Source organism: Lolium rigidum, chromosome 2, assembly GCF_022539505.1.
Source record: "Lolium rigidum isolate FL_2022 chromosome 2, APGP_CSIRO_Lrig_0.1, whole genome shotgun sequence".
In the NCBI taxonomy this organism is placed as follows: domain Eukaryota; kingdom Viridiplantae; phylum Streptophyta; class Magnoliopsida; order Poales; family Poaceae; genus Lolium; species Lolium rigidum.
Window position 1 is genome coordinate 19,044,723 of NC_061509.1, and position 72,089 is coordinate 19,116,811.

At 43.4% G+C, this 72,089-nt stretch overlaps 4 protein-coding genes across 4 annotated transcripts in view; 3 read left to right on the forward strand and 1 right to left on the reverse strand.

The window, feature by feature from the left end:
• LOC124689291 (metal transporter NRAT1-like) overlaps positions 1-2,412 on the forward strand; it is a 5,544-nt gene extending 3,132 nt beyond the window's left edge. The window contains exons 4-13 of the mRNA XM_047222846.1: positions 22-100; positions 173-277; positions 372-481; positions 598-779; positions 881-950; positions 1,056-1,229; positions 1,365-1,469; positions 1,573-1,704; positions 1,843-1,938; positions 2,083-2,412. Of these exons, the coding sequence (XP_047078802.1) occupies positions 22-100; positions 173-277; positions 372-481; positions 598-779; positions 881-950; positions 1,056-1,229; positions 1,365-1,469; positions 1,573-1,704; positions 1,843-1,938; positions 2,083-2,412 (1,383 nt within the window). The remainder of the gene's footprint in view (positions 1-21; positions 101-172; positions 278-371; positions 482-597; positions 780-880; positions 951-1,055; positions 1,230-1,364; positions 1,470-1,572; positions 1,705-1,842; positions 1,939-2,082) is intronic.
• A 1,376-nt stretch (positions 2,413-3,788) lies between these two features.
• Positions 3,789-3,998, forward strand: LOC124686049. The gene has a single exon (XM_047220054.1). The coding sequence runs from the start codon at positions 3,789-3,791 to the stop codon at positions 3,996-3,998; it is 210 nt and encodes a 69-aa protein (XP_047076010.1).
• A 16,800-nt stretch (positions 3,999-20,798) lies between these two features.
• On the reverse strand, positions 20,799-26,715 carry LOC124689293 (beta-amylase 8-like). Its single transcript, XM_047222847.1, has 10 exons — positions 26,365-26,715; positions 25,931-26,161; positions 25,405-25,479; positions 24,320-24,523; positions 23,640-23,834; positions 23,055-23,219; positions 22,257-22,517; positions 21,492-21,704; positions 21,181-21,403; positions 20,799-20,945 (listed from the first exon to the last, which is right to left on the reverse strand). Exons 1-10 carry the CDS (start codon positions 26,713-26,715, stop codon positions 20,917-20,919), a joined length of 1,947 nt encoding a protein of 648 aa, XP_047078803.1. The 3' UTR covers positions 20,799-20,916.
• An 8,346-nt stretch (positions 26,716-35,061) lies between these two features.
• Positions 35,062-38,401, forward strand: LOC124691377 (protein LPA3-like). Its single transcript, XM_047224659.1, has 9 exons — positions 35,062-35,203; positions 35,298-35,474; positions 36,296-36,343; positions 36,430-36,469; positions 36,552-36,652; positions 36,869-37,061; positions 37,154-37,252; positions 37,356-37,473; positions 37,824-38,401. Exons 1-9 carry the CDS (start codon positions 35,132-35,134, stop codon positions 37,942-37,944), a joined length of 969 nt encoding a protein of 322 aa, XP_047080615.1. The 5' UTR covers positions 35,062-35,131; the 3' UTR covers positions 37,945-38,401.
• Positions 38,402-72,089: the final 33,688 nt, after the last annotated feature.

Consider the following 72,089-nt stretch of genomic DNA (forward strand, 5'->3'; position numbering starts at 1 on the left):
TATTAATTATACCATGAACAGCTTCTGTGGGTCGTCTTAGTTGGGATGATCTTTGCGCTCTTTATACAAACATTAGCCGCCAACCTGGGAGTGAAAACAGGTAATTTTCACTGAGCTATTTTCCTTGATTTATGTACATCAAATCCACACTTACCGCTGAATCTCTGTACAGGGAGGCACCTGGCTGAACTCTGCAGGGAAGAATACCCCCGCTTTGTCAATACTTGCTTATGGATTGTTGCTGAGCTGGCAGTGATTTCGGATGACATCCCTGAAGGTTGATCAGTAAACCAGTATTACTTTTATTACAGTATTTATTTCTTTTCTTTGCTGCATTTTGCATTTACTTAACATACTGTTTTGTAGTGCAGTGTTAGGTACTGCTTTTGCATTCAACATATTGTTCAAAATTCCTGTGTGGGTTGGAGTTATCCTCACAGTGTTCAGCACCTTCTTGCTTCTTGGGGTGCAGAGATTTGGGGTACACAAACAAAAGCGCCTCCTTGAAAATTTCTCAGCTATCTACACAGTTACCCTTCTTGTAGGCTGATACTAGATTATTGCTTATTTAACCTTACCATGTAACATCATGTGTAGGCCCGGAAACTGGAGTTCATCATAGCAGCGTGCATGTTCACCATGGCAGGATGCTTCTTTGGAGAGCTGAGCTACTTGAGGCCATCCGCAGGGGAGGTGGCCAAGGGCATGTTTGTTCCCTCTCTGCGAGGGAAAGGTGCTGCTGCCAATGCAATCGCGCTCTTTGGCGCTATCATCACGCCGTAAGGACCTTATTTAGTCATCAGGGTGTTACACCATGGTTATTGTGCATCTATCCATGGATGCAAAGTTCATGATGCGCCTGTCTGTGACATGCATGCAGGTACAACTTGTTCTTGCACTCTGCCCTGGTCCTCTCAAGGAAGACCCCACGGTCAGACCAAAGCATCAAAGTAGGTTGTAGAACCCAGAGGATATGAGAGAGTGTTGTAGAGGCGACTAGCTACAGTTTGTTGTTGAGTGGCTAAATGGCCTTGTTGTTATCTTGTTTTGGACAGGTGGCCTGCCGTTACTTCCTCATCGAGTGTAGTCTCGCCTTCATCGTGGCGTTCCTCATCAATGTTGCGGTGGTTGTTGTTGCTGGATCCATTTGCAGTGCGAACAGTCTGTCCCCAGCCGATGCCAACACGTGTGGCGATCTTACTCTGCAATCTGCACCTCTGCTGCTCAGGGTATGCCGTGCTTGAGCTGTTGAAATGGTCATTCCAGCTTCAATAGAGTCTCTTACCTTATGCTGTGTAGTATGAAAGAAATTAACTGCAGCAGATCTAATGTTACGACTTCCAATATCATTTTAATTCTTTCAGAATGTTTTGGGGAGATCGAGCTCTGTTGTATATGGGGTTGCGCTGCTAGCTTCTGGGCAAAGCACCACAATTAGCTGCACATTCGCTGGGCAGGTCATCATGGAGGTAACCACTTTATGTATGCAGACCATTCAAAAGACATTTGTGAGCATTATTTCCCAGTGAATATAGGTGTCTTGTATTACAATTTATGATATATATTTTTTAGGGGTTTCTGGACATGAAGATGAAGAACTGGATGAGGAACCTCATCACCCGTGCAATTGCCATTACTCCGAGCCTTATTGTCGCCATTGTCACCGGTCCGTCAGGCGCTGGCAAGCTAATCATCCTGTCCTCGGTACTCCTCCTCGACCTTTTCCTAGTACAAATGTCATTGCAATGGGAGGTTACTTAATTTGCACTTAATACCGAAAGAAGAAATCTTGCAAGCTAACTAACGAACTTTTGCGTCCTGAACTTTTTTTTTCTGACGCAGATGATTCTGTCTTTCGAGTTGCCGTTCGCTCTCATCCCTCTTCTCAAGTTCTGCAACAGCAGCAAGAAAGTAGGACCCCTCAAAGAATCCATCTATGTAAGCCCCAGCAAAAGCACACCCACACAATTACATTTACACATGCATAGTAACTGATATTTATACACAATTTCCCCGAGCTCTCAACTTCAGAGATCGTAGTTACTAACAGTTACACACATATATGATGATCCATGGGCGCAGACGGTGGTCATCGCCTGGGCCCTCAGCGCGGCGCTCATTGTGGTCAACACCTACTTCCTGGTTTGGACCTACGTGGACTGGCTGGGGCACAACCACATGCCCAGGTACGCCAACGCGCTCCTCTCCATCGTCGTCTTCGCGCTCATGGCCGCCTACCTCGTTGCCATCGTGTACCTGACGTTCAGGAAGGACACGGTGGTCACGTACGTCTCGCTGGCGGAGAGGATGCAGGGGCAGGTGGAGGCCGGCAAGGCGCCGGCGTCCGCATCAAGTGAGGATGGAGACCAGCCGGCGCCGTACAGGAAGGACCTGGCCGATGCCTCCATGTAGCTAGTAGATGATGGTCGATGTGTGTGAGATGCTTGCTGGCACCAGCTGCTTGTGTATCGTGGATTAGTTTGGTGGTAAGTATGTATTAAGATATGCCGAGGTGAGATGTTGTAGGGTTGTTTGTATCTGTTGGGACTGCTTGCACATGCATGCAGAGCTGAGAGTTGGATTGGTAAGCTGGTGAAGATACCACCGCAGTTATGAGATATATGCTGAAAAAATAAATTTGTATACAATTCTAGAAATATTTCAGCAACTAATTTTTTTATATGTTAATTATAAATATCCCAGAAATTCAATTCGGCTCCCGGGTGCGTATGCTCCCTCTACCAAAAAAATCTTATTTCGAAGTGTCAAAAAGTTTTGACGAAAAATTCTACAAGTATATCTTCATAATATATGTGCTTTCGTTAAGTTTCAAGAAAAACCAACATTTTTTGTGGACTATGTAAAAAAGAGAAATTTTATCATGTAAAAAGCATTATTTCTAGCACAGAGTTTTGTCTTTTTACACGCGTCACATGACAAGTCGATTTTTTATGAAACAACTTTGTAAGTGTGTAGCACGTGAAGATGTACGTGCGAATTTTTTGTTTCAATTTTTTTGAAATTCAAAATGTGTGTAAGATGTATTTTAAACTAAAGAAAGCATATGCTCCCATGTTCCAAAATATCACTCCCCCCGGACATTAAAACATTATACATTCTGCCATGCCACAATTGTAAACCAGCATTAGCTATAGTTCTTGAATAGTAGAGCGACTTCGTTTTGTAGAATAGGCACATCCAGGATACTAGATTACTAGGACTGCAGAACGTGCTCCTGTTTTGCACTATAGTAGATTCAGGTAGAACATGATATTGTAAATCTGAGTTAACTCAGAACATCCTTCTTCAGAAAATAAAAGTGAAGAAACAAAAGCAATGGAAGAGGGCAACAGGACGAGTCACACAATCAGCATTTTCGTGCTGGTTGACCTCATCAGTCACTCTCACAAACACAAAGGAAGAGAGGTGTCCAGAGGCTTTACTCTATCTACAATGAGAAATGTTTTGTTTTCAGAAGCAAAGTGCAGAACGTGTGATTAGAAAGGGAGGACTTGACTTGGAGTGATCTAGAGTTGGAGGTCGTAAGCGGGAACGATGGAAAGCGAAGCGCCACCAACCGAAACGGAAAGGCAAAATCGAATTGAAGGAAAGCGCCTTGTTCCTTCACACACTTCCCCTAGCTCAGCTCCACCACCGCTTCCTCACCTCAATCACACAATCCACCCCCTGCTGGCTGCTGCCCTCCATTGCTCATCACCTTCATCCTCCTCCACCGCGCAGTGATCATCGTGGCCGGAGTTGTCCAAGAATAAGACTATCAGCGGAGGATGTCGGACTGGGGGCCGGTGGTGATCGCGGTGGTGCTGTTCGTGCTGCTGTCGCCGGGGCTGCTGCTGCAGCTGCCGGGGAAGCACCACCTCGTGGAGTTCGGCAACATGCACACCAGCGCCATGGCCATCCTCGTCCACGCCATCATCTACTTCGCTCTCATCGCCCTCTTCGTCATCGTCATCGGAGTACACATCACCACTGACTAGAAGTCTAGAACAGACCGGCTGGCTATAGATTTCATCCTTCGTCCTCGTCGGTTTCTAATTTGTTCCTCCCGTCTCCTTTGTTTTCGTGTTCTGGCTCCTCTCTGCTTGTTCAATACGTGAAATGGGCTGGAAAATTAAGCCCACTGGACCGTTCAAATGCCCCCATATAGTAACAGCAATTCCAGACTCGACAGATTGAAAATCAGCTCGGATCCTTCAAAATTCAGTGGCAGCCCAGGAGGCTATTTTGGCTACACAAATCTACGGTAAGAAATGGTAAACAACATCTAAACTTGCTTGAGAATTCAGAGGCAGATGGTTTACCATTCAACTGGAAGATATGATTTTTCTGCATCTTATAGCATAATAATGTAGTACTAATAAACACATGCCGGATGCCACGCCCGTTCTTTCCATCTTTGTGTCCAGTCATGCCATGGTAAAAGCTTGCTGGACTATCAGCCTGGATGACAGCTAAGACCACTAATCCCTGCCTATCACTAGCACCAACAGCTTCAGTGGCATCTGGTGGACTAACCCCAAGCAGAAGGTGGGAATGGCCGGCACCGGGGAAGCAATCAGCAATATGGGCTGGAAGTTCACGATATCCACAAAGCGAATCCGGAAATCTGCACAGCGCAACAATAGTTGCAGCATACATGGAATTTGTCGCCAAAGTGACTTCAGTCTACAAAGTTCTGGGTAGCCTCCCCTGCAAACAAGATCATATAGTTGTCAGGTCATAATCTTCAGGAAGAAACAAAAGCAATGGAAGAGGTGAGCAGGAGGAGTCACGCAATCAGCATCTTCGTTGCTGGTTGGCCTCACCAGTCATTCTCACAAACACAAAGGAAGATTTCACTCTCACGTCTTCTTCTTCCTCATGTCTTCTTCCTCCACCGTATGGTGGTCATGTCACCGGAGTTGTCCAAGAAGGCAAGAAGAAGACGATTGGCGGAGGATGTCGGACTGGGGCCTGGTGGAGATCGCAGTGGTGTTGTTCGTGCTGCTGTCACCGGCCGAGGCTGCTGCTGCAGCTGCCGGGGAAGCACCACCTCATCGAGTTCGGCAACATGCACACAAAGCGCCATGGCCATCCTCATCCACTTCATCATCTACTTCGTTCTCGTCGCCCTTCCATCATCGCCATTGTCATCGGAGTACACATCACCACTGACTAGAATCAGACCGACTAGCTATATTTCATCCATCATCCCGGCCGGTTTCTAATTTGTTAGAGCATCCCCACTCGTCTCCCCGACGAGGCCCCCGAGCGACGTTTTTTACATCCGGATGACGAAATTCAACCCAGTCGAGCCCCGGTTCCTCGTTTTCGTCCGGATTTGGCCCTTCATCCATCCGGCGAGCCCACGCCATCCCCGGTCCCCCGGGGAGCTATCGGGGAGTCCGGACGAGTGAAAAGCGGGGAAGGGCCCGATCTGTCGGCGACTCGATACACGAACCCCACCACCACCTTGCTCAAAATCCCCCCCACCCCTCGTATCTCTCTCTTCGTCGGCACCACCCCGCCGGCTTGTTGCCCAGATTCCGCCGTCCCTCCTTCCCCACCTGCCTATATTCCGCCGTCTTTCGACGACGGCCTATCTGGCTGCTCCTCTGCCTGCCTGTTTTCCGACGACGACCTTGTCGTTGCCTAATCGACGGTACCCCGGAGGAGGGATCCTCACGAGGGGGAGAAGAAGTGGGGGCCATAGGGCGGAGTGCACACGGGACGGTGGTACGCGAGTTACCCAGCTTCGGAACACCTGCACGATGACAGGGCCTACTGCTGCTTGTGCCGGAATTATCTGGGCGCTTTCGCGTTGTTACAATGAGTTGTGGTTGTGCCTCTAGGGCTCCCTGGATCCGGCTTATAAAGGCGCACGGATCTAGGGTTTACATGGAGAGTCCTAGCCGGATTACAAATAGCCTAACTACGATACAATGTCTTGCCGTGTACGTCACGGATCCGCCTTCCATATACGTCGTACTGGATCCGGGTTCCTCATGGGCCTCCACGGATCCGGGTTCCTCCTAATGTCGGTACGGATCCGGCTTACTGATCCTGGGCCGGACTTCTTCCTTCATGATCAACAGCAACTGGGCCGCCCGATGGGCCACATGCCTCATCACCGTCTGTGGGCCACCCGGGCTTGCCGGATCTAGGCACTGTCGATGGTACACCCATGAAGTATACCCAAAACAGTAGCCCCCAGAGTTCTCCGAGTTTCGCCTGCAGTTTCCGCCATGCTTGCACCTTAGGTCTCCGGCATCGTTGGTAACGCGGAGAAATTTGAAGAACTCCAACTTCACATTTTCTTCTTTCCTAACCTTTAGTCAGAAAATCCCCCATCCCGCGGGACTTCATCTATCGACAATTTCAAACATGTCTCCGGGTTACTTCCCTGCTTGCGAATGAGAATTGCTTATCTTCACGCTTTTACCCGGAATCTTAACAGACTCAAACGGTTCCGCCAATTCTGGCGCCATTTTCGCGCGATTTGCGCGGTAACTTATCTCTAGCCATTCTTACTGTTAGGGTTTGGGACACGTGTCACGCATCCAACGGCGCGATGCTTGCGTTCCGACCACAGGATGCGGAGCACGAATATCGTCCCTCAGCCTATAAATATCTGCCGTCGACCCTAACTTCTCATTCACCCCCCCTTCTCACCTCTCCACGCAGCGCCGCCCGTGAGCTCTTCCTCCGCTGTGCTGGAACCCGCCGGAATAGTCGCCGGAGCATCACCGGAGCTCGCTCACCACCGCAGTGTTCTTCGTGTTCTTAACTCCGGCGAGCCACCGTACGAAAAACCTCGTCGCCGGCTACTCCGACCACCGCGAGGTCCATTACAGTAAGCTCCGAGCTTCGACCTTTGTCGTAGTTGGTAGGGATGATCATTAGGTTGACGATGTAGGATCCGACTAAAGAACCTTTTTCCGCGATCTTTTTTACATCTTCAGATGTCTTCCACGACTCCGCCCCCACCAGCGAGCCGATCATGGCGACACCCATCTCCTCCGCTCCGCCTCCCTTCGTTCCAGTCCAGCTGGATCCCACTAAGGACTCCGGCAAGGACACCGAGGGCACCTCAGCTGTCCCGGAGAAAGCTACAGAGGTGGAGAAGAAGGCGGAAGAGGCTGCTGCCAAAAAATCCAAAGCCCGCCAGCGGGACTCGGAAGCCAAAGGGAAATGGTGGCCCTGCACCACCACCGACATGGAGCTGAAGAACCTCGAGGCGGAAGGCTTCCTGCAACACGGAAGCTAGAGGTCAGTTCCGAATGAACTAGCCCCAGCCCCGGAGGACAACGAGATGGTGCTGACGAAAGCGTTGGTGGAACGCGGTTTTTCATTTCCGCCTTCAGATTTCTTCCTAGAGATTCTGAAGGCCTATGGGCTCCAACCCCACAACATCTCGCCGAACAGCGTGCTTGCAATCAGCAACCATGTCACCCTCTGCGAGGGCCATCTCCGGGTAACCCCGAGCTCTCCCCTGTTCCAATACTATTTCTTGTCAAGAAGGAGAGAATCCGGCAATCCACCGAGCTGGCGACATGCGGATCCATCACCTTCATGATCCGCCCAGGCCGCGTCTACCCCCACACCGACCGCCACGAATCCGCGCGGTACTGGTCCGGGGGTTTCTTCTATTTGAAGGACGTCTCCGACCCCACGAGCGCAAGAAAGCTACCGCCATTCAAGAACTGCCCCGCCACCGAGCTTCCGGCATGGTCGCATTGCCCCCACCTCTCCGAGTCACTCCAGCTCACACGCGCCGTCAGGCGGGTCCGCAGGCGTGACGGAGGAGGGGCTGACGGGAAAGGACTTGACCCTTTCCTGGTTCACCAAGCGGATCCAACCGCTCCAACACAGGGACCGCTTGATGTTCCAGTACACAGGGCGCGACGACCCGATGCGCGCCACAAAGGATAATCTCTCCGCCGACGCCATCGACAAGAGGATCCGGGTCCTCATCAAGATTCCGCGTGAACTTCACGTTCACGTGTGCAACAAGGATATCCACATGAATGGCTCCGGAACCGCGGTACGCCAGCGTGACTATAGTCTCTTGTTTCTTTTTGCATTCAAACTTTTGTCTAAGTGTTTAACTCTGTATTAGCTCGAGGCGCTCGAAGAAAGCGAACTCGGAACTATCATCCGGGTTCCTTCCACCGGTAACACGGATCCGGAAGCCGCATCGGAGGCGGAAGCTCCCGAAGCTTCCCGCCCCGTTAAGAGGAAGAAGCCAGCTCCTTCGAGCCCTTATGCGAAACGCGCCCGCGGAGTGCCCAGCACTGCGGCTACCCGGAAGGCGGAGGCGGAGGCGAAGCGCCTTAAACCGATTAATACCGGCAACAAAGGCCAACCTGACATCCAGCACTTCTTTAAACCTTCCGGGTAAGCGCCTACTTCCAAGATCCAAGCTCCGGTTTCGCGTTCAAACTCTTACTTATACTTTTATGTTCTTGCTGAAGCTCCGGAAGCCAACCCCCCAAAGCTCCAAGGATACTGAAGAAGAGAACCAAACCGTCTCCGGCCTCAATTCCTGTCACCCCCGAGGTTGAAATTCCGCCCAAGGCTTCATCCGCCTCCAAGCCGGATCCCAAAGACGTCATCAACCTTGATGACCTTCCGGAAGTTCCTGCTGATCATGGGGACTCCGCCAAGGGGGCCTCCTCGTCCGCTCCTCAGCCAGACCAACCAAGCGGCGCTTTCGCGGAGCCCACTGAGGAAGAACAGGAGCAAAAAGCAAAGCTCCTTCAAGTCACCAACACGACTCGGGTCGACCCTCGACCGACTCCGTCCCTTCAAAAACTTACCCTTGCACAGCGCCACGCGGAAGTTTCCGCCATGCTGAACAAAGTGTGGGGAAAGCCGGACGAGGAGATCCGAGAGCTTGCCGACCTGGAGGACGGCCTGAAGGTGTTTTTCGCCAAGCACAAGGAAGTGCGGCAGGTAACACTAGCCCCCAAGCATTGGGTGATATATTTCCGTGTAACATGTATTAGCCGATGCTTTCCCAGAATGTACCTTAGGCGGAAATTTAAAATTTTTATACCTCAAAGACTTTGAATTCCTCGCTAGCCCCCAAGATTTTCAATATCCGGCTAACTCCTTGCTGCTTCGCAGACCACGCGGAAATTGCACGAAGATCTGCGCGTGCACGTGCTGGAGCAAATTTCGGAGATCGAGGGGCTGCGCCAGAATGCGGAAAACAGCCAAAAGGCAATCCAGCTGCTTGAGACTCGCCTTCAGGGTACGAGATCCGGGTCTTACTCTTTGTGCTGATATAAATGTCCAAAAATGCATAATATGTGCAACTTTCCGCCTGCAGAAGAGACTGCCAAACACTCCAAGCTTGACGAGCTATCCGCCAAAGTCCAGGTCTTCGGAGGCGGAGAACGAGTCCCTCAAGACCTTCATGAAAGAGTCCTCCGACAAGGAGAATCAGGCGAGGAAGGAGCTCTCCGAAAAGCACGCCCGCGACCTGGCGGAACTGAACGACAAACTTAAGAAGAACCAAAGTCGTGTTACTTCCTTGGTATCAAAGAACAAAGTTCTGGAGACGGAGGCGGAGACCATCGACAAGCTTATCTTCCGTGAGTATTTTTCCGCCTGGCTGTTCCGACTACCCTCGTATGCTTTATTCTCCGAAACATAACTGAGCTTCCTTTTCCCACGAGCGAGCCTTGGCTTTGAATGGTCAAAAGAGTCTAACCTGAAGAGGACGGAGGCATACGAAGAGGTGCGAACTTCCATCGGCGCACTGTTTGAAGCGTGTCGCGGAATTGCCAAGACGCTGTCTTTGAAGAAAGCCAAAACCTCCGTGATCGACACGATGACTCAGCTTATGGAACAAGTGCCAGATTTCATCAAAGATTGGCAAAAGTCATCGGCGCGCGGAGTGGCCTCTCTAGTCTTGGCCACCTGCAAGGCTCATTTCCCCTCACTCAACTTTGCGGACGTTGCGCGCGGAGCTCCAAAAGGTTCCGACATGGGCGCCATCCTCGCGGAGACTCAAGGGTACGAGCAGCTGTTTGTCAGGCGAGTGAATCACTCGTTCTGGTACGGCAAGCACGCTCTGCCCAAGGGGTTTTCCGATGCGGAGGAGGAAGAAGGCGAGCCGGAATTTTACGGGGAAGGCTCCGGGTCCAGCATCGAAGGCGGCTCTGAGGATGGCTCCGAGGCGGGCTCTGGCGACAGTGACAGCGGCGGCTCCGCCTACCAAGAATCTGAAGAGGAGAGCTCCGAGTAGAGGTCCTGTTTGAACAATGAGACAGTTGCATCATTTTGGCCCCGAAGTGGGTTTGTAATAAGACTTAAATTCTTAAGTAGCTAGGGACGAAACGATTATGCATGGGCGGAAACAACTTATCCTGCTATCCTTTAAGATTATTCTGCATGTTTCGTTTTATGTTGGAAAGCAAGTGCTGATGTCGTTGTTTTCCGGCTTGCTCGCTTGACCTTCCGCGAGCCGGAAGACCTTAGCCGGAAACGCTCGCCAGCGGCGACGAAACCCAATGGTAATCCGTCAATAACCGCGGAAACAAGCCCCCAAGCATCGGTGCCGGAAATCGCTACTAGGAATCCACGAATTCGCAACGAGATAACAATTTAATCGAGAAAACTTAAGCTTACGTCTCGAGGGACGATTTTTGAAAATCACAACTTTCATACACGCCTAAGCGGAAATATCCGGCTCTGCGGTTTTAGTCGGAAAACATACACGATCTAAAAATGAACAAGTAAAGGAGGTAAATGACTCATAGAGTGAACCAAAAGCTTTATTTCATTGATCATGTATAATATTGTTACAAGGTATGCAATTCTATGCTAAGTGTGGAAAGGACGTAGGCTGTGCAATGTTCCAAGGGCGATCTGTTTCGTCGTAGATATCATCCGGATCCTCACGCTTGCGTTTCCGGCGCCAATTAGCAGGTCTGTCCCTCAGCTCTCGGAAATCAACAAGGTAGTACGATCCGTTGTGAAGCACTTTTCTAACGACGAAGGGTCCTTCCCATGGAGATTGCAACTTGTGATCTTTCACCTGGCGAAGGCGGAGAACCAGGTCTCCGGCCATGAACGAGCGATTCCGGACTCGACGAGCGCGGTAACGTCGGAGCTTCGCTGGTAGATGGCGGAGCGCTGGTCAGCTAAATTCCGAGCTTCTTCGATCGGGTCCACAGATAGCTGTCTGGCCTCGTCAGCTGTTTCTTCATTATAGGCGGAAACTCGCGGCGAATCGTGGATGATGTCGGAGGGAATCACGGCTTCGGATCCGTATACCAGGAAGAATGGGGTAAACCATGTTGACCTGTTAGGGGTAGTTCGCAAACTCCACAAGACAGCGTCCAACTCGTCAGCCCAAGCTCCAGCTGCTCGTCGCAGCGGTTCCTCGAGCGTGGCTTGATTCTCGATAATATTAGACCGTTTGCCCTTTCGACTTGACCATTGGACTGTGGGTGAGCCACGGATGCGAGGTCCAATCGAATCCTCATTGTCTCACAATAATCCTTCAATTCTCCACCGAGCGAAGTTTGTGCCATTATCCGTGATTATGCTTGTGTGGGATGCCGAATCTCATCACGAGGCTGCGAGACAAATTTTAGTGCCGTAGCACCGTCGGCCTTTCTCACCGGCTTTGCCTCGATCCACTTGCTGAATTTGTCAACGGCGACCAATAGGTATTCAAAACCGCCGGGAGATGATCTTTTTAACTTACCAACCATATCAAGCCCCCGGACCGCAAATGGCCGGGTGATAGGTATGGTCTTCAGCTCTTGGGCTGGAGCGTTTGGTTGAGTAGCGTAGTACTGACAACCTCGGAGGGTCTTGACTATCTTGTCGGCATCTTCTTTAGCTGTGAGCCAATAAAAGCCTAGCCGAAAAGCTTTTGCAACGAGTGACCTGGGGGCGGCATGGTGCCCGCAATCCCCTGCGTGGATCTCTCTGAGGATTTCAATGCCATCTTGATTGGAGACGTATTTGAGAAACACCCCTGTCGCGCTTCGTTTGTAGAGCTGTCCGTCAACAATTGTGTAGGATCTTGCTCGTCTGATGATCTGGCGCGCGAGGACCTCGTCCTCCGGCAACTTCTGATCGATGAGGTAGTCCGGGAAAGGCTGTGTCCAAGCCGGAATGGTGGCCAACACCTCTTTGGCCGGAGACACTCGCCACCTCCGGGTTTTCCGGGTTAGCGCCCTTCACCGAGGGTATCCGGAGATGCTCCGGGAAAAATCCAGGCGGAATTGGCTTTCTGCCGGATCCGAGCTTGGATAGCATATCTGCCGCTGTATTGTCGTCTCTCCGGACATACTTGACTTCGTATCCTAGAAAGCACTTGGCGATCTCGTCAACTTCATCTCTGTAAGCCGCCATGATGGAATTTCTGGCGTTCTAGGTTCCGGCTACTTGCTGTGCCACAAGGTCGGAATCTCCGCAACAGATGATGTGCTTGATCCCTATTTCCTTAGCGATGCGCAGTCCGTGTAGTAGAGCCTCGTACTCCGCCATGTTGTTTGTAGCTTCGAAGTGGATGCGAACGTCTTGCAGTTCTTCTCCGGTGGGGGACTTCAGGGTGACTCCGGCTCCTGAGCCTTGATGCTGCTTGGATCCATCGAAGTGCATTACCCATGTTTCTGGTTCCGGCTCCAGATTAGCATCCGGAGCTTCTGTCCAATCTGCAACGAAATCCGCCAAGACCTGTGATTTAACCGCGGTCCTGGCTTTGTAGCTGATATCGAAGGCGGATAATTCAATGCCCCATTTTGCTGTGCGTCTGTTGCGTCGGCGTTGTTGAGAATCGTTGACGAGCGGAGCTTTGCTCACGACCATTCTTGGATGTTCTTGGAAGTAATGTCTCGGCTTCCTGCTGCCCGGGGAATACTCCGTAGGCTAGCTTCGAAAGTGAGGGTAGCGCTGTTTGGATTTCGTAAGGACCTCGCCGATATAGTAAACCGGCCTTTGGACTCCATACTCGTGACCTTCTTCCTGTCGTTCCACCACGATGACGAGGCTGATGACCCTGTTGGTGGCTGCCGGGTAAAGGAGCATAGGCTCTGACTCTCCTGGAGCTGCTAAGATAGGTGGGGAGGTAAGTATCTCCTTCAACCCTTGTAGTGCTGCATCCGCTGCCTCGTCCCAGACAAACTTGTCTGTTTTCTTCAATAGCTTGTACAAGGGGAGTGCCTTCTCGCCAAGACGGCTAACAAACCTGCTGATTGCTGCGACACAACCAGTGAGCCGTTGCACATCTTTGAGACAAGTTGGCCTTTTGATGCACAAAATTGCCTTGATTTTTTCCGGGTTTACCTCAATGCCCCTGTTGGAGACAATGAAGCCAAGGAGTTTTCCGGCCGAGTACGCCAAAGACGCACTTCGGCGGATTCAACATCATCTTGTACCGTCGGAGATTCTCAAAGGTTTTACGTGAGGTCGCTGATCAAGTCGGATCCTTTCCGAGTCATGACCGCGATGTCGTCGACGTAGGCGTGTACATTCCGGCCAATCTGGTCCTTCAAGCACCGCTGCATCGTACGTTGGTAGGTGGCACCTGCGTTTTCAAGCCAAAGGGCATAGTAACATAGCAGTAAGTGCCAAATGGGGTGATGAATGAGGTCGCCTTTTGGTCGGACTCCTTCATCCGGATCCGATGATACCCGGAATACGCATCAAGAAAACACAGAAGTTCCGCCCCTGCCGTCGAATCAATGACTTGGTCAATGCGCGGCAAGGGAAACGGATCTTTCGGGCAATATTTGTTCAAGCCAGAGTAATCGATGCACATTCTTAGTATTTCAGTGTTCTTTTTGGGTACAAGGACGGGATTTGCGACCCAATCAGTATGGATTACTTCTATTACAAAACCTGCCTCTAGTAACTTTGCTAATTCCATTCCTATGGCGCGGCGCTTCTTATCTCCAAAGCGTCGCATAGCTTGCTTCACCGGTTTAGCCCCCGGGTTTATGTTGAGATAGTGCTCGGCGAGTTCCCTTGGTACTCCGGACATGTCAGAAGGTTGCCATGCGAAGATATCCATGTTAGCGCGGAGGAACTCGACGAGCGCGTCTTCCTATTTGGGGTCCATGTTGGCTCCGATTGAGACCTGCTTGGAATCGTCGCCTTCCTTGAAGTTGACTTTCTTGGTCTCTATCGCGGCCCTAAAGGAGTTTTTGTGTTCGGAGATCTGCTTCTTGGTGGTCTGCATTTCAGTCGGATCCACCGCGGCTCTGTAGCCTTTCGGCTCTTCTCCGGATATGACGGACTCGCGAAGGCGGCTTCGCCCAACTCGCACTCGTGAGCCTTTTTGTAGTCTCCGGTTATGGTGATCATACCATTAGGACCCGGAATCTTGAGCTTGTTGTAGATATAGCACGTTCTTGCAAGGAACTTGTGGTAGGTGGGCCTGCCGAAGATAACATGGTAGGAGCTCTTGAAGGGCACAACTTCAAACGTGATCTTCTCTTCGCGGAAATTGTGAACATCGCCGAAAGCCACGGGAAGTGTGATGCTGCCGAGGGAATTCGCCTTCTTACCGGAACCACGCCGTGAAACTCGGTGTTGCTTGTGTTTGAGCTGTTCCTTGGTGAGGTTCATCCGCTCCAGAGTCTCCGGGTACATGATGTTCAAGGCTGGCTCCGCCATCCATGAGGCACTTGGAGAAATCATACCCGTCTATGCGGGGACTTACAACCACGGCGTAGTATTCTTTTGGCACAATGGCGGGATGATCCTCCCTGTCAAATGTGCACGGAACTTCCGACCACCTGACATACTGCGGCACAGTCGGAAGCGTGGCGTTCGGGATCCGGGTAGCTGATTTTGTAGCGCGGATCTGTTGGGGTTCCGAGGAAGGTGTGGTAAGCCCCCACGCTCTTTTTCTCGAAGGGGTTGGATTTACCTGCGGATCCGGCTTTGGGATCCGGCGAGTTATCATCCTCGTCCATCGCCTCGGAACTGTCCTCCTCTTTGTCCTTGTTCTTGCCCTTGCCTCCTTTGCCGCGTGGCGGTGCTTCCGGGCTCGCTTGTATCCTGCTTCCGGGTCGTTCTTTAGGTCGTTGACCCACTTGCAGTTGCGGTTGGTGTGAGTGGACTTCCCTGTAGCCGGATCCAAGTGGGCCAGGCAGGGCATGTCTCTATACTCCTCGTAGGTTTGTGGAGCGCGGGATCCGCCAGCTGTGACTTCAGTGCCATGCTGCTGGCCCCTGCCGGCTCCGCCTCCACGGCCGCGTCCTCTTCCGCCTCCTGAACCTCCGCGTTGGAACACCATGGCGACCATGTCGATCCTCCGCTCTTCTGGTCATCAGGGTTTTTGCGTTTATGGCCGCTGTTGTTTCCGTTGTCACGGTTCTTCTTTTGTTGGTGCAGGGGGATTGCTGTAGCTGCGATATCACCGCCTGCATCGTCATCGGCGGCAGTGTGGTCACTGGCAATGGAGATCATCTCATCCAAAGTCAGTTTATTGGCGTTAGCCAAACATGTGAGCTTATGCCTCAGCAATCCTCCTCTCTGCAGTCCACCAATGAAGGCATACATGGCAGTGGTGTGGTCGACGTTTTCGCACTCGTTCCTGCATGCCAACCATCGTGTGAGGAAGTTTCTTGAGGATTCTCCCTTCTTCTGGATACAAGCTTGTAAGTCGCTTGCCGTGGCAGGTCTTTTGTAGGTGCCTCTGAAGTGTTTCTCAAAAGCGGTCTTCGAGGTCGAACCGGCAAAAGATGGAGTTTTTCTCGAGGTCGGCCGAGCCGGATCCGGGCTGGACCTACAAGGTACAAGCTGGAGCATGCGGCAGGCGATATTAGGGGTTCCTCCGGCAAAGGTTACTGCATTATAGTAATCCTCAATCCAGGTATCCGGCCTTTCGGTGCCATCATAATGCTTCAGGTTTCCGGGTAGCTTGAGGGAGCTCCTTGGCTTTGGTTCCTCGCGAATCATCCTGCCAAAGCACTTCGGTCCGATGTAGTCGGTTCTGTAATCGTTGAGGCGTTCCCGCGCGTCACGCGAGCCGCGACGGGGGGACCTTGAGCGAGAGCGAGATCTCCGGCCACCGCCTCCGCCTCCACCTCCGCCGCCACCGCTAGGTGGTGGTGAGGGAGACCTGCGAGGAGGCCGATCCGACCTCTTGCTTCCGCCTTCAGATTCTCCCCGGCCCTCCCGGTGCCGGCTCCTGTGGCTGCCTTCGCCGTGGCGCTGGCTGCCCTGGTCGTTCCGGCTCCGGCGGGGCTCCGGGTCGCGCTCCTCATTCCGGCTCCTCCTAGGCTCGGGCTCACGATCGTTGTTCTGATTCCGGCGAGGTTCCGGCGTGCGCTCCCTGTTTCTGTTTCTTGAGGGCAGCACGTTGTCGCGGATAACAATTCCACCATGCCCACGAGGCACTGGTGTTTCCGGCTGGACTACGGCGGCGAGGGGGACGCGGGTAACCATTAGGCGGAGGAGAGGCGTTGCGGTACTTGTCTCGTCCAGAGTACATTGGATCCTTTCCCTTTCTCGGATGCGACGGTGGCGTCTTTGATGGTACGGGGATCGGATTTGGGTGTTCCACGGCTTTCCTTCCGCGTTCCGAGGATCCGGTTCGCGATTCGTCATCTCGATGGCGATTGTCGTGGGCGTCCTTCGCGGGAAGCGGTGGAGACGCAATGCTCCGGGTTAGATTCCAACTTGCGCGAAGTGTCCGCCTTGCTCTGCTGTTTAACCGCTGAAGCGACGAGCGTGCGTAAGTAGTTGATGTCAATCTCCTCGTCACTTTTCTTCAGGATCTCTGCAGCTTTCGTCATATTGTCCTTTGGGGTTGCGAACGGCTGCTGATCCGTTGGAGTTGCGAAGGTGATCCTGCGGGGAGCTATCAACTCACGCCGGACCTTTTCTACCTCTCGATCAGCTTCAACGATCTTGTCTTCCCAGTGCTTTCGGAGTTCCTTGACCTTCGCCAGTCCTTCGTCCACCTCCTGCTCACGCTGGATGAAGTCTTCCACAAAAACTGCGGCATGCTTCCTTTCCTCCAGCATGGCGGCTGCGGTGTCCCTAAACTTCTTGGCTGTGGCCAACAGCTCCACTCTTTTAGCTTCTAAAGCTTCTACGTCTTCGGGAGTGATGGGTTTGTTAAGAATATCCGAGCGATAAACTGCATCCATGCCTGCTTGTGCGACCATCTCTTCGGGCGACAGGAGGCTCTCCGAGGAAGAATCCCTACGGGGCCGCTCCCGCGACATCGGAGATCCGTGGTGAGATGGCTGGGGGTCGGATTGGGTGCCTGCCTCTTCTGATCCGTTTTCTCCGAGCGCCGCTACAGTTGCAAGTACCTGCTTTGGCTGGGCGGAATCAACTTCAGGCTGGCCGCCGTATCCATATTCCTTCACCTTGCGATCGAACTCTTCAGTGTCCATGGACTGGGTGTCTCCGGAGATTGGGCTTAGATTTCCCAAAATCGACTCTTCAACCGGAGTTTCGCTTTCTCCGACGACCTCTTGCCGATCCGGAGCGGCGTTGTTTTCCGGGGCCTCGACTCTGCTCGGGACCGGCTCCGGCTTCATGAGGGGCGGTTCCGGCGGTATGGGCCAAGAAGTGTACGAAGTGACACCTTTGCTTCTCTAACACCCGGGAGACCCGGGCGGATGCGCATTGGTCTTCCACCGTTATTTCCTGCTCGGGGGCGGATTGGGTGGGTTTTGGTTTTTTCAGATCTAAGGCGGAATCTTCGCTAAGAAGTTCCTGCGTCTCAGATCGGATCTTCGCGACTGCGTCCTTCTCAGCGGCGGTCGCGTCAGCGTTACTTACCAGTGGGTTTCCGTCGGAATCGACGGTTTCCCCGATGAAGATGTGTATGCCGCCAACTGGGACGATGGAGAGCTTGACGGGGTCGGTTTTAGCCGGAATCCAACACTCATCCGGAGGGACGATCGGCGGATTTCCGGCGTAAAGGACACGCCCCACGGCGATGGTGTCGTCGTAGCTTCCCATGGCGGAACCCTCCCGGTTCCGGCCTCCGGACGCCGCGAGCCCCACGGTGGGCGCCAACGCGTCGTTGCCTAATCGACGGTACCCCGGAGGAGGGATCCTCACGAGGGGGAGAAGAAGTGCGGGCCATAGGGCGGAGTGCACACGGGACGGTGGTACGCGAGTTACCCAGCTTCGGAACACCGCACGATGACGGGGCCTCACTGCTGCTTGTCCGGAATTATCCGGGCGCTTTCGCGTTGTTACAATGAGTTGTGGTTGTGCCTCTAGGGCTCCCTGGATCCGGCTTATAAAGGCGCACGGATCTAGGGTTTACATGGAGAGTCCTAGCCGGATTACAGATAGCCTAACTACGATACAATGTCTTGTCGTGTACATCACGGATCCGCCTTCCATATACGTCGTACTGGATCCGGGTTCCTCATGGGCCTCCACGGATCCGGGTTCCTCCTAATGTCGGTACGGATCCGGCTTACTGATCCTGGGCCGGACTTCTTCCTTCATGATCAACAGCAACTGGGCCGCCCGATGGGCCACATGCCTCATCACAGTCTGTGGGCCACCCGGGCTTGCCGGATCTAGGCACTGTCGATGGTACACCCATGAAGTATACCCACAACAGACCTACTCCTCGTCGTTCGCGGCTCGGCTTGCCTCGACCACACCCGTCAGGTGTTCGTCCATTTGCCTCGCCGGCCATGGACTCGGACGAAGAGGAGGAGCAGATGTTCATCGAGCTTATGCGAGAAGAGATAGCAGCCGCCGCCCAAGACGAGGAGCACATGATGATCCTCGATTGCTTATCAAGCAAGTACGCCGGAGTGGCAACTGGTCGACGTGGTGGATCGGCACCAGGTCGCCGGAAGTGCAAGCCGAGACAGCGAATGGAGGGCTACTGCATGTTGTACGCCGACTACTTCGCCGACAATCCATTGCACGGTGAGACTGTTTTTAGGCGTCGTTTCAGGATGAGCAGAAAGCTATTTCTGCAAATTGTGTATACCATCCGAGACTTTGACCCCTACTTCAGATGCAAGGCGGATTGCACTGGCTTGGTTGGATTTTCGTCACTGCAGAAGTGCACAGTGGCTATGAGGATGCTGGCGTATGGAGCTCCCGGTGATGGTGCAGATGACTATCTTCGGATGGCGGAGTCCACCGCCCTTGATTGTTTCTACCGGTTCCGCAGGGCCGTCATAGCGAGTGTTCGGGGACTTTTACTTGAGATCACCCACTGTCGAAGACACTCGGAGGATCCTTGCAACAAATGAAGCTAGGGGTTTTCCAGGGATGCTTGGAAGCATTGACTGCATGCATTGGAAATGGAAGAACTGTCCGTTTGCGTGGCAGGGAATGTACAAGGGTCACAAAAAAGGCTGCACTGTGATACTTGAAGTAGTGGCTACCCATGACCTCTGGATTTGGCACTCTTTCTTTGATATGCCTGGATCCAACAATGACATCAACGTCCTAAACTGCTCCCCGATCTTTTCCAAACTTGTTGAGGGTCATGCTCCCCCGGTGAACTATGTGATCAATGGTCGGCACTACAACAAAGGATACAACCTTGCAGACGGTATCTATCCAAAGTGGGCAACATTTGTGAAGACTATCTCGAAACCTAGCACCCCCAAACTTTCCGAGTTTGTCAAGAAACAAGAAGCTTGCCGAAAAGACGTCGAGCGTGCATTTGGTGTCCCCCAGCAGAGATTTGTTGTCGTCCGGTTCCCCGCTATGCCTTGGTCCAAAGATCAGATGTGGGAGGTGATGAACTGTTGTGTGTGCTTACACAATATGATTATTGAAAATGAGCGAAAACATCCGGTTCCTCTGGCTGAGCAAGAAGCACCATATGAGAGAGGGTCCTCTTGCACGGCCCTAATCACCAGGTGCCGACATCATGGGCCGCCTTCATTGCTTTGCGCCAGGATATTCGAGACTCTACAATGCATCAACAGCTGCAAGATGATCTGGTGGAGCACATATGGACGCTCCGAGGCAACGCCAACGACAACTAGTCTGTCTAAATTTGTTTCAAAACTTGTGAAATTGTGTGCTTCATTTGTTTCAGCACTTGTTAAACATTGTACTGATTTTCGTGATTTTGTTTCAGCAATTATCTAACTCTTGTTCGCCGAACTTGTCAAATTTTATGTCGAATTTGTTTAAAATATGTCAAATGGCCGAGGTTGGGGGTGTCCTGCCGAGGGGAGGCTGCCCAGACCAAATTTTCCTCCAATCCGGAGGAAAATTTCACCGGATTTGGACGTGGGGAGCGCCAACGAGTGGAGATGCTCTTATCTCCTCTCCATCCTTGTCTTCGTGTTCTGGCTCCTCTCTGTGACTGTTTGTTCAATACATGAAATGGGCCAGAAAATTAAGCCCGCTGGACCGTACAAATGCTCCCATATAGTAACGATAATTCCAGGCTCGACAGACTCAAACTCAGCTCGAATCCTTCAAAATCAGTGGCAGGAAGCTATTTTGGCTACACAAATCTACGTTAAGAAATGGTAAACAACATCTAAACTTGCTTGACAATTCAGGGGCAGATTTTTTTTTTTTTTGAAAATACAATTCAGGGGCAGATGGTTTACCATTTAACTAGAAGATATGATCTGTCTGCATCTTATAGCATAATAATGTAGTACTAATAAATATGTGCCAGATGCCACGCCGTTCTTTCCATCCTTGTGTCCAAAGCCAAGTCATTCCATGGTAAAAGCTTTAATGGACTATCAGCCTGGATCACAGCTAAGACCACTAATCCTTGCCTATCACTAGCGCGAACAGTTTTAGTGCCATCTGGTGGACTAACTCCAAGCAGAAGGCGGGAAATTGCCGGCATGGGGGGATCAGTTGGCAATATAAGCTGGAAGTTTGCGATATGCACAAAGCGAATCCGCAAATCTGCACAGCGCAACACTAGTTGCAGCATACATGGAATTTGTCGCCAAAGTGACTTCAGTCTACAAAGTTCTGGGTAGCCTCCCCTGCAAAAAAGATGATATAGTTGTCAGGTCATAATCTTCAGGAACAATGCAGAGTTAGTTTGTCAAGGGTACCATGCAACATCCGATTCTATGGAATGCGGCATGCTCGTATTGTTATGCATGTGACATTCTATTAACCTCAAACGGCGAAACATGATATACCCATAAAAATCAAGAAGACATAGTGAAATAGTGGTGCTAGGAGGGAGTGACAAAGTGACAAACTGATACTAACCATGCATACACTTTACAAAGGTCTCAAGCTCTGAGAAGCAAACATTTGCCTGCAAAAGGAATGGAGTCTTCTGACGGTATGCAAAGAATGAGACATGGTGACGGTCAGGATCGTTCCTAGGCTTCGCTGAGTCAAGGATCAGAGGGTACATCTCATTGTCAAGACATGGAAGAGCACTCTCTACACTTATAGATAGACCCTGCTCCCATGCTGCATTCATAACCTGCATAGTTTCATGTGATCAAAATTAACCCATGGAAAATAATTAAACATTTAAACATAGCTGCAGAGAAATTCTTAGAACATCTCACCTGCCAGGTTAAACCTTCTGGATCAGCAAATGCTTCATCATTCTCCTGAACTGTATATTCTGGCCCATAACAGACTACTTTCAGAATTACGGAATGCTTCTTGAGCATTTTGAAAACTGGAGAGTATCCATCCCGATTTGTAGGGTTGTAGTATCCTGCCGTAAGCTCTGCAGCATGGCTTGCAGTTCTGTACCACCAATACATCGAAGGGATCTGAGGAAAGACAATTGTCATGTCATGGAACAACCTAACTGGCAAGAGAACTATGTGGGACAAGTACCATGGACTTATCAGGGCAGCACATGCTATATTGAAAGCTTGTACAATAAGATCAGGCAAAGTATCCACTTAAGTGTACGTGGATATGGATATGATTACAGTATTTCTCAAGTTTGCTTAGGAATCTGAACTAATTTCAAATAGTCGATCTAATTATTAGCATTTTGAGCTTCTTTACCATTTCTCGCCTAAACTCGAGGGATGTCTCATGATTAGGCATTCAACTCCACTCCACATGAGTTTTCAAAGCTATAATACTATGCCAGGTTTTTAGCAATCTTCGGCTGCTTGGGACAGAAGCGCAATCCAGAATAAAATAAAATGTTTAACAGGAATACCCATTTTGTGCAAAGTTTTATATGATAATTACATGGTAACCTAGAGAGAGAGAAAGCACAAGTAATACATGTGAAGTTTTCTCAAAATTAGAGAGAAGAATATTGTGCTTGAAGGCCCAACCAACAACTATACGGAGAAATAGCATACCTTCACCATAATTACTGCTCCATCAAATGCAAGAGTAGCAAGTGAGAGCACCTGATCCACATGATCAACAAGGATTCCAGAATACCAATTAAGGAAAAAGCGCCCGTAGTAGCTGTCATAATCACCTCCATCACAAAAAAAACCAGTCTCGTGTGATCTTGAATTATAGTAGCCAGCATTATCAGGTCCACGGGCCCAAAACAAATGGCCCCGTGTCAAGGCTGCTTGCCGCAAGTTCTTTTGCATGTACCTGTCGTAACACTGTCAACAAAGCAATCAACAAAAGAGTGTATTATGTATGCAATCACAAAAATATACATGCCACTATACACCACAGATAATGTAGCACATTACATTTTGGATATGTACAATCCAAAAGGTAAGCTCAAGTCATAGTGCACTAGTCTAAAGTTCGAAAAGATAAAGCAGCATTATAATGTTCTCCAAGGGTGCCTACTGTGCATATATATTCATCTACTGCAGCATAATAAGAACAGAACAAGGTGCCAACAGGATTGCCACCACCAATCTTATCACATATCACATGTACTTCTAGAGTACTCATGAACTTTGTTCTACACAATATGAAGTCCTCTTAATACTATAACGAAAAATTGCGCAATATAATAATATTTTACACTTCTTCAGGCTCAATGAATAAAAGGAGAAAGGTTCAGAAGCAGAAAAATCGGTAACTGGAGTATGTTTCTCTTTAATGGCTCAAACTTGGAATTAAGTAAATACCCTCTTTTTTTACTTTGACAAAAATTCAAAAGCTTTGGAGTTTTAGGTAAATACCTGAAATTCACCAATACCAGGATATCTCCAGCCCATCTTTTCTGGACATGAAGGATATCTTAACTCTCCAGAAGCACCCAATCCAATCTCAATAGCAGAAATAAGACCCTCTTCAGACAAGCTTCTGAATTCCATATGAAAGCTCCTCATGAAATCAAAATAAACCTGCATATAATATTATTAAGTATCAGTACACAAGTTTCTCCTTCTATTAGAGTTGATATGAAACAAGATTACAGATGCCAATGTGCAAGTTTAGTATATCCAATGAGAGAACAGCTAGTCGTTATCTACAAGATATAGTACTCCCTCCGATCTAAATTATTTGTCGCATATTCAATGTACATAGACAGATTTTAGGCAACATTTTGCCTAAACCTGCGACAAGTAATTGGATCGGAGGGAGTACTATATTTACTGATGTGTACGAAGACTATGAATTAATATTAAAAAAATGTCACTAGGAATAGGCCGAAGTAATGCTTGTCTAAAGAGAAGAACAACTGTTTGTTTTCGTAATAAAAACATATGCTAAAGGAGAGTTTGAAGAAGAGAGAAGAAAAATTACCAAGGATGACCCAATACCTCAATGCCAGTTCTCCCTCGAAGGACACGCTCTTTGTCAATTCCCCAGGAAAGGCATTCTGAATTTCTCCTACCTACTCGATCAGTGAAAAATATATCCTGGTTCTCTTGTGCAATTTCCATGACCCACCTAGGGAGCGAGATTAACACATCACCAGATCCACACTTCCCAGACCCATGAAATGATAATACAACCTTGCATTTGTTGAAAAACACTTGTTAGTCAATGTTAGTCCGAGTTCGATATAACAGAGGAGAATAGAGAAGCCTATCTAGTTGTGTCATGCTCATAACTGAAAACATATAAACTCAAATGGTTTAGTCATGTTACTTGCTTGGAAGGTCAAATGTCTGGTTATATCAAAAGTCTAGAAAGTTATAGTCCATTCAAATCCAATGAATGGATGTCTTTTCTCTATATCAATACTTAAGTTTTGAGAGACCCAACTATACTTTAATTGTTATATAAGTCAATGACCAGTACTTAATGTAACAAAACGTTGGATGAAAGTATGCAACGTCATTTGTCAATCTTGTAACAAAACTTATGCCTACTATGAAACTATGGTACGCAATTGCATACTCAGTGTACAAAGTTACTACAAATGAAAATATCAGATGTGTGAGTATTAGGCTAATAGCATCCTACAAATGTCACAAAGTTATGATAGTATGCTAACCTGAACTTTTAGCTTGAACTCTTTAATGATACCAAAAAGGTCCCTGTAGCCAGACCATTCGTACTTCTGAGGAGTCCAGGCTTCCACAATCCCCCACCAACAGTCAACAACCACTCCGTCAACATTCAAAGACTTCAGATGCCTTAGTTCAGCACGTACAGCCTCTGGATCAACCAATTGGCAATAACTATTGATAATGCCCATCTACAGCAACAGCAACAATGCTAAAGCATGGCGTGGTACATAGATCAAAGATTTGCAAATTTCAGAAATATATGGTTGGCAGATAAAGAAACAACAACTATTTGAACTTGCAATTTAATTTAAACACACAGATCTAATTAAGAATGGGCTGCATACATCACAGTGCTATAGTTATCAGTCAGATTCACACAATTTGTGTGAAGTATGATTTTGGTGCTACATCTGAAATTCAACTTACACATCCACTTGGCCAAGACAAGAGTCACGAGTAGAGGCAAACCTGGTAAAAACATACAATCAGATCTGCACATTTGGCCATCCACTTTAGCCTATTACGTGACATTCAATTAATAAGCCAGAAATGGCCTGGCATCACATCAGAGCACATGACTGTCAACTGCCAAGTTGATCGATCTAGCACTAAACCAGTAGAAACGGGCAAGAAAAAGGACCTCCGTTTTGCACACACTTTCCTCTTGTATCAGCAAATGACACGGGGAACAGAGTGCTGTAGCTCCACGGTCCTTGCACTCCCTGCGCTATCCGTTGCACAGAAAAGTGGAACCCATCCAGGGCAGCAACGGGGGATGGAAAGCGGTGATGGCAAACAGAGGGAGGCAGCAATAAAGACAGATGCATCTCAATCGTAGAGCCATGGTGTTGACCTTCGATATATGCTCAGTTAGTGATTTCTATCATGCTTAAGTAGAGCACCAGGACTTGTCAAAAAAAAAATCTAGAGCACCATAAACTTAAACTTCAGAACTCTACTCACAGCATGTAAATACCATGTGCATATTGGAAATGGTGTGAATGTGAAGAAAACGAGAAAAGGAAAGTAACACCGCAAAATGTGATCAAGAGGTTGAACAGGAACTTACAGACAGAGAGGCATAGACTGGTATATATGGAGTTCTTGTGTAATCACCCGCCCATACTGCTGATGCTCTCATTAACTGTTACAATTGAACAATCAAAGAAAAAGATGAAGTTTTGTCCCAACTGCTTTGCTAAATTAAAAGCTCAAAGGAATAGCTGGGTTGAAAGATGAAGAATCAGTGATCGTGATAACGCAATTCATTATATCGATGTTCAGTGCACTCTAGCCTCATATATAAGTGGTCCATATAAATACTTCAACTAGAAAACTACTGCAAGCGTCTTTAAAAAGTTACTGTGAACTGGAGGAGGTACAACATTGTAGGCCCTAGCATTGGCAAATTGGTAACTAGCTTCGCGGTTTATAAACTAGGAAGAGCTGATAGACACCAAGATAGTATAGCGATGCTTAGACCCCAAGTTTCTCTGGTTTACAATTACAAACATCCACCTCGAAAAAAAAACAATTACAAACATCGGCATATCACTATCATCCGTCAAGTGAATCAAAGGCACCACTATGCTCACCTGATCACCACCCATACAACTCAACGAATTGGCAGAGCTCGAATTCCCATAGCTCTCATTCTTAATGCTTTGCTCCGCCACCACGACTGAGTCCAACGATGACGGTGACAGGCTAAGGCTGTCATCTGTCTGTAGACCAGAAGCCTGAGAGTCTAGCGGCGTCCCGATGGTGTAGCTGTTCAGATGGCTAGTGAAAGATGGGGTTTCCACAGAAGTAGGCTGGAAAGCTCCCTGCTGTAAATCAGAAATGGCTCATCAGCAACACGAATGTGGTTATGGATGCAACACAATGCTAACTATTTCTTGCTAAATCTGCACATTTGGCATCACATAATTGTAAATTAAGCAATGGACTGATCCAACACTAGAATTACCATACGGAGATTAAGTAAGTGAAGGCAATAAGATAGTGGAGAGGGCGCGCGTGCACGTACGAATTGGGCAGGGGGAGGGGGAGGCGGCTGGGACAAGGAGGAGGAGCGGAAGGTGGTGCCGTCGGGTTGGACGGTCCATCCGGCGGCGCGGGCGAGGGCGGCGAGGACGTCGTTCATGTCGGCGCGGGCGGGGAGGGGGAAGTTGCCGTGCTGCCGCAGCCCGGCTAGCATGCGGCTGGTGATGGAGCGCCGGTGCCGCTCCCGCAGCTTCGTCCGCTCCTTCTCCCGCTCGCCGCTCCGCCGCGCCGGGGCGGGGGAGGAGGCGGAGGCGGGGCCGCGCGGGCGTCGGCTCGGCGGCGGGGGAGGCGACGCCGCGGGATCGGCGGCCTGGTGGGGGTGCTTCGTGGCCATGGCGCGCCGCCCGGCGCCGATCTGCGAGCGCGGGTTGGGAGGGGCGCCGCGGCAGCTTGCCGGTGAGGACTGGAGTGTAGAAGAAAAGTGCTAGAAATGCTGACGTGGCGCAGCTGACCAAGCGCAGCTGTGGGTGGGAATCCATTTCTTGCTTTGACAATTCAGCGAATTCGTTGAAACGAAAAGATGATGTAAACCTAAATGACGTTTGACTTTGGGGCTGCTAAAGGATTTAAAAATGCATGAATAGTATGTCATGGCATGTAAAAATTTGCAGGAATTAGTTGTTGGAGAAGTAGTGTGATTGCACCATGAGAAAAAAAAAATTTATAGAGGTTGAGTGCATGTCATAGTTCTCATAAACATGTAGGAAGGTCTAACTTCTTGGTAGAAAACCTATGAAATTGTAACAAACAGGGAATCAATCCATGAGTATTTTGGTGGGTACAATCATTTGAATCACATGGCTCCTATAGAAAAAATAATCGATAGGTAAGAATCTTAGAAAATTATTTTCAAAATCCTTTGAATCAAGTAGCCCTTAAGATTTCCACAAAGGTTTGCTCCTTCCGCGGTGATTTGTTCTTCAGCACCGGATTTTGCTTCGGTGTGAGGAGCAAATTGATGCCCCCACTGAAATTAACAGACTCACACACACTTTTGGCCTAAATGAACCTTTACCAAATTTTAAGCCACTTTGGTTCTTGCAAAAACTTTCAACACTTATAGCCTCTTTGAGTCGCACTAGTTGAATTGACTTATTTGGGCCACTAGACATATATTTGTTGGTTTAGCTGAACTCAAATGATTTGGCCGTTTCTAGCCCAGGTTAGATAAAAATAGCTAGCACATTGTTCATTTTGCTAATTTCCAAGAATCTTAGGGCATCTTGAAACGATGATGAGTCTAGTGGATAAATATAGCTGAGACACGCCAGTTGAGTTGGATGGTTTTCGATAACTTAGTCATCTTGAGCACAAACCTTAAAAAAAAACTAGCAAACCCAACTACCGTGCCATGTAGTTTAAACAAGCCAACTTAAACAACGCTACAACGAGGGACCATAACTGGTGGAAAGAGTGCCTAGAATCCTTCTTAAGGACATTTTACAAAAATAAGTGGTGATTCTATCTCATGTGGTGCTTGTTTGTACACATGCCATTATCGACAATGCAGTTCTTCTGATGGACATTATGCATGTGGCATTGTACCAGGTGGTCGTTCAGACCAACATGACCAATTTGATGCATCTATGTTTTTGTAGTTTATTGTGCTGTATTTCATCATTATTCATTCATATAATGTGATCAACTACTAGGGGTGTGATTTTTTATGTATATGGTTGCACATATTTATGGCTCCTCTCTAAAATAAATAAAGATTTTATCTTTATATCAAAGTTAATGTGATAGTTAGGCATGGATAGAGTAGCTAATGTAGTAAGGTCTTTCACAATGGGGAGTTTCTTAGCATGCTTTCATATGAACAACTAAAACTTCAGAGACTACTACTCCAATGCACTATCTCTTAGGTGTTGTCTCTAATGATTTTGGTGATACGTAGACATGTGATTGGATTACCTTTTTTTTTTTGCCTATGGCTTTGTGCAAATGTTGTATCTTAGCTAAAATATAACACCACTATCTTCGATCATTTAATATAGTGTTACATAAGCAAAATGCCTAAGATACAACACTAAGAAACCTCCATTGTGAAGGCCTAATATGCACCTACATGCAATACCACATAGGCATTAAGATGATATGTCATGCCACTAAATGAGGAGAGATATGATTGTGGTAACTAATGTAGCTATGTTATCATAACCTCACACTTTTCCAAGACAAGATGAGCCTACATCATACGACCTCCATTCCAAAGCTTAAGGTTTTTTTTTAAAATCAAACCAAATAAAGTTTAACCAAATTTTTATAGGAATCTATCAACAAATATATTATTGTGCATACACCATATAAAAATATATTTCATTATCTATCTAATGATATTGGATTTTGGTAAAAACTTAGTCAAATTTGACATAATTTGACTTTTAAAAAATAAGATAAGCCTTAAGCTTTGGGACGAAATTAGTAATAAATATGAGTTTGCGTGATACCATAAATATGTTACTCCTCACTATAAAAATAGTAACGTAGTAGATTAGTAACATGTTACTACTCTATGTTATGGGCGTACCCAGCGGGTGAGCCGGGGAGGCCGTGGCACACCCAGAAATTTTGAAGTTTCTCTACCTACTACTATACTATTCAGAGTACAGAAGCTGAGAAACCAAAATATGCCCTACGAGGCGAGCGAACGAGCCAGTCCTATCTATAACTCAGTCGCATCGCAACCCAGCTGGCCAGCTCTAGCGTCCGCCGGCGCCGGCCGCACTCGCTCGTCCCTGCCTCCCTCACCGGCCTCCCCTGCCTTCCATCGCTAGCCTCTCCCTGTCCCCCTCACGCTAGCAGCCATCGGATCAAGCTGGACCAGTCCATAGCTAGCCAGAGCCGGTAAATCTCTATTTTATAAAATGCTCATGCTAGCATACGCATGCCTGTAGATGTCATCCTGAAGGAGAGTACAGAAAAGACATGGCTCCTCTTCATTAAATTGTATAATCAAACCTTTAAAACCATAAATAGAGCTATGCCTAATTTACTACAGAATGACCTCTTCGATGAGAGGATGGTGCAGTCCATACCCTAAGAAAATGCTATGGAGCTGAATGAATTCAATTTTCTTTTAATTATAGAAATCCTTGTAGGTGAGGATAAGTCTAGGCGTGAGCTACAGTTTCAGAATACACTTCATTCACTTCATTGAGTATTTGAATACACACACACACACACACACACACATCCAGCATCTTATTTCGAATTTAATGGGATGCCATTGAATTTTATTTCTGTAGCACCCCAAATCGTAATAATTTGTTTCTGTAACATATGAAGATAGAAAATAAAGTTCACAACTGGCCTTTTTCGAAGATAGTTACCATGTGGTAATAGTGTTGTGGGCATTTCAGTCATGGTAATTAATATAAGAAACTCATGTATTTTTACTGAAATGCTCAAACACAACTAGGGTATTTTCTATTCTTGGTCTCTTATTTTATTCGTTATTGTTCATCAATATGTATTATGTGGCAAGCACATGCTCCTTGCTAGTATATTACTCAGTATTAGTTTAGCAAAATTTTATCGCACAAGGGCTAGTGCTAAAAAAAACTGGAGTGTGCTCACCCTCCAATTTTTTTCTGCGTCCGCCACTGCTCTATGTTACTTCTCACTATAACTAGTCTTAATTATCAACTTCATTGTCTTAATGACTTATTATTAAGCACGTGTCAATCAACCCAGCAATTTGATGACATGCTTCATTGAAAAATTTCATGTACTTTACAATATTCTACTAGGATATGCCTACTAATACATTAGAAATCTCAGTTAAGATGTTCTTCTAGATTGTACGCTTGCGTGCCCCTCCGAAGCCAGTTAATGATGATAAAATGTGTGTGTTCACATATAAACCATATATATACACTGTATAGTTCATGGAAATTCAGAACCAATATGTTAGACATGTGATTTGTTCTATTTTTCTCATATTTAAAATACTACATTTAACTAGATCTTTATATATATGGAGCAATGACTCGAACGCAAAAAAGTACTGCTTAAAATTAATACGCTATAAAATACGTTTACATTTAAGAGTTATGTCCCAAAAATTAAATAATATTATTTTTATATAGTCAAGGTCGTTGGTAGAAAAAAATTATGAAGAAGTATACAAGTTCACTATAAATACATACTACTAGTAGGTCTTCGCACGACAAACATGCTCCACCTGAGTCTGTAGAGTTATTGACAGTTAGACATGTAAAGTACTCAAAAATTGTATGAGTTGCAGAGATTGTTTTAGTGAACAAACCATTATGATAAGTTTTATACTACACTTTACAACAAATGTATTTCATTATTCGTATACTTTCTAACTCTTAACTTATATGTAGCGACCTTCAAATCTCGTTGAAAAATAGATATTTTCCTGAAAGACTTCTACATCAAGTTCCTTCCTGGTGCTACTCCCAAGCTAAAAGTTTTGATGACTAAGGGTAACAATGTATTTTCAATTGTCATTAATAGAAATACTCTATACTATAGATATTGGCACCCGTTCAAGTTATTTAGATAAGATGTTGTGTATAGTTACTTGGTGAGTGAGATGGTTGTGTGCATGTAACACTTGGCAGCTTATATAGCATGTATTGCTTGTAGCATGTTGATTAGGCATACATGCCCTCATGGTGCATTAAGTATAATAAATTGATATTTTTCCAGGCGTATATACTGCACCAACTATATGAGAAACATGTGTCTTGACTCGATGAAGAATATACGTGGTGAGATCGATTGGATTATTCTCTGGTTAATATGTGCAGCTGATGGTGTTCGAGAAGGTGGGCGGCATGCCATCTATCGCGTCATCGGCAATGGGTCTCGGCGGCGTGGTGCATTAGGTCTCGACGGCATATGCATATTGATGGGCGAGTGTAGGGCGGATGCATTGCTTGGTGTTGTGGCGGCGTTGGCAATAGGCTTGGCATGAGTCTCAGATCTCTTCCCTGAAGATGGACCATCGGTTGATGGAGGTGATAGCTTCTGAAATGAGTGCATGAGATGCTTAATTGTCGAGGGTCTGCTAGACCGGACAAGAGCTCATGTTTCCGCCATAGGGTGACTTGGTGATGCCTCGGTATTGTTTTTAGTGCACAAGGTCCTAACAATATGTTTCTTCATCCATTGGTTTGTAGATGTTGAGTGGTGGATTTAGGTTTTATGATGTATCCTCTTGATAAATCTTTGTTGAATAAATTCGGAATAAAAGATTATAAATCTATTGGATGCAAAAGGTCGGGGGCTCATCCTCCATTTCAAATTTTCTTATGCCAGTGCCATCTATGTCAAACCAACGATATTTAGCGTCCAATTCATTGAGTCGTTGTGTACTTTCATTGTCAGTGCAGTCGATGCGGCGCCACACCTGACACCCCTAAGCACATCGAAGCCAAAAAGACGTGAACTGGTTTGCAATGATTGAGAAAATCATATGGCTGTAAACGTAAAATTTACAAGACTCGTCTCGCTCTCCTCTATGGCATGCATGTCACGTGTGAGGCTTGACAAGTTGGCATGTCATGTTGGGTGAACAACTTGATGATTGATCGTTTGTTTCAAGTTTGGGAATTACAATGCACATACATGGCAAGTTTTTTTTCAACATACTGAAAGCATTTTACTCCCTCCGTTTACATTAGTTATCACAACTTTGATCAGATTTTATATTGGTAGGCATGTACTTCCTTCGTTTAAAAATGTAAGATGTTTTATCGTGCTTCTAAAGTAAACTAGATACAACCTAAAATGTGAATCTACATATTAAAAATAGATTAGATACAAAGAAAAGTGGGTGAATCAAACAAAAAATGCTTCAACATCTTACATTTTCAAACGGAGGGAGTACATCTTAGTGTGCGCTCATTTATAAAACAAAATGCGCTAACTAATTAAGAACGAGAGATCCTCCGTAGTATACTTTATTCGGATTTAGATAGAGTTTTGTGGAAAATTATGTAGAGGCCAGATTGGTTGAATTTATAATGTTTGGATCTAATTTTGTTCAAACAAAATCTTACTTTGATTTGCTACTGTACTTGCTCAGACCAAACCGGGGCCCTATTTTGAGCTGAACCCGTCTATCCAGCCGCGCGCCTCTTCTCCTCTCGAATCGCCTCTGAACATGATAAGAACCTTCCAGAACCTTCTGCAACCACCCCGCCTACCCCACCGCGCTTCTACTTCTCTCTGCCGATTCTGCACCCGCGCTTCGGCCCCGCCGTCGCCCGCCGTCGCCGGCGACATCTTCCACTGGAACTCCGCCATCACCGCGCACCTCCGCGCCGGCAGGGTGGCCGCCGCGCGCCGCCTGTTCGACGAAATGCCGGAGCGGAACGTGTTCACGTGGAACTGCATGATCTCCGGCCTCGTGACGAACCGGATGCTCGCGGACGCGCGGAGGGCGTTCGACGCGATGCCCGCGAGGAACTCCGTCTCCTGGGCGGCGCTCCTGACGGGGTACGCGCGGCACGGGAGGGTCGCCGAGGCCAGGGAGCTCTTCGACCGGATGCCGGACCGCAACGTGGTGTCCTGGAACGCGATGATGTCGGGGTACGTGCGCAACGGGATGGTCGAGCGAGCGCGCGAGCTGTTCGACGCGATGCCGTCCAGGAACGACGTCTCGTGGCTGACTATGGTCTCCGGTTATATCAGGAGGCGGCGTGTCCGCGAGGCGAGGGAGCTCTTTGACCGCGCGCCTTCCCCGTCGACTTCTGTGTGCAACGCTTTGCTGTCGGGATACGTCACGCTTGGTCGCATGAAGGACGCGGAGGAGCTGTTTGGTCGGATGCAGAGGCGGGACCCTGTCTCATGGAATGTTATGATCACCGGCCATGCCCGGGCTGGGAGGATGCAGGTTGCGCAGAGACTCTTCTATGAGATGCCGCAGAAGGACACCATATCTTGGACCGCCGTTATGCGCGGGTACCTGCAGAATGGAGACGTCGACGCTTCATGGAAGGTGTTCCAGGAAATGCCTGATCGGGATGCTGTTGCTTGGAACACGATGATCGGTGGTTTTGTGCAGAGCGAGAGGGTGGATGAGGCCTTGAGATTGTTTGCTGAGATGCCAGATAGGGATCTGGTATCCTGGAATACAATCTTGCAAGGCTATGTTCAAAATGGAGACATGGATAGTGCAAACACTTGGTTTAGGAGAATGCCAGAGAAAGATGAAACCTCGTGGAACACATTGATTTCCGGGTACAAAGATGAAGGAGCACTAGCTTTGCTGTCAGAAATGATCAGAGGAGGACTTAGGCCGGACCAAGCCACTTTGAGCGTCGTCATTTCTATCTGTGCCTCACTTGTTGCACTCGGATGTGGAAAAATGGTGCATCTCCGTGCAGTCAAAACTGGCTTTGAGCACGATGCTTTGGTGATGAGCTCACTTATATCTATGTACTCCAAGTGCGGTCTAATTGCTGAAGCTTCCCAAGTTTTCGATGCGATGGTGCAGCGAGATACAGTGACATGGAATGCCATGATTGCGATGTATGCTTATCATGGTATGGCTGCTGAAGCTCTGAAACTCTTTCACAGGATGACTGAAGATGGGTTTCGTCCGGACCATGCAACATTTCTAAGTGTATTGTCTGCTTGTGCACACAAAGGCTATTTATATGAAGGTTGCTGCTATTTTAAAAGTATGCAAGAAGATTGGAACTTGATTCCGAGATCTGATCACTATTCCTGTATGGTTGATCTCCTAGGAAGATCGGGTTTTACACAGCAGGCTTATGCCTTCACAAGAACGATCCCCTCGGACCTTCAAGTAAATGCGTGGGAGACACTGTTTAGCGCATGCAATGCTCATGGGGATGTCCAGCTTGGAGAAGTCATTGCAAATAATGTCCTTCAGGCGCAACCTTCTGATGGAGGAATGTATACACTATTGTCAAACTTATATGCTGCAAAAGAGATGTGGAGCAGTGCCGCCACTGTTAGAGGATTCATGAAAGAGCAGGGGTTAAAGAAGGAGACTGGGTGTAGTTGGGTTGAGCGGAAGGGAGAGGTTGCTTCCTTCTCATCACATGACAAAACACATCCCCTGATTGATCAGATATGCCAAGAGGTTGATAATCTTTCGGTCATGATAGAAGAGGCTATGTGATAAGGTTTATAAAATGGAACCCTGACAGTCCGTGAGATCATTTGATGACCCTTTTGGCTCCAAAGTCCAAACACTGATTTGTTTGTCAGGGGCCTGGGCCCAAATGAAAAGTTCTTGAAAGGTTAGTCCGGTGTTTGTGTTCAATTCTTTAGTGACAACCTGTCTAAGATGATAATCAAGAAGTTGAAAAGAAGACTGCTGTCTCATCCTCTGAAACCTCCTTGACCATGCTAAAAGAGGTGAGGTACTGGAATCATGAGCTCTGCATTAGTGGTATCCTTTAAATTTCATTCACACATTCATTTCTCAGCCAAGACTACATCAGCCCACTATTGAAATATATATTATATATATATATATCAATATTTTAGAATAAATTAGATTGGAAAAGTCTACGTCTTATCTTAGCTAATAGCAGCATATGCACACAACATGTAGCTGTCATGACAGGTGCGATATTTTCCCATCACAGCAATTGGAGACCACACAGTAAAGGCCCTACCAAACAGACTGGCACTCCAATAGCTATTCCCGTCCACTACCACACACTGATGCTCTCTCTCCCCTGCCCCCTCCCCTCCCCCTCTGGCCCTCTGTCCTAACCACCGGCCCCCAGGCTTCAATGGCCATGGCAACCAGTTATTCAATCTCCAACCCACCACTTACCTTCAAAACTTCTCATCTTAATAAACAAGTACACCGTTCTAAACAAGATATCTCATCTTTTATTCCTTTCTTTCCCTATAAACTTGAGCTTTCTGTTCATGCAGTTTCTTCGTTTTGTGAAGGTTCCAAATTGGAGACTTCCTACAATCAGAAGTGGCAATGGCAGTGGGGGTATGCTCACTATGCAAAGGAGGAGTTTAAGAACTTGTTTCCATGTCTGTGCTGTCACTGGGGACCAGAGCACCAGCAATGCCTTGAGCGCAAAATTCCCAAGCGATTACACAGAACTTATAATGCAGGTAATTCCTGTGAAAACTTGTTCATTGACAACTGGTGCTCCTACAATGTGCTGGGGCCTTTGATGTTGTGCCAGTTTTACATTATGATATTAGTCTCTTCGCTTAATATGAGCCAATCATCTCATTGTGTGCAGCTGCCTGTACTTGAGGTGAACTTGCACCTGAACTGATCAAATGCCAAGTCCTTTGTCTATCAGGCAGTTGTGGAATGTCTGAATACTAGTTATATCATTTGCATTTCAGATTCCCAGTTACATTTCTGAGATATTTTCTTGTAAAATATTCTGTTGGTCTCTTTTGCTCTAATGAAATTGACCTAGACAAGCAAGACTGTGGTCTATGCATTGGCATGCATGCTACACATTCAATTAGTCTTCCTTCACAATTAGGTGGGAAAACAGATGCACATTTGGTGCAGATATTTTTACATCTGTCTCTCCATGCTGCAAAGTTATTGTTGCAGACAGCTCTTGTAAGAGTTAACACATGACGGGTTGGTTGGAGTTCCATGCCCAGCAACTCAGCATTACTATATCTGGAAACTGTAGTTTGGATGGAATCCCTGAACATCCCGAATTGGTAATACAATTTGTATTAACCATGTCGGCAGCATCTCCCCTGACATGCTTATGTGGCTGAGAAGCCCAGCATAGTGAATTCTACCTTTGCTGACTAACAATGTAATCATTTGTTTCTACTGTAACTTTTGTATTAACCATGTCGGCAGCATCTCCCCTGACATGCTTATGTGCTGTTGTTTACTATGAAAGAAATTGTGCGTGCGATGTAAGGACTAATGGGTATACATTTAGTGATTGCAGGCTAAAGAAGCTACAGAATCAGCTTTTAAGGATGGAAAACAGCTATTGGTTAGTGACTGGAGCGTCAATCTTATGACTTAGTTGTATTTCATTTTCTTCCTCTTGTGTCAAGAATTTTCTATGTCTTATGACAGGAGATAGAGTTTCCTACAGCAGGACTACAATCTGTTCCAGGTTCACAAAGATGAGCTTTTGTATACTTGACTTACTATAAGTAAATTGTCAGGTGAAAAAGGTCCAATTTGTTTTTGTTCAGGTGACGGCGAAGGAGGAATTGAGATGACAGGAAGCATGCTTCTCATTAGAGAATTTTGTGATCGTTTTGTACCTGCCGAGAAAGCGACCCGGACCAGAATTGTACGTCTTTCTGGGCATTCCTTTATTTATATATATTCTAGTTATATGAATGGATTTTGACCTCTGAAATAGCAAGAAAATCTTATGCTATGGTAAGCTTTGGTGAGTACTCCAAGTGATTTAAGTATTTGAATTGTAACTAACTTCAAATAGGTGTACTTGTACTGTACTCAAGTTTCTATTAACCAGATTCTTTACTGTCTTAACATGGTCCAGTTCTTCCCTGAGGCAAATGAGGTTACTTTTGCAAGACAGTCAGCCTTTGAAGGCTGCTCATTAAAATTGGATTATCTAACAAAACCATCATTATTTGAAGATTTTGGTTTTACAACAAAGGTCAAAATGGCAGACCGCGTGCAGCCCAACGATGAGACATTTCTTGTGGCTTATCCCTATTTCAATGTCAATGGTGTGTTTTTCTGGTGTTTCAAGTTTGAGCTATCCTTCCCTTATTGTACTGTTTTGCTGCTCTAGTAATCTGCCAACAATAATGGTCTGTAGAGATGCTTGTGGTGGAGGAGCTTTACAACGAAGCAGTTCTTAATACAGAACGGAAATTGATTATCTTCAATGGAGAACTAGATCGGATAAGAAGTGGATGTATCCTTATAGAGCCCATGATCAATTGGTAACATGAACAGGGAGCTAGAAACCCTTATTTGTGATTCCATGTTTGTAGATTTGACTTCCTTAACAAGCAAAGATTACCCGCCCTTTTTCTACCCAAAGCTAGCGGAACTTTCCAAGACATTTCTTCCGAAACTGGAGACAGTTTACTATATTCACAATTTTAAGGGATCCAAAGGAGGAGCACTTTTCAGGTTTGCATTATTGTCCTGTGGATATGTTATGCCTTCCCTAATGCATAGGTCCATGTGTACACACATGAACAATTTTGACATAGTTGTATTGAGATATATCAAATATTTCTGGACATAAGTTTGTTAACATCATTGCACTGTTGAAGTCTCGATTCTTGTAGTACTAAAACTCTTAATATTAAAATATAGTTTGTAGACCAATCCTACTTCTCAATCGTTTCAGCTGTCCTGTATGCACATGTTATGACTCTAGTTCTCCTCCTATTGATATGGTAGTCTGATCAACACAATCCATGGGTTAATATGGAAGCTTACATGTGCCTACCAATAAGTTCTTATCTTTATGGCAGGTGTTACCCTGGCCCTTGGAAGGTGCTAAGAAAACTAGGCGGCAGTTTCATTTGTTTGCATGAACAGGAGGAGATGCCTTCGCTGAAAGAAGTGGCCCTCGACATACTTCCTTCTGCCTAGAAGTTTCAATGCTTGAAGCTTTCTTAAATCATCTCTAGAGTTCTTCCCTCGATGTATATGCTCACAAGGTTGCTGACGATCCTGTGGCGAAGGGCATTGAATTAAGGTAGAAATGAGTATTGGATCGCTCAAATATATATCTTCAGGCAGGCCAGCCAGTCATATCTTGGAAGATTACCTATAACCGGTTGCGCCCACCTGTAATTAAGAAAAAAAGAGCTCATCATCATATAGAGTTTAAACTTCACCGCAAAAAATAGAGCCTAAACTTGGTATTTTCTGGTTATTTTAGCATCACGTGAGTTAGCTCGGTGACTTCCTCAGTCCAGAAGAAGCAGAAGGTGTTGTAAATTCCCGGTGGTTTCCAAGCCTAAGCTCAAAGGTGGGGAAACCAAAACATGAGCTGAGTAATGTGATAGTGACAAGGTCGGTGCAAAGAAATGTGTTTTGCCATGCATGTGGGGTTGTGTTGCGATCCATAATAAGTGGCAATGGTTTAGTTCAAATTAAACTGATTTAAACTAAACCTCCAATAATTATTATAGATCAGAAAGTAGCATTTTAATTTGAACTAAACCTCCAACAATTATTATAGATCAGAGAGTAACATATTCTCCTATTTCTAGCTGGGCCTGTGAATAGTTCAAGTCTTCAAGCCGTTATATTTACAGACGTGAATTTCTTGCACATGGATGCTATGCACCCCATGAACCCCTAATTTCGTGGTGATTTCAAATATTTTAAAAAATTGAATCCTCCTGAAAACAAAAGATGATCAAGTATTGTACTCATATAAAAATGTTTTGGCTCGAAATAATTTCCATCGTATCATGGGTAAAAAAGACAAGTTTATGACGAAATAATTTCCATGGTATCATAGGTAAAAAAGATGTGGTGACCCGGCATACCACTGCATGGTGTAGTATGCAAGTCTGACATAACACCAATGAAACACCGTTCCACTAGTATTACATCGCTCAGAGTGGTACAACAGAAACATATGCGGGTCCAAGGCATGTCTATAGAATTACATACAGACTCTTTACAATAGATCATCACAGCCTCCTACTTTACAATGAGGTAAAACTGCAAATAAATTCCAGAAGAACGACTCGTGGTCTAATCCTAACACGAACTCTACTTATAGAGTATTTAACTAGCTACAGAGGCTATGAATAGATTCTAGCTAAATAGGAGCTAGGTTTAGGAAACTAGTTCCTTTCTATTGCTAAGCTATGTTTTATACTTGTTGGATGTGGTGTTTGACTCTTCTGACAGTTTCCTGTCCCTTGAAGTAGTTGTTGACTCCTCGGTCTTCGAGTTGCACTGTAGATCCTCCATCGTGGCCTCCATATCTAAGCGGGGATTTAAGAGTGGGATGAGTACGAGCGTACTCAACAAGTTCATTATAGGAAAGAGGTGTTTAATGCACTAGCTACGGCATTAGACCGGAAAGTCTAATACCAATGCAGGTTTTCATAATCATTTCTTCAAGAGGTTGCTTTTATTCAAAAGAACTATGTCCGTCGGCCTTCACCGGTTTACTAGAACTTCATGGAGCTCCTTTCCGGCAGCGTTCGCGAGTTCCATATCCCGGAACGAGGAGTGACGGGTCACGGTTCTTTACACTCTGCAGAGGTGTGTTGCTTTACCCATAAGAGATCTTAACCTTGGTGCCAACCGAGCCGCGAGCTCGTCCACACTTCCTTCGGTGTGAGGCCCGGTATAAGGTCTAGCCAATCATGTTCCTCCGCTACCTCGAACACCCACCCTTTGTTGCATGCCCCGACCCTGGGTCCACGCCGGTCCCATTATTCCCGTAATTTCAGGGTGGACCCCGACCACGACGACGATGCTGGGCTCTACCATACACTCCTACGCCGGTAGCTGCAACCCATCATAGACCGCATTACCGTGGGGAATTAGAATGGGATCCCCACCCTCCGGTTGTTCCGCAAGACACAACCGCTACGGCAAGCAATGCTTTACCGTGGGGAATTAGAATGGGATCCCCACCCTCCGGTTGTTCCGCCGGACACAAGCTGCTACGGTAAGCGCATCCGTTGATGAACGAGAGGTGGAAACACTTTTGACTACTCCGTCCCACTCCGGATCTTATGGTTAACACGGGTATTACGGCACAAGAATCACTGGCGACATTTGTTGTTTAATCCTAGATGGATATAAACCCGTGCAATGGAACCTCAACCATATCAACACAATCCATGGTTCCATTGCCCACCACATAGTCATATTCATAGTTATGAAAGTAGTGGTTTTGATTTTTATGCAATAGTGATAACCATAATACTTTGCAAGTAATTTGATAGAAATACTCAAATGACATGAGCAAGTGATGAACTTGCCTTTCTTGGTTGCAAGATTATGCAGACAAGGTCTTCGGTGCGTAATAACTCCAAATTCTGAAATAGCATCATCGTCCGGTAAGGACGATGTTTAGAAGATTGGCAAGGATGCAATAATGCACAAGAATGAGATGCAATCGCTCTAAGCGTGACCTAACCCCGATGATTTAGGATCAGTGAGTTGTAATGATTGGTTTAGGGTGTGTTGCACTTTTATAGTGATTCACATACAAGGTTCTTATTCGGGTGTGATTTACTTGGTATTATAAACAGGTAGATAATAAAGCATAATATTCAATTGAGCGGACAAAGAATGATGATTGGCATAATGTTAACAAGTAAAGAACGATTAGTCGGTTTAGTACTATATGGCATTATTAATGATTAATTATCATATACTTTAAAAGAATAACTTTTGAAGAACATGTTCTTTAATAAAGAACAAGTATGATAATTAAGTGGGTGGTTTTCTATGGTTGACTATGGCTGCATGTAGTTGCTTGGAATAGGTATTAGATGGATCCCAACAAAGTTGGATTCATCAACACCTAGGGCTTGTAGGGTTAACATAAGCCTAGGCATCCTAAGCAATTTATTATACATGGTTGCTATCAAGGTTGATTCATCTTGTTGGTGATTGCTAGCTAGGGTTTATAGGTCCTTATAAGCAGGGTTGATGATGATTCCTTATTTGCTTCAAAAGAATAACTTTTGAAGAACATACTTCTTAAGGAATAAGAAGTATTGCAATTAGGGTTGAGGTTGTCTAAGGTTTGTTATTGGATATAATAAGTAATGAATAATCTGTTCCTAAATTGGATGGTTCATAATTATGAAATACTGATAGGGTTTAATGGACTATGGTTATGTAATGATAATTATTGGGCATAGATCCTATTGGAGTTCATCACAATGGTGTGATGCTAATTAAAGTTAATAAAGGATGAGATCCTTGATAATAAGGACTAGGGTTGATCCTATTTGATCATCTAGGTTTGATTAAGATGAACACATGGAATATTTATTTATTAATGATGGTTACTACATTTTATGTGGTCAGGGTAAACATTTAGTAGCTACTATGGTTCTATGATTCAAAGGAAATTATCATGATCACATGTTCTAACCTAGGGTTAGGGTTAGAAGCAATTTAGGGTTCATATGAATTAATGGAGCTAGGTTCCTAATGGTATTAGGTTTTAGGAATCACATGAAATGATAAGGTTATAATATCATTCCATAAAGAATTAGGGTTTCCTAATTGTCCTATAGTTCTTGTGTTAATAACTTCATTATAAAGTTTGAAGTTATTAATAACTTTGAAATAAAAATTAATATTGGATTTGGCATTTTGTTATTTTTAAACAATTAATAATTAGGGTAATTATTAATCAGGGTTTAAATCTCCCTAATAATGTTTTAACAAAATAACCAATAAAGAAAATTAGCTTTAAAGTTTTCTTTATTTACTTACTGGTTTCTATTTAATTTAGAAAGTTTTATTAATTATTGAATTTTAACTGAATTTAGGATAAATGAAAAGGCTTATTTAATGAGTTTAAAATAACTAAATTTTTATTAAAAATAAAAATTCCATATTATATTTTTATTGGATAGATTTTTCTTTGATAAGAATTTTGATATCTCATTTGTATTTTTCTGAGCTTTTACGAATTTTCTAGATTTATTTGAAGTTGCAGTAATTTTCTGGAATTAACTTTAAATGAAAGAATACTAAATGTACCCGGGTTATAACTACCCTTAGCCACTGATATGTGGGCCAGGGGCCAGGTCAGCGGCCACGTCGGCTTGACCAAGTCAAAATTAATGACTCGGGCATGGCTCACGGTGGCCGGCGGGCAGACGTCGTCGGCGGCGATGATTCCGGCCACGCGCGGATGAGCTACTGGTTCCATTTGAACCAGTGCATCACGAGGGACCTAAAGATAGCGGCGCCGCTCCGGTTAGGTCACCGGAGCTTGATCGGCGGTGAGGTACTGCGGCGGCGTCCATAGGTGATCAAACACGGCGACGATCTAGACCACTATCGAGCATGCCAAGCACACGAGGAGGAAGAGGAGCTCACCCTGAGCATGCAGGGCTTGATGGCGAGGCAAGGGGTGGTCGGCATCGCCGGAATTTCCAGCTCCGGCCGTCGGAGAGATGAGGTCGGCGTCGGCGCTACGTGCTGCTCCGGCTCGATTCCTTCTGCAGGAGTGGCAAGTCGAGGACGGCGGTCATGCTGGTGTGCTCGGTTTGGCTCGGGGAGGCTTCCATCGCCGGCGGTAATGGTGACCGGCGGAGCCAGGGTTTCGGTATGGGGAAATTGAGCAGAGAGAGAGGAAAATGAAGCTAGGGTTCGCCGTTTAGGGTTTTTATATGGCGCCAGGGCGTGCCTCGTCACGACGCCGAGCGAGGAGGAGCTGCCAGCGCGAGGGAGAAGAGCTTCACGGCGTCGTGCTGCCCTCCAGCACACGGTGAAGATGAGGACGACCTCCTCAGATATTTTAGACGAAGAGGTATGGGCTGCTAGGTGGGCTGGTGCTGATGGGCTCCTGCTGGGCTGCTCGGCTAGGTAAGGTCCAGGTAGGTTTTTCTTCTCTCTTTCTTTTTTCTGTTTTCATTTTCTGTTTTTATAATTCTATTTTGAATTCAGATTTGAATTCTTTTCTATTTTGCAGGCATTTGAATATATATAGACTCATTTGATTGAACTTAATATGGTTCTGGAATATATTGTATTAATATATTTCAGGGATGTTTACTTCCTTTTTATTTATTTAGTTAATATCTTAACTTTCAAATGGGTATAAATCTTTATGGAGATGATTTTTATTTCTTTATTTTCTCATACATGTTTGTCTCAATTAACTTCTTGGTTTCTTTCCAGAGACATCAGGGTTTGTTTATTAGAACATGGTAACATGTTAATTATGTGGTTTACATACTTGTATTGTGATGATGACTAAGTTTTGTGTTCAATAAGTGTTATTATGTTGATAACTCATACTCTCAATCTTGTGGATTTTTGAATTCTAGTTATATTCACCTAATAGCATTTGGTTTGGAACTTAAAGTTGATCTAGGTTTATAGTTGTGATCACTCAAGTGATACACCAACTAGGGTTTAGTCTCCCTACCCATTATAAGATGGTTACTTGCTTATTATTTGATGTTCTCCCTTGGTTACTAAGGGATTGAGAATTGGTTCTATTTGATTCCACTATTGTTATCCTTAATTCATTATTAAAGTAACTAAATTAGATATGGTTCTTTTTATAGTTAACCTTGGTTCTAATGATGAATAGTTTCTCATCATATAAAGTATAGAGTTTGACTCTAAGGTTTTCTTATGTTCTTTAATTGAGGAATAAGTGGAATATAAATGTGGTAGGATTCTACTTATGATCACCAAGTTATTCACAAGTTAAGGTTGGGATATAAGCCTAGAGTTGTTTACTAGTGATCTTCCTATAATTTCATGTGGTGAATGATATCTACTTATCATATAGGTTTTAACATATGGCTTACTCTTCTATTTCTCCAAAGTATGGTCATGGCACTATCATGAGCAATTTGTTCTCAATGGCTTGTACTTCCAATTCTTAGAGTATATGATCATTACCCAATAGTGCTGATCATGCATGGTATGGGCTTCCTTAAGTATCACTAAAAATATTTAGATATGGTTATTCCAATTACCCCTCTCACTTCACAAGGTCTTGGATTATAATCTATGGTTTTACTCAAGGAATGATGATGTGATTAGCTAAATATGTGGTTTGCCTAAGAATTCTACCTTGCTAGCTTCTGTAGCTTGTTCTTCAGGAAATCTGATAAACCTGCATCTTGTGGCATGCCTCCACCTCCTAGCTGCTTCATCTTGATCCTAACTATTTTATGGAGTGGCTCAATGTGTTGGTCTTCTTGCATCAAGGTGCAAGATGATGAAATGGATGAAGTGTGATGCTCCTTTTATAGGCTTGGGCATGCTCTAGTAACATGACACATGGGTGGATGACTCTTGCTTTAAATTGATGAATAAGGTGCTTGGTTGTCATGCTCTCATCCATAGCAATCCTTTAAGCATGAGGTGGCATAGCTTAGGATTCAAGCTATGTAGATATGTTCATCCTATGTGGAATTGAGATTATCCTCTCATGTGATTTATTTTTGGATAGCCAAGTGGCTTTTGTTACTAAATATCTTGTGAATGATTTTATGCTTGTGGTTGAGTCACTATATCATATGTGATTGTATTTATATTATTATTGGGATCAAAATGTCAAAGATAAGGATTATACCCCAATTTTGAATGGTGATGTTTGATTTCACCAAGGCATGATCATATGAGTTTCAAAATACTCATAGTTTATTTTATTCAAATAGTTTGAACTATAATTCGTAATGTAAACGAATTTAGTTTTGTGATATTCCACATATTTAATAAGTTATGATTGAAATCAGAAGGTGTGGCTTTTATGCACTTAGGTCCTTGTGTTTTGCTATATTTGGTATTTAGTTTTAAAGTGAATTCAATTGTACCTCAAGGTAGTTGCTTAACTTTTAAGTGTTAATACTTTAGAGTGTGTTTCTTATCTCTTTAATGGTTATATACCTCTCCCATCTCTAGGGTTTAATGATAAGCTTTTGTTGGTGTTAAGTTCAAGAGTTTAGTTCAAGAAATACCATGAGGTTCATGGTAGGACTATTTGTTTGTTTAAGACATGGAAAAGATAAGTTAAGAATAGTTTCTCCATTTTATTGATACTTGATTTCCAATTGAATAGATGTTCATATGTTATGGCAAGGAATACCATATTATGATCTTTAATAAGATCAAGTAGTTGATCCTTGTTTAGTATGTTCTTGTGTTGGTTTTAATTTCATTTGATCTAACCCTTTAGACCAATTCATTTCTGCCCAAAACAAGGTTTTAGCAAAGTCACATTGAGGTTTGTAGCGCTTGACTTGATGAGCTACTTCAATTCCACCAAGGTCAAGTGAACTTCAGTTACTGTGATTGTTTTACTTTAAAGCGCGAAAATTCCCCAGATTTTCTATGCATGAATGCAATGCACACATCTGTTTCCTCTATTTTTGTAACCCCATTACACGGGATATTACAGTCTCTACCCCTTAAACTAAACTTCGTCCTCGAAGTTTGAACTCTCTCACGTTTCGGAGTGTGGATCCGACTTGTGCGGACTAAATCTTTTCTCGAACTCCATGGTGATCTTACTGGATATAATTGAATACATCCCTTGTCCAGATTCTTCCTGGAATCCATTAGTGTTTGACATCAAGCAACTATTACTTCCTTTACTTCCATGATTTCCTCCAATATTATAAGCTTGTTTCCTTTCTCATTGAATATTCAATGATTGGGACTTCTTCTTGTCCTGACAGTCTTAATTGAGGACTAATTGGATAACAATTTCCTATTTGATAAAATAGGTCTTTGTTTTTCCCTTACTACCAAAATTGCAGTAATGGTACTTAATGAGGTCCTAACTATGGAATTGGTCGTGATGGTTTATTTTCCTAAGAATGGATTAGACTCATTTAGTCCATCCAATCATGGTTTATAGTTGATACCTCTAACTATTTTGGGTTATTTAGGTTCCATGAAAGGAATCATTCAAATAGACTTTAGTTTTGGTATGGTCAATCTACTTCAGTCTTTGGCCTTCTTGAGCTACATTTGGTCTACAGTATTTTCTTCGTCCAACTTCTTTATGCTTGGCTTACGTGAGCTTCCGTACTCCTGAGTAAATATTACTCACTTTCTCAAGTTATAGTCCACTTCTTACTTCCTCGAGGTATAAACCTCGGCTTACGGTTTGACCTTCTTCCGAAGGTATTGTTCAACAATCTTATGAAAATAAGATCGAACTTCCTCTCGATTCAGACCTTCTTCTTCTATTATGCTCAAAGTATTGAGTTATTGTACATCCAACTCAATCTTTACTCTACCCCTTAGAGTTTTCTTATGGTCTTCAATTTCTTTTATTCCAACCATTGGATTGATGGTTAGAATATTGGTCTAGGTGTAGCGTATGGTTTATATTCTTCTAAGGTCTTGTGAAGAATCCTTGTGGTGTATCCACTCAATTGTGGACATCCAATGTGAATCCTTCGACTAAATGATTATAAGTTATAGTTATTTGGCTAACAAGATTTTTATTTGTTCACAAACTTTTGTTACAAATACTTAAATCGTGAACTATTTGTAATACCAACTGATACCAGCTGTGGTTATTATACCAACTGTGGCTATTTGATATCTAAAAAATGGATTCTATTATAGGTTCTGATCAACTGGACGAGACATCTTCTACTTTATCTCGCATTATTGATACTATACCAGAACAGTGGTCTTCTGATACCAACTATGATCTTCTTATCTCTGCTATGGTTACATAGGTCATCTTCCTTCTGTCAGGGTTTATTTTGCAAGAAAACCACTAACTGACACTATGAATATAGTATCCGAAGTGATTTCCCATGCATTCCCTCTTCCATGATGACTAGGAATCTGCTTGAGCTTCACCATAATCATCATATTTCTCACCTTCATGCTTCTTATGTACTAAAGTACTCCTCTGTTGAGGTAAGCATGAGTTTCTGATTGTACTTCTTTCAGAGTCTTGTGGTTACTTCCCACAACTTTACTTCCTTGTTCTGATGAACCTTTATCTTGTCTTCGGAATCTTCCAGAATTCGTCGCTTCCTCACACGAATACCATTACCCTCTAGATCTATAGCATCAAGTAAGAACTTGATATTGCAACATGCATTTGCATATCAAAGTCAAACTTCATGTATGGATCTAGTCAAACAATGAAAATCCAATAAAATCCAAGAAGATTCAGCTTTGTGCTTGTAATACACATCATCATAAGCCTGAATATAATAGTTGAGTAAGACATCTCTAAACATCAGGCTCTGATGTGTAGTATATAACACCACATAAAATAGGTTTATAACGTGATACTTAGCACGAATAGATGGGATTCTACTATTTGTCTCAACTTTTACCTTAATTGCACATTTGCAATGAGATAAACTTGAAACAAAGTGGTTTGGGATGGTTAAGGTTAACCTAATTTTCTTTGGAAGTACTACTTAACTTAGTATTATTCCATATATAAGTGCTATTGAGGACTATTTTGTGTGATACCTCTAGTTCTAATATGGTTACTCTGAATACATATCTATTAAGATATAACTCCTATACTTCCAAGTGTTTCTATTATAAGCATATGGTCATGATGTGCTTGGCACACTTCCATATTTTTAGTACACAGTTCTTGCACTATTGTTGAACAACTGGCTTCTTATTGTACTAATTTTAATTATTTATGATGTTTTAGTCCATCACATAATGACTTTCAAGTGAATCATCTATGATTAACAATTCTACCATGTAAGTAGGCATACATTATTCCTATACCTCTTTATTTCCTCCATGATTGACTCATCATGGTATATACTACCTCATATGACTCATAGTTATCACTTACTATCAATTGTTTCACATGTCTAGATAGTTTTACTTACTCATTACTTAACTTGATCTACCTATTCGATTAGGATATCTTAATTCTCTTTATCACTTGATATTACTCCTTATTACAGATTTTAATAACTCTTACTGAATCATATCATATGTTGGTACACATCTTCCAATAGGATATCTTCCTTATGGTTGTATCCTCTCTTTGGACTACCATGTATTGTATACCAACTGTGATCTACCCATCTATTTTTTTAAGACTTCAATGGTGTGCTACATGTTTTGGATTAGCTAACTAACTTCACTTAGGAAGGATAGGTAGGAAATGTTGACTCAAGTGTGTCAGGATTATTCTCAAGTGAATATCCATCTCAAGTCATAAAAATATTTGGTTTAACTAGGACAACTTCATATAGACAATACCAATCCTATAGGTCTCCTTTAAAGGGTTTTAATCCTAAGGTCAAAGCATTTGCTCTGATACCAACTGTGGTGACCCGGCATACCACTGCATGGTGTAGTATGCAAGTCTGACATAACACCAATGAAACACCGTTCCACTAGTATTACATCGCTCGAGTGGTACAACGAAACATATGCGGGTCCAAGGCATGTCTATAGAATTACATACAGACTCTTTACAATAGATCATCACAGCCTCCTACTTTACAATGAGGTAAAACTGCAAATAAATTCCAGAAGAATGACTCGTGGTCTAATCCTAACACGAACTCTACTTGTAGAGTATTTAACTAGCTACAGAGGCTATGAATAGATTCTAGCTAAATAGGAGCTAGGTTTAGGAAACTAGTTCCTTTCTATTGCTAAGCTATGTTTTATACTTGTTGGATGTGGTGTTTGACTCTTCCGACGGTTTCTGTCCCTTGAAGTAGTTGTTGACTCCTCGGTCTTCGAGTTGCACTCGTAGATCCTCCATCGTGGCCTCCATATCTAAGCGGGGATTTAAGAGTGGGATGAGTACGAGCGTACTCAACAAGTTCATTATAGGAAAGAGGTGTTTAATGCACTAGCTACAGCATTAGACCAGAAAGTCTAATACCAATGCAGGTTTTCATAATCATTTCTTCAAGAGGTTGCTTTTATTCAAAAGAACTATGTCCGTCAGCCTTCACCGGTTTACTAGAACTTCATGGAGCTCCTTTCCGGCAGCGTTCGCAGTTCCATATCCCGGAACAGGGAGTGACATGTCACGGTTCTTTACACTCGCAGAGGTGTGTTGCTTTACCCATAAGAGATCTTAACCTTGGTGCCAACCGAGCCGCGAGCTCGTCCACACTTCCTTCGGTGTGAGGCCCGGTATAAGGTCTAGCCAATCATGTTCCTCCGCTACCTCGAACACCCACCCTTTGTTGCATGCCCCGACCCTGGGTCCACGCCGGTCCCATTATTCCCGTAATTTCGGGGTGGACCCCGACCACGACGACGAGTGCTGGGCTCTACCATACACTCCTACGCCGGTAGCTGCAACCCATCATAGACCGCATTACCGTGGGGAATTAGAATGGGATCCCCACCCTCCGGTTGTTCCGCAAGACACAAGCCGCTACGGCAAGCAATGCTTTACCGTGGGGAATTAGAATGGGATCCCCACCCTCCGGTTGTTCCGCCGGACACAAGCTGCTACGGTAAGCGCATCCGTTGATGAACGAGAGGTGGAAACACTTTTGACTACTCCGTCCCACTCCGGATCTTATGGTTAACACGGGTATTACGGCACAAGAATCACTGGCGACATTTGTTGTTTAATCCTAGATGGATATAAACCCGTGCAATGGAACCTCCACCATATCAACACAATCCATGGTTCCATTGCCCACCACATAGTCATATTCATAGTTATGAAAGTAGTGGTTTTGATTTTTATGCAATAGTGATAACCATAATACTTTGCAAGTAATTTGATAGAAATACTCAAATGACATGAGCAAGTGATGAACTTGCCTTTCTTGGCTGCAAGATTATGCAGACAAGGTCTTCGGTGCGTAATAACTCCAAATTCTGAAATAGCATCATCGTCCGGTAAGGACGATGTTTAGAAGATTGGCAAGGATGCAATAATGCACAAGAATGAGACGCAATCGCTCTAAGCGTGACCTAACCCCGATGATTTAGGATCAGTGAGTTGTAATGATTGGTTTAGGGTGTGTTGCACTTTTATAGTGATTCACATACAAGGTTCTTATTCAGGTGTGATTTACTTGGTATTATAAACAGGTAGATAATAAAGCATAATATTCAATTGAGCGAGACAAAGAATGATGATTGGCATAATGTTAACAAGTAAAGAACAGTTGGTCGAGTTTAGTACTATATGGCATTATTAATGATTAATTATCATATACTTTAAAAGAATAACTTTTGAAGAACATGTTCTTTAATAAAGAACAAGTATGATAATTAAGTGGGTGGTTTTCTATGGTTGACTATGGCTGCATGTAGTTGCTGGAATAGGTATTAGATGGATCCCAACAAAGTTGGATTCATCAACACCTAGGGCTTGTAGGGTTAACATAAGCCTAGGCATCCTAAGCAATTTATTATACATGGTTGCTATCAAGGTTGATTCATCTTGCTGGTGATTGCTAGCTAGGGTTTATAGGTCCTTATAAGCAGGGTTGATGATGATTCCTTATTTGCTTCAAAAGAATAACTTTTGAAGAACATACTTCTTAAGGAATAAGAAGTATTGCAATTAGGGTTGAGGTTGTCTAAGGTTTGTTATTGGATATAATAAGTAATGAATAACCTGTTCCTAAATTGGATGGTTCATAATTATGAAATACTGATAGGGTGTAATATCCCAAGTAATGGGGTTACAGAATAGAGGAAACAGATGTGTGCATTGCATTCATGCATAGAAAATCTGGGGAATTTTCGCGCTTTAAAGTAAAACAGTCACAGTAACTGAAGTTTCACTTGACCTTGGTGGAATTGAAGTAGCTCATCAAGTCAAGCGCTATAAACCTCAATGTGACTTTGTTAAAACCTTGTTTTGGGTAGAGATGATTTGATCTTAGGGGTTAGATCAAATGGAGTTAAAATCAACACAACAACACTAGAATCAATGATCAAATGTTTGATCTCATAACAGATCATAATATGGTAAACCTTGCCATAGCATATGAACATCCCTGTAATTGGAAATCAAGTAACAATAAAATGGAGGAACCATTCTTGACTATCTTCTCCATGTAATAAAACTATCCCTGATCCTACCATGAAACCTCATGGTACTCATTCCACTTCAACATTGGAACTATAACAAGGAGATCCACTCAAGAAGTATATATTCTTCTCTAGTCCAAATTATTAAGCATCAAACCTAGAGAGGTGAGAGTTCTATAATAATTATTAGAAAAGCAATAATAAACCTTGAGCTAAACCTTGGATATACATCCAAGTATTCAAATCATCCTCTTCATGGGGAACCCTAGAGTAATATACAAGTCCTTCCCAAATGAGAGAGAGACCAATCATACTAATTCTAGTTTTACCTATTTAAGAATCAATGTTAAACTTTGAACTAAAGTATTAGGTAAACCATTCCACCTTGAAGTGGTGAGATCACCAAATACCAGATGGAATAAGACTATATCCATGACTTAGTGAAATAAGGAGTGGAATAAACCAACTAAGATAGACAATTGAATCTTTGGCTCAGTAACCTAAATAAATATTAGGAGTACACCATAAACCCTAGAATAACCCATTCCTATATGACAGAACTCAAGCTATGGGGTTATACTCAAGATAGTTGAGGCAACACCTGGATTTGAGGGAGAGAACTATTCTTATAACCGAGATGACCATATCATCATTGTTGGAATAGAAACCTAGCAGAATATCTCAGGCATTCTCCTGGGATATAAACTAATGAGACAACCATAGATGTTCTATCCTAGAAAGTGAAATAGAAGTACTATACCCTAGTTGGTCAAGACAATGCTTGATCATAGAAGTGAGAAACTCATTTCATAAGAGATACTTTAGGAAGCCAAACCTTGATCATTATAAATTGGTGAATGATCATAAACCCTAAGAACTTGAGGTATGTGAGGATCAGATAAACCCTACTAGTATAAGTAGATCCCATTTCCACATGAAATTATAGGGAGATCACTAGTAATCAAATCTAGGCTTATATCCCAACCTTTACTTGTGAATCACTTGGTTATCATAAGTACAATTCTACCACATCCACATTCCACTTATCCCTAAATTAAAGAACCTAAGAAAACCTTAGAGTCAAACTCCATACTTTATATGGTGAGAGACAATTCACCCCTATAACCAAAGTTGACTATAGAAAGAACCATAACCCTTTTAGTTGCTTTAATGATAAATTGAGAATAGTAATAGAAGTTAAATTGGGAGAAGACAAAACTAATTCTCAAGTCCTTAGTAATTAAAGGAGAATCTCAACTATTAAGCAAGTAATCATCTTATAATGGATAGGGAGACTAAACCCTAGTTGGTGCATCACTTAGGTGATCACAACTATAAATCTAGTTCACCTTTAAGTCCTAATCAAATGCTATTAGGTGAATATAACTAGAATACTAGAATCCACAAGATTGAGAGGATGAGTTATCAACATAATAACACCTATTGAACACAAAACCAAGTCTTAATAATAACCTTTGAAATACTTTGAGTTGCAATTATCAACCCTCATAAATCCTAACAGAATTAATTCACAAGAAAAAGAAATTAAAAATAAGAATTGAAACCCATGTCTATTTGCTATTATAAACAAGCCACAACTATGCATTCTAATTCAATAAAAAAGTATTTGTTCCAAATAAAGAATGAAGTAATAGTCCTTGAACTACATCTCAATTCAATTACCATAACAAGAAACCTACAATTCAAATTTGAACTTAAATCAGATTCTAATAGAAAATATTAAATAGTAAATAAAAACGAAAAGAAAAGGAAGAGAAGAGACTTACCTGGCCGTGCAGCCATAAAGCGGCCTAACACTGGCCCAAGCCGGAGCCCACAGCCAGCCCAGCAAGCACAGCCCAGCCAGGCCCGAAGTACCCCTTCGCCAGATATTTCGCGTGGGAGAGGATCGTCTTCCACCTCTCGATCGAGCAAGCTGCTCGGTGGCAGCACCACGGCCACCGGCCGCGCCAAGATGTGCGCCGCCGCCCCCGAACGCCTATAAATACCGGCGAGCCGCCGTCGGACGAACCCTAACCCTATTTTTCCCCTCTATGCTCCAAAAGTTCTTCCCAGACGAAACCCTAGCCGCCCAGCCGAATACCGTCGCCGTCGTCTGGAGCACCCCGGAGCCTCGCCGTGGCCACCACTGTGTTCGCCGTCTTCGACTTGATCATCCTGCAAAAGGAATTGAGGCGAGGCGGTGCGTAGCGTCGCCAACAACACCGTCTTCCCCGACGCCGATTACCGTCGTCGCCGGCGACTCAGGCCACCCCAGGCCTCGCTGACCACACCAACGCGCTCGTGGTGAGTTTGCGGTCCTCCCAGTACCCCCATGCCTCTCGATTATGCCCTGCATCGCCTCAGCACCGCTGGTCCGTGCGCGCCACCGCAGCAAGTCGCCGCCGGTCATGCTCCGGCGACCATTTAGGAGCGGCGCGGGTACCATTATCTTCGTTGTGGCACGCTGAATCGTGTGGTGTGTGTGTTCCATCCGCGCGAGCGCCAAATCACCGGCGATCATCGCCGTCTGACCGCCGGCCGGCCACAGTAACACCACCTCATCAATTTTGACCATAGTCAAAGACACAGTGGCAGCTGACGTGGCCTAGGCCCACCAGTCAGCCACTGGGTGTAAACTAATTCGGGTGTAGTTAGTATTTTCCTGTTTAAACTCCAATTCTATAATTACTGCAGCTTTACAAATTCATATAAAATTCATAATAACTCAGAAAAATACAAATGAAATATCAAAATTCTTCTAAAAGAAAATTCTATCCAATAAAAATATAATATGAAATTTTTATTTTTAATAAAAATTCAATTATTTAATACTTGTTGATTAAGCAATTTCCATTAATTCTTAATATAATTAAAATTCAGAAATTAGGAAAACTATCCAAATTAAATAAAAACCAATAAATAAATAAAGGAAAACATGAAATCTAATTTTTTTATTTATTAATTGTTAAATCCTTATTAGTGAGAATTAAACCCTAATTAATAAATACCTAATTATTAATTATTTAAAATAATAAAATACCAAATTCAATATTTTTTTTTATTCCCAAATTATTAATAACTTCAACTTTAAATTGAAGTTATTAATCATAGAACTATGTGGTGATTAAGAAACCCTAGTTCCATATGGTAGAAAACTAGGAACTCATCATTTCATGTGTAACCCCAAAACCCTAATTCAATTAGGAACCTTAGCTCCACTACTTCATATGAACCCTAAATTATTCCCAAACATAAACCCTAAGTAACATGTGATCATGTTACTCCATTAGTAACCATAGATTCATATTTAGCAACTAAATGCTTGTTCAAATTCACATAATATATGGGAACCCTATCACTATTAATTAGCATCACATGTGTTCATCTTAATCAAACCTAGTTCCTATCACATGGATCTCATCCTTTATTAACCTTAACTAGCATCACACCATTGTGATGAGCTCCAATAACATCTATACCCAATATTTATCATTATATCCCTTGCACACTAAACCCTCTTAGTGTGAGTTAATAATTAAACATCCTATTTAGGAAACCACCATTTCTTACTTAGTGAATTAAATAGAAAACCTAAACAACCTCAACCTAATTGATATACTTCTTATTACTTAAGAAGTATGTTCTTCAAAAGTTATTCTTTTGAAGAAAATAAGGAATTCTCATCAACCCTGCTTATAAGGACCTATAAACCCTAGCCAGCTATCATTAGCAAGATAAACCAACCTTGACAACAACCTTGTATAATGAATTTCTTAGGATGCCTAGGCTTAACTCAGCCTTACCAGCCCTAGGTATTGATGAATCCAACATTGTTGTGATCCATCTACTACTTACTCCAGAAACCAATTAGAATTATAGAAAATCATAGAACCCCACAAACCTAATATCATACTTGTTCTTCATTTTAGAACATGTTCTTCAAAAGTTATTCTTTTGAATTATATAATAAGTAATCATCAACCATGTATTATAGGACTTAAAATTGACAATCTGCTCTTTACTTATTATACAGCTACTATTCCTAGTTGTGTAAGATTATTTCTATGCATTTTGCCATCTGCTTATAATTCTAAAACAACACAACCCTGAATAAGAACCTTGTTTGTGAATCACTTTAAAAGTGTAACACACCCTGAGCTAATCATTACAACTCACTGATCCTAAATCACCGGGGTTAGGACACGCTTAGAACGATTGCATCTCATACTTATGCATTATTGCATCCTTGCCAATCTTTTAAACATCGTCCTTACCGGACGATGATGTTATTTCAGAATTTGGAGTTATTGCGTATCGAAGACCTTGCCTGCATAATCTTGCAGCCAAGAAAGGCAAGTTCATCACTTGCTCATGTCATTTGAGTATTTCTATCAAATTACTTGCAAAGTATTATGGTTATCACTATCGCATAAAAATCAAAACCACTACTTTCATAATTATGAATATGACTATGTGGTGGGCAATGGAACCATGGATTGTGTTGATATGGTGGAGGTTCCATTGCACGGGTTTATATCCATCTAGGATTAAAAAACAAATGTCGCCGGTGATTCTTGTGCCGTAATACCCGTGTTAACCATAAGATCCGGAGTGGGACGGAGTAGTCAAAAGTGTTTCCACCTCTCGTTCATCAACGGATGCGCTTTACCGTAGTACACTTGTAATCCAAGGGGGCAAGCTGGTGAGGCTGGGGAGTCCTAAGTCCCCACGGCATAGTCCGTAGTACACTTGTCGCCCGAAGGAGCAAGATGGTGAGGCTGGGAGTCCTAAGTCCCCACGGTATTGCGGTCTATGAGGGATTGTAAGGTGTCCGGAACGGTCTATCCATGATGATAGGGGAAGGCATATGAATGCCCGGAACGGTCTCATCATGGATATAGGGGAGGACAATCTTACAAAAGGGTGGGTGTTCGAGGTAGCGGAGGAACATGATTGGCTAGACCTTATACCGGGCCTCACACCAAAGGAAGTGTGGACGAGCACTGCAACTCGGTTGGCACCAAGGTTAAGATCTCTTATGGGTAAAGCAACACACCTCTGCAGAGTGTAAAGAACCGTGACTGTCACTCCTCGTTCCGGGATATGGAGCTGCGAACGCCGTCGGAAAGGAGCTCCATGAAGTTCTAGTAAACCGGTGAAGGCTGACGGATATAGTTCTTCCGAATAAAAGCAACCTCTTGAAGAAATGATTATGAAAACCTCGCATTGGTATTAGACTTTCGGTCTAATGCTGTAGCTAGTGCATTAAACACCTCTTTCCTATAATGAACTTGTTGAGTACGCTCGTACTCATCCCACTCTTAAATCCCCTGCTTAGATATGGAGGCATCGAAGGAGGACCTACAGTGCAACTCGAAGGCCGAGGAGTCAACAACTACTTCATGAGACAGGACCCTGTCAGAAGAGTCAGATACCACATCCAACAAGGAGAAACCTAGATTAGCAATAGAAAGGAACTAGCTTCCTAAACTTAGCTCCTATTTAGCTAGAATCTATTCATAGCCTCTGTAGCTAGTTAAATACTCTACAAGTAGAGTTCGTGTTAGGATTAGACCACGAGTCGTTCTCCTGGAGTTTATTTGCAGTTTTACCTCATTGTAAAGTAGGAGGTCTGTGATGATCTTATGTAACGGAGTCAATGTTGTAATTCTATAGACATGCCTTGGACCCGCATATGTTTCGTTGTACCACTCGAGCGATATAATACTAGTGGAACCGTGTTTCATTGGTGTTATATCAGACTTGCATACTACACCATGCAGTGGTATGCCGGGTCACCACAGTTGGTATCAGAGCAAATGCTTTGACCCTAGGATTAAAACCCTTTAAAAGGAGACCTATAGGATTGGTAGTGTCTATAGGAAGTTGTCCTAGGTAAACCAAATACTTCTTATGACTTGAGATGGATATTCACTTGAGAATAATCCTGACACACTTGAGTCAACATTTCTTATATAGCTTATTAAGATAAAGTAAAGTTAGTTAGCTAATCCCAAGTATGAAGTATACCATTAAGTCCTTAAAACAATAGATGAGTAGGCCACAGTTGGTATACAATACATGGTAGTCCAAAGAGAGGATACAACCATAAGGAAGCTATCCTATTGGAAGATGTGTACCAACACGAGTCATGATTAAGTAAGAATTATCCGGACACGTAATAGGAGTAAATCAAGTGATGAAGATAGTTACGAAATCCTAATAGAAGATGTAGACCAAGTTAAGTAATGAGTAATTAAAATTATATAGACATGTGAAACAATTGATAGTAAGTGATAACTCTGAGTTATATGAGGTAGTATAGACCATGATGAGTCAATCATGGAAAATAAGGAAGAGTGATAGGAATAATATATGTCTACTTACATGGTAGAGTTGCTAATCATATATGATTCACCTGAGAATCATTATATGATGGAATAGAACATCATAAACATTTAGGAGAAGAAAAATAAGAATCCAGTAGTTCAACAAAAGTGCAGGAATTGTGTTCCAAAACCATGGGAAGTGTGCCAAGCACATCATGACCATAGTCTTATGAAAAAAAACACTTGGAAGTATAGGAGCTATAACCTAATAGATAGGTATTCAAAGTAGACATGGTAGAACTAATTATATCTTAGGAAGTAGTCCTCAATAGCACGAATATATGGTATACTAGTTTGTCTGTACTTCCAAAGAAAACTAGATTAATTTCAACTATTCCAGGCCACTTTGTTTCAAGTTTATCTCATTGCAAATGTGCAATTAAGGTAAAGGTTGAGACGAATAATAGAGTCCCCCAATAGTCGTGCTAAGTATCACGCTATAAACCTATCTTCTGTGGTGTTATATACTACACATCAGAGCCTGATGTTTAGAGATGTCTTACTCAACTAATATATTCAGGCTTATGATGGTGTGTATTATATGCACAAAGCTGAATCTTCTTGGATTTTATTGGATTTTCATTGTTTGACTAGATCCATACATGAAGTTTGACTTTGATATGCAAACGCATGTTGCAATATCAAGTTCTTACTTGATGCTATAGATCTAGAGGGTAATAGTACTCGTGTGAGGAAGCGACGAACTCTGGAAGATTCCGAAGACAAGATGACGGTTCATCAGAGAAAGGAAGCAAAGTTGTGGGAAGCAACCACAATACTCTGAAGGAAGTACTAATCAACATTCATGCTTTACCTCAACAGAGGAGTACTTTAGTACATGAGAAGCATGAAGGTGAGAAATATAATGATTATGGTGAAGCTGAAGCAGATCCATAGTCAACATAGAAGAGGGAATGCATGGAAAATCATTTAGGATACTATAATCATAGTGTCAGCTAGTGGTTTTCTTGCAAAATAAACCTGAATGAAGGAAGGTGATATATGAAATCCTAGCAGACATAAGAAGACCATAGTCGATATCAGAAGACCACAATTGGTATAATATCAATACTGCGAGATAAAATAGAAGATGTCTCGACTAGTTATAAGAACCTATAATAGAATCCATTTTTATATATCAAATAGCCACAGTAGGTATAATAACCACAGCCGGTATCAGCTGGTAATACAAATAGTCCACGATTTAATTATTTATAACAAAAGTTTGTGAACAAATAAAAATCTTGTCGACCAAATAGCTAGATCTATAAACATTTAGTCGAAGGATTCACATTGGATGTCCACAATTGAGTGGATACACCACAAACATTCTTCGCGAGACCTTAGAAGAAGTAAAACCCATAAGTTAGAACCAGACCAATATGCCAACCATAAATCCAATAGTTGAAAGAAAAGGAGTTGAAGACCATAAGAAAACTCTAAGGGGTAGAGTAAAGATTGAGTTGGATGTACAATGACTCAATACTTTAAAGCAAGATAGAAGAAGAAGGTCTGAACTCGAGAGGAAGTTCAATCTTATTTTCATAAGACCGTTGAACACTACTTTCAGAAGGATGTCAGATCAGAAGCCGAGGTTCATACCTCGAGGACGTAAGAAGTGGATTATAACTTGAGCAAGTGAGTAATATCTACTTAGAAGTACTTAAGCTCAAGTAAGTCAAAGATAAAGAAGTTGGACGAAGGAAATATCAGAGACCGGATATAGCTTAAGGAATACAAAGATCGAAGGGATTTGACCATACCGAGAATCAGAGACAACATGAAAGATTCCTTTCATGGAACCTAAATAACCCAAAATAGTTAGAGGTATCAACTATAAACCATGATTGGATGGACTAAATGAGTCTAATCCATTCTTAGGAAAAATAAACCATCACGACCAATTCCATAGTTAGGACCTCATTAAGTACCATTACTGCAATTTTGGTAGTAAGGGAAAAACAAAGACCTATTTTATCAAATAGGAGAATGTTTTCCAATCAGTCCTCAATTAAGACTAATAGGACAAGAAGAAGTCCCAATCATTGAATAATCAATGAGAAAGGAAACAAGCTTATAGAGTTGAAAGACTAATCAAATAATTAAAGTTAGAAGCCATGGCTCAGAGACAGGTATCATAGAACTGGAGTAAGAGACTAATGTTCAAAGACAAACCCTAATGGATTCCAGGAAGAATCTGGACAAGGGATATATTCAATTATATCCAGTGAGATCACCAAGGAGTTTGAGAAAAGATGTAGTCTGCACAAGACAGATCCACACTCCGAAACGTGAGAGATAGCAAACTTCGAGGACGAAGTTTAGTTTAAGGGGTAGAGACTGTAATATCCCAAGTAATGGGGTTACAGAATAGAGGAAACAGATGTGTGCATTGCATTCATGCATAGAAAATCTGGGGAATTTTCGCGCTTTAAAGTAAAACAAGTCACAAGAATCGAAGTTTCACTTGACCTTGGTGGAATTGAAGTAGCTCATCAAGTCAAGCGCTATAAACCTCAATGTGACTTTGTTAAAACCTTGTTTTGGGTAGAGATGATTTGATCTTAGGGGTTAGATCGAATGGAGTTAAAATCAACACAACAACACTAGAATCAATGATCAAATGTTTGATCTCATAACAGATCATAATATGGTAAACCTTGCCATAGCATATGAACATCCCTGTAATTGGAAATCAAGTAACAATAAAATGGAGGAACCATTCTTGACTATCTTCTCCATGTAATAAAACTATCCCTGATCCTACCATGAAACCTCATGGTACTCATTCCACTTCAACATTGGAACTATAACAAGGAGATCCACTCAAGAAGTATATACTCTTCTCTAGTCCAAATTATTAAGCATCAAACCTAGAGAGGTGAGAGTTCTATAATAATTATTAGAAAAGCAATAATAAACCTTGAGCTAAACCTTGGATATACATCCAAGTATTCAAATCATCCTCTTCATGGGGAACCCTAGAGTAATATACAAGTCCTTCCCAAATGAGAGAGAGACCAATCATACTAATTCTAGTTTTACCTATTTAAGAATCAATGTTAAACTTTGAACTAAAGTATTAGGTAAACCATTCCACCTTGAAGTGGTGAGATCACCAAATACCAGATGGAATAAGACTATATCCATGACTTAGTGAAATAAGGAGTGGAATAAACCAACTAAGATAGACAATTGAATCTTTGGCTCAGTAACCTAAATAAATATTAGGAGTACACCATAAACCCTAGAATAACCCATTCCTATATGACAGAACTCAAGCTATGGGGTTATACTCAAGATAGTTGAGGCAACACCTGGATTTGAGGGAGAGAACTATTCTTATAACCAGATGACCATATCATCATTGTTGGAATAGAAACCTAGCAGAATATCTCAGGCATTCTCCTGGGATATAAACTAATGAGACAACCATAGATGTTCTATCCTAGAAAGTGAAATAGAAGTACTATACCCTAGTTGGTCAAGACAATGCTTGATCATAGAAGTGAGAAACTCATTTCATAAGAGATACTTTAGGAAGCCAAACCTTGATCATTATAAATTGGTGAATGATCATAAACCCTAAGAACTTGAGGTATGTGAGGATCAGATAAACCCTACTAGTATAAGTAGATCCCATTTCCACATGAAATTATAGGGAGATCACTAGTAATCAAATCTAGGCTTATATCCCAACCTTTACTTGTGAATCACTTGGTTATCATAAGTACAATTCTACCACATCCACATTCCACTTATCCCTAAATTAAAGAACCTAAGAAAACCTTAGAGTCAAACTCCATACTTTATATGGTGAGAGACAATTCACCCCTATAACCAAAGTTGACTATAGAAAGAACCATAACCCTTTTAGTTGCTTTAATGATAAATTGAGAATAGTAATAGAAGTTAAATTGGGAGAAGACAAAACTAATTCTCAAGTCCTTAGTAATTAAAGGAGAATCTCAACTATTAAGCAAGTAATCATCTTATAATGGATAGGGAGACTAAACCCTAGTTGGTGCATCACTTAGGTGATCACAACTATAAATCTAGTTCACCTTTAAGTCCTAATCAAATGCTATTAGGTGAATATAACTAGAATACTAGAATCCACAAGATTGAGAGGATGAGTTATCAACATAATAACACCTATTGAACACAAAACCAAGTCTTAATAATAACCTTTGAAATACTTTGAGTTGCAATTATCAACCCTCATAAATCCTAACAGAATTAATTCACAAGAAAAAGAAATTAAAAATAAGAATTGAAACCCATGTCTATTTGCTATTATAAACAAGCCACAACTATGCATTCTAATTCAATAAAAAAGTATTTGTTCCAAATAAAGAATGAAGTAATAGTCCTTGAACTACATCTCAATTCAATTACCATAACAAGAAACCTACAATTCAAATTTGAACTTAAATCAGATTCTAATAGAAAATATTAAATAGTAAATAAAAACAGAAAAGAAAAGGAAGAGAAGAGACTTACCTGGCCGTGCAGCCATAAAGCGGCCTAACACTGGCCCAAGCCGGAGCCCACAGCCAGCCCAGCAAGCACAGCCCAGCCAGGCCCGAAGTACCCCTTCGCCAGATATTTCGCGTGGGAGAGGATCGTCTTCCACCTCTCGATCGAGCAAGCCGCTCGGCGGCAGCACCACGGCCACCGGCCGCGCCAAGATGTGCGCCGCCGCCCCCGAACGCCTATAAATACCGGCGAGCCGCCGTCGGACGAACCCTAACCCTATTTTTCCCCTCTATGCTCCAAAAGTTCTTCCTAGACGAAACCCTAGCCGCCCAGCCCGAATACCGTCGCCGTCGTCCGGAGCACCCCGAGCCTCGCCGTGGCCACCACTGTGTTCGCCGTCTTCGACTTGATCATCCTGCAAAAGGAATTGAGGCGAGGCGGTGCGTAGCGTCGCCAACAACACCGTCTTCCTCGACGCCGATTACCGTCGTCGCCGGCGACTCAGGCCACCCCAGGCCTCGCTGACCACACCAACGCGCTCGTGGTGAGTTTGCGGTCCTCCCAGTACCCCCATGCCTCTCGATTATGCCCTGCATCGCCTCGACGACCGCTGGTCCGTGAGCGCCACCGCAGCAAGTCGCCGCCGGTCATGCTCCGGCGACCATTTAGGAGCGGCGCGGGTACCATTATCTTCGTTGTGGCACGCTGAATCGTGTGGTGTGTGTGTTCCATCCGCGCGAGCGCCAAATCACCGGCGATCATCGCCGTCCGACCGCCGGCCGGCCACGAGTAACACCACCTCATCAATTTTGACCATAGTCAAAGACACAGTGGCAGCCGACGTGGCCTAGGCCCACCAGCCAGCCCATCGGGTGTAAACTAATTCGGGTGTAGTTAGTATTTTCCTGTTTAAACTCCAATTCTATAATTACTGCAGCTTTACAAATTCATATAAAATTCATAATAACTCAGAAAAATACAAATGAAATATCAAAATTCTTCTAAAAGAAAATTCTATCCAATAAAAATATAATATGAAATTTTTATTTTTAATAAAAATTCAATTATTTAATACTTGTTGATTAAGCAATTTCCATTAATTCTTAATATAATTAAAATTCAGAAATTAGGAAAACTATCCAAATTAAATAAAAACCAATAAATAAATAAAGGAAAACATGAAATCTAATTTTTTTTATTTATTAATTGTTAAATCCTTATTAGTGAGAATTAAACCCTAATTAATAAATACCTAATTATTAATTATTTAAAATAATAAAATACCAAATTCAATATTATTTTTTTTATTCCCAAATTATTAATAACTTCAACTTTAAATTGAAGTTATTAATCATAGAACTATGTGGTGATTAAGAAACCCTAGTTCCATATGGTAGAAAACTAGGAACTCATCATTTCATGTGTAACCCCAAAACCCTAATTCAATTAGGAACCTTAGCTCCACTACTTCATATGAACCCTAAATTATTCCCAAACATAAACCCTAAGTAACATGTGATCATGTTACTCCATTAGTAACCATAGATTCATATTTAGCAACTAAATGCTTGTTCAAATTCACATAATATATGGGAACCCTATCACTATTAATTAGCATCACATGTGTTCATCTTAATCAAACCTAGTTCCTATCACATGGATCTCATCCTTTATTAACCTTAACTAGCATCACACCATTGTGATGAGCTCCAATAACATCTATACCCAATATTTATCATTATATCCCTTGCACACTAAACCCTCTTAGTGTGAGTTAATAATTAAACATCCTATTTAGGAAACCACCATTTCTTACTTAGTGAATTAAATAGCAAACCTAAACAACCTCAACCTAATTGATATACTTCTTATTACTTAAGAAGTATGTTCTTCAAAAGTTATTCTTTTGAAGAAAATAAGGAATTCTCATCAACCCTGCTTATAAGGACCTATAAACCCTAGCCAGCTATCATTAGCAAGATAAACCAACCCTGACAACAACCTTGTATAATGAATTGCTTAGGATGCCTAGGCTTAACTCAGCCTTACCAGCCCTATGTATTGATGAATCCAACATTGTTGTGATCCATCTACTACTTACTCCAGAAACCAATTAGAATTATAGAAAATCATAGAACCCCACAAACCTAATATCATACTCGTTCTTCATTTTAGAACATGTTCTTCAAAAGTTATTCTTTTGAATTATATAATAAGTAATCATCAACCATGTATTATAGGACTTAAAATTGACAACTGCTCTTTACTTATTATACAGCTACTATTCCTAGTTGTGTAAGATTATTACTATGCATTTTGCCATCTGCTTATAATTCTAAAACAACACAACCCTGAATAAGAACCTTGTTTGTGAATCACTTTAAAAGTGTAACACACCCTGAGCTAATCATTACAACTCACTGATCCTAAATCACCGGGTTAGGACACGCTTAGAACGATTGCATCTCATACTTATGCATTATTGCATCCTTGCCAATCTTTTAAACATCGTCCTTACCGGACGATGATGTTATTTCGGAATTTGGAGTTATTGCGTATCGAAGACCTTGCCTCGCATAATCTTGCAGCCAAGAAAGGCAAGTTCATCACTTGCTCATGTCATTTGAGTATTTCTATCAAATTACTTGCAAAGTATTATGGTTATCACTATCTCATAAAAATCAAAACCACTACTTTCATAATTATGAATATGACTATGTGGTGGGCAATGGAACCATGGATTGTGTTGATATGGTGGAGGTTCCATTGCACGGGTTTATATCCATCTAGGATTAAACAACAAATGTCGCCAAGTGATTCTTGTGCCGTAATACCCGTGTTAACCATAAGATCCGGAGTGGGACGGAGTAGTCAAAAGTGTTTCCACCTCTCGTTCATCAACGGATGCGCTTTACCGTAGTACACTTGTAATCCAAGGGGGCAAGCTGGTGAGGCTGGGGAGTCTGATACGTCTCCAACGTATCGATAATTTCTTGTGTTCCATGCCACATTATTGATGTTATCTACATGTTTTATGCACACTTTATGTCATATTCGTGCATTTTCTGGAACTAACCTATTAACAAGATGCCGAAGTGCCGCTTGCTGTTTTCTCGCTGTTTTTGGTTTCAGAAATCCTAGTAAAGAAATATTCTCGGAATTGGACGAAATAAAAGCCCGGAGGCCTATTTTCTCACGAAGCTTCCGAAGTCCGAAGGAGAGACGAAGAGGGGCCACAGGGTGGCCAAACCCTAGGGCGGCGCGGCCCCACCCCCGGCCGCGCCGGCCCGTGGTTTGGGCCCCCGTGCCGCCTCTTGACCTGCCCTTCCGCCTACAAATAGCCTCCGTGACGAAACCCCCGCACCGAGAGCCACGATACGGAAAACATTACCGAGACGCCGTCGCCGCCGATCCCATCTCGGGGATCCCGGAGATCGCCTCCGGCACCCCGCCGGAGAGGGGATTCATCTCCCGGAGGACTCTACACCGCCATGGTCGCCTCCGGAGTGATGAGTGAGTAGTCTACCCCCGGACTATGGGTCCATAGCAGTAGCTAGATGGTTGTCTTCTCCCCATTGTGCTATCATTGTCGGATCTTGTGAGCTGCCTATCATGATCAAGATCATCTATATGTAATTCTATATGTTGCGTTTGTTGGGATCCGATGAATAGAGAATACTTGTTATGTTGATTATCAAAGTTATGCTTATGTGTTGTTTATGATCTTGCATGCTCTCCGTTATTAGTAGATGCTCTGGCCAAGTAGATGCTTTTAACTCCAAGAGGGAGTACTTATGCTCGATAGTGGGTTCATGCCCGCATTGACACCGGGACAAGTGATGAAAGTTCTAAGGTTGTGTTGTGCTCGTTGCCACTAGGGATAAAACATTGATGCTATGTCTAAGGATGTAGTTGTTGATTACATTACGCACCATACTTAATGCAATTGTCTCGTTGTTTTGCAACTTAATACCGGAGGGGTTCGGATGATAACTCCGAAGGTGGACTTTTTAGGCATAGATGCAGCTTGGATGGCGGTCTATGTACTTTGTCGTAATGCCCAATTAAATCTCACTATACTCATCATGATATGTATGTGCATTGTCATGCTCTCTTTATTTGTCAATTGCCCAACCGTAATTTGTTCACCCAACATGCTGTTCGTCTTATGGGAGAGACACCTCTAGTGAACTCGTGGACCCCGGTCCAATTCTCTTTACTCGAAATACAATCTACCGCAATACTTGTTTCTACTATTTTCTCCGCAAACAATCATCTTCCACACAATACGGTTAATCCTTTGTTACAAGCAAGTCGGTGAGATTGACAACCTCACTCGTTTCGTTGGGGCAAAGTAGTTTGGTTGTGTTGTGCAGGTTCCACGTTGGCGCCGGAATCTCCGGTGTTGCGCCGCACTACATCCCGCCGCCATCAACCTTCAACGTGCTTCTTGGCTCCTCCCGGTTCGATAAACCTTGGTTTCTTTCGAGGGAAAACTTGCTCGCCGTGCGCATCATACCTTCCTCTTGGGGTTGCCCAACGAACGTGTGAAATACACGCCATCAAGCTCTTTTTCCGGCGCCGTTGCCGGGGAGATCAAGACACGCCGCAAGGGAGTCTCCACTTCTCAATCTCTTTACTTTGTTTTTGTCTTGCTTTATTTTATTTTGTTTGCTGCACTAAATCAAAATACAAAAAAAATTAGTTGCTAGTTTTACTTTATTTGCTATCTTGTTTGCTATATCAAAAACACAAAAAAATTAGTTACTTGCATTTACTTTACTTATTTCATCATGTTTCCTTTTAATTTTACCACAAAAGACATACCGGTAGGACGTGGGTCTATAGTTGGGAGAAATAATATAGAAGAATTCTTCAACCATGTTAGTACTATTGATAATTTTGAGGATAGACACTTGGTAGACCTTGCGCCTACTTATGAAATTGCTGCCGCGCATTTAGTTCGCTTGTTGGAAACCAAATTTGTTAATCTCAATCCTATAATCCAACATATGTTTTTCACACTTGGTGATATGGAAGAAGGGGAAAAGAAAGATTTTGTTTTAGAAACCCTTCTTAGAGAATTTGGTGGTCTAGCAAGAGAAGCTAGAAAGGTCTTTGCTAAATTTAATATGCTTGGTTCTCCTACTAATTTTGTTAGTCTCCTTGAAAAGATGGATATGGATAGAATAAGATACACTAATAATATTGATGATGGAGGGGAGATCAAAGCACCAATACCATGCAAGCTCCTAGCTATGAATGATGCACTAGAAAATAACTATGCTTGGCTTGTTCCTGAAAATTTGTTTGATGAGAGTAGCACGCCTAAGACTAATGAAAAGGGAGATGCTAAAACTTATGTATCTAATATAATATGCCTGGTTGAGAAGAGCCCACACCCCGCTGTAGAAGTACCACCCTTTGATAATACTTGATACACACTTTTTGCGCCTAGCTGAAAGGCGTTAAAGAAAAGCGCTTATGGGAGACAACCCATGTTTTTACCTACAGTACTTTGTTTTTATTTTGTGTCTTGGAAGTTGTTTACTACTGTAGCAACCTCTCCTTATATTAGTTTTGAGTTTTGTTGTGCCAAGTTAAGCCGTTGATAGAAAAGTAAGTACTAGATTTGGATTACTGCGCAGTTCCAGATTTCTTTGCTGTCACGAATCTGAGCCCACTGCCCTGCAGGAAGCTCAGAAAATTATGCCAATTTACGTGCATGATCCTCAGATATGTACGCAACTTTCATTCAATTTGAGCATTTTCATTTGAGCAAGTCTGGTGCCATTTTAAAATTCGTCAATACGAACTGTTCTGTTTTGACAGATTCTGCCTTTTATTTCGCATTGCCTCTTTCGCTATGTTGGATGAATTTCTTTGATCCACTAATGTCCAGTAGCATTATGCAATGTCCAGAAGTGTTAAGAATGAGTGTGTCACCTCTGAATATGTCAATTTATATTGTGCACTAACCCTCTAATGAGTTGTTTCGAGTTTGGTGTGGAGGAAGTTTTCAAGGATCAAGAGAGGAGTATGATGCAACATGATCAAGGAGAGTGAAAGCTCTAAGCTTGGGGATGCACCCGTGGTTCACCCCTGCATATATCAAGAAGACTCAAGCTGTCTAAGCTTGGGGATGCCCAAGGCATCCCCTTCTTCATCAACAAATTATCAGGTTCCTCCCCTGAAACTACATTTTTATTCGGCCACATCTTATGTGCTTTTTCTTGGAGCGTCGTTTTTGTTTTTGTTTTGTTTGAATAAAATGGATCCTAGCATTCACTTTATGGGAGAGATACACACTCCGCTGTAGCTTATGGACAAATATGTCCTTGGTTTCTACTCATAGTATTCATGGCGAAGTTTCTCCTTCGTTAAATTGTTATATGGTTGGAATTGGAAAATGATACATGTAGTAATTGCTATAAATGTTTTGGGTAATGTGATACTTGGCAATTGTTGTGCTCATGTTTAAGCTCTTGCATCATATGCTTTGCACCCATTAATGAAGAAATACATAGAGCATGCTAAAATTTGGTTTGCATATTTGGTTTCTCTAAGGTCTAGATAATTTCTAGTTTTGAGTTTGAACAACAAGGAAGACGGTATAGAGTATTATAATGCTTTCAATATGTCTTTTATGTGAGTTTTGCTGTACTAGTTCATCCTTGTGTTTGCCTCAAATAACCTTGCTAGCCTAAACCTTGTATCGAGAGGGAATACTTCTCATGCATCCAAAATACTTGAGCCAACCACTATGCCATTTGTGTCCACCATACCTACCTACTACATGGTATTTTCTCGCCATTCCAAAGTAAATTGCTTGAGTGCTACCTTTAAAATTCCATCATTCACCTTTGCAATATATAGCTCATGGGACAAATAGCTTAAAAACTATTGTGGTATTGAATATGTAATTATGCACTTTATCTCTTATTAAGTTGCTTGTTGTGCGATAACCATGTTTACTCGGGGAACGCCATCAACTCATTGTTGAATTTCATGTGAGTTGCTATGCATGTTCGTCTTGTCCGAAGTAAGGGCGATCTACACCGAGTTGAATGGTTTGAGCATGCATATTGTGAGAGAAGAACATTGGGCCGCTAACTAAAGCCATGTTCCATGGTGGAAGTTTCAGTTTTGGACAAACATCCTCAAATCTCTAATGAGAAAAGAATTAATTGTTGTTGAATGCTTAAAGCATTAAAAGAGGAGTCCATTATCCGTTGTCTATGTTGTCCCGGTATGGATGTCTAAGTTGAGAATAATCAAAAGCGAGAAATCCAAATGCGAGCTTTCTCCTTAGACCTTTGTAGAGGCGGCATAGAGGTACCCCTTTGTGATACTTGGTTAAAGCATATGTATTGCGGTGATAATCCAGGTAGTCCAAGCTAATTAGGACAAGGTGCGAGCACTATTAGTACACTATGCATGAGGCTTGCAACTTATAAGATATAATTTACATGATGCATATGCTTTATTACTACCGTTGACAAAATTGTTTCATGTTTTCAAAATCAAAGCTCTAGCACAAATATAGCAATCGATGCTTTTCCTCTATGAGGACCATTCTCTTTACTTTTATGTTGAGTCAGTTCACCTATTTCTTTCCACCTCAAGAAGCAAACACTTGTGTGAACTGTGCATTGATTCTTACATACTTGCTTATTGCACTTATTATATTACTCTATGTTGACAATATCCATGAGATATACATGTTACAAGTTGAAAGCAACCGCTGAAACTTAATCTTCTTTTGTGTTGCTTCAATACCTTTACTTTGAATTATTGCTTTATGAGTTAACTCTTATGCAAGACTTATTGATGCTTGTCTTGAAATGCTATTCATGAAAAGTCTTTGCTTTATGATTCACTTGTTTACTCATGTCATACACATTGTTTTGATCGCTGCATTCTCTACATATGCTTTACAAATAGTATGATCAAGTTTATGATGGCATGTCACTCCGTAAATTATCTTTGTTATCGTTTTACCCGCTCGGGACGAGCGTAACTAAGCTTGGGGATGCTGATACGTCTCCAACGTATCGATAATTTCTTGTGTTCCATGCCACATTATTGATGTTATCTACATGTTTTATGCACACTTTATGTCATATTCGTGCATTTTCCGGAACTAACCTATTAACAAGATGCCGAAGTGCCGCTGCTCGTTTTCTCGCTGTTTTTGGTTTCAGAAATCCTAGTAAAGAAATATTCTCGGAATTGGACGAAATAAAAGCCCGGAGGCCTATTTTCTCACGAAGCTTCCGAAGTCCGAAGGAGAGACGAAGAGGGGCCACAGGGTGGCCAAACCCTAGGGCGGCGCGGCCCCACCCCGGCCGCGCCGGCCCGTGGTTTGGGCCCCCGTGCCGCCTCTTGACCTGCCCTTCCGCCTACAAATAGCCTCCGTGACGAAACCCCCGCACCGAGAGCCACGATACGGAAAACATTACCGAGACGCCGTCGCCGCCGATCCCATCTCGGGGGATCCTGGAGATCGCCTCCGGCACCTGCCGGAGAGGGGATTCATCTCCCGGAGGACTCTACACCGCCATGGTCGCCTCCGGAGTGATGAGTGAGTAGTCTACCCCTGGACTATGGGTCCATAGCAGTAGCTAGATGGTTGTCTTCTCCCCATTGTGCTATCATTGTCGGATCTTGTGAGCTGCCTATCATGATCAAGATCATCTATATGTAATTCTATATGTTGCGTTTGTTGGGATCCGATGAATAGAGAATACTTGTTATGTTGATTATCAAAGTTATGCTTATGTGTTGTTTATGATCTTGCATGCTCTCCGTTATTAGTAGATGCTCTGGCCAAGTAGATGCTTTTAACTCCAAGAGGGAGTACTTATGCTCGATAGTGGGTTCATGCCCGCATTGACACCGGGACGGTGACGTAAAGTTCTAAGGTTGTGTTGTGTCGTTGCCACTAGGGATAAAACATTGATGCTATGTCTAAGGATGTAGTTGTTGATTACATTACGCACCATACTTAATGCAATTGTCCGTTGTTTTGCAACTTAATACCGGAGGGGTTCGGATGATAACCTCGAAGGTGGACTTTTTAGGCATAGATGCAGTTGGATGGCGGTCTATGTACTTTGTCGTAATGCCCAATTAAATCTCACTATACTCATCATGATATGTATGTGCATTGTCATGCTCTCTTTATTTGTCAATTGCCCAACTGTAATTTGTTCACCCAACATGCTGTTCGTCTTATGGGAGAGACACCTCTAGTGAACTGTGGACCCCGGTCCAATTCTCTTTACTCGAAATACAATCTACCGCAATACTTGTTTCTACTATTTTCTCTCGCAAACAATCATCTTCCACACAATACGGTTAATCCTTTGTTACAGCGAAGCCGGTGAGATTGACAACCTCACTTGTTTCGTTGGGGCAAAGTAGTTTGGTTGTGTTGTGCGGGTTCCACGTTGGCGCCGGAATCTCCGGTGTTGCGCCGCACTACATCCCGCCGCCATCAACCTTCAACGTGCTTCTTGGCTCCTCCTGGTTCGATAAACCTTGGTTTCTTTCTGAGGGAAAACTTGCTGCTGTGCGCATCATACCTTCCTCTTGGGGTTGCCCAACGAACGTGTGAAATACACGCCATCAGAGTCCTAAGTCCCCACGGCATAGTCCGTAGTACACTTGTCGCCCGAAGGAGCAAGATGGTGAGGCTGGGGAGTCCTAAGTCCCCACGGTATTGCGGTCTATGAGGGATTGTAAGGTGTCCGGAACGGTCTATCCATGATGATAGGGGAAGGCATATGAATGCCCGGAACGGTCTCATCATGGATATAGGGGAGGACAATCTTACAAAAGGGTGGGTGTTCGAGGTAGCGGAGGAACATGATTGGCTAGACCTTATACCGGGCCTCACACCAAAGGAAGTGTGGACGAGCCTGCAACTCGGTTGGCACCAAGGTTAAGATCTCTTATGGGTAAAGCAACACACCTCTACGAGTGTAAAGAACCGTGACTCCGTCACTCCCTGTTCCGGGATATGGAACTGCGAACGCTGCCGGAAAGGAGCTCCATGAAGTTCTAGTAAACCGGTGAAGGCTGACGGACATAGTTCTTCCGAATAAAAGCAACCTCTTGAAGAAATGATTATGAAAACCTGCATTGGTATTAGACTTTCCGGTCTAATGCCGTAGCTAGTGCATTAAACACCTCTTTCCT

Bases quoted from the DNA above. Each gene is read 5' to 3' on its own strand.
- LOC124686049 (XM_047220054.1), top strand. From the start codon at position 3,789: ATGTCGGACTGGGGGCCGGTGGTGATCGCGGTGGTGCTGTTCGTGCTG.
- LOC124689293 (XM_047222847.1), bottom strand. From the start codon at position 26,715: ATGGCCACGAAGCACCCCCACCAGGCCGCCGATCCCGCGGCGTCGCCT. The intron at 24,524-25,404 runs GTAAGTTCCTGT...CTGTTGCTGTAG, and splicing joins CAGTCTATGCCTCTCTGTCT to ATGGGCATTATCAATAGTTA. The intron at 23,835-24,319 runs GTTAGCATACTA...AACAAATGCAAG, and splicing joins AGTTCAAGCTAAAAGTTCAG to GTTGTATTATCATTTCATGG.
- LOC124691377 (XM_047224659.1), top strand. From the start codon at position 35,132: ATGGCCATGGCAACCAGTTATTCAATCTCCAACCCACCACTTACCTTC. The intron at 36,470-36,551 runs GTTCACAAAGAT...GTTTTTGTTCAG, and splicing joins AGGACTACAATCTGTTCCAG to GTGACGGCGAAGGAGGAATT. The intron at 36,653-36,868 runs GTACGTCTTTCT...AACATGGTCCAG, and splicing joins AAGCGACCCGGACCAGAATT to TTCTTCCCTGAGGCAAATGA.